Here is a 72,089-nt window from a genome sequence, read left to right as displayed (position 1 = left end):
AAAAAAAAAAGTTGGTAGAGTACTTTCCCTCGAAAGGCAAAGGTCCCGAGTTCGAGTCTCAGACGAGCACACAGTTTTAATCTGCCAGGAAGTTTCATTACTCGATACATGTTTGAAATTAGGGTGTGCCTTTAAAATTATTTTTTAATTTACCAAGATCTGTTATCACTGACTGCTACACTAAGACTGAGGTTGCGTATAATTCGGTTGTGTGGAAAAATCAGTAATTTCTACACGTGCGTGATATTGCTCTTGTCATCATTGGACAAGTTAACTTGCAAATCGCTTCACTCCGCTCCACGAAATCCTAATTTATATGCATCATTACACCCAGGTGAGTCCGTGATCATTCTGCACGACGTAGAAACTGTTCTGTATGTGTCTGACTAAACAATATCAGAGGGGGGGGGGGGGGGGGCACAGCAGCTTCCTGAGATCAACGTAAAAGGTGACTGAATTTCAAGTAAGCGACAACTGTGTATGCGGTGTGAGTGATCAATAGTAAAGCTATGGATCAAAATATAATTTCTTTCGCTCGGAATTAAGCATTCACAATTACATCTTTATGTCACTTCAGAATTTTATCTCTGGACATCCACATCCATTGTAATTGTTGGCGATTCGTGGCAATGATTGCTATCACTTAAAAATCGAATTCATATTCAAGAGCTACTTTGAAAGAAAATCTGTTAACTGGCTGTACCTGTAAGTGAACTGTTGATTCAAGAATTGAAATATCCATCTACTTCGAACTTTTTTAAAAATTTTGTCAGCATTAAATGGCATGGTCTGTGTGTGTGTGTGTGTGTGTGTGTGTGTGTGTGTGTGTGTGTGTGCTGTGTAGTTCGAGCTCATTCGATTATACCACTTGCTGTCGAAACCAGCTGGCTTTGCGCACCGTAGATATATGCAGTTCAGCTGTCAAATAACAAACTAATAAATAAACAGACACATGGATCCACACTTAGTTCGGCATACATAACATGCCACGAAACAGGTAAGAAAAAAAAACCTTGTTTGACCGACAGTTAAGTATTGATCTCCAGCTTGGGACCGACACCAGGTACGACAAATAGTTGAAATAGAGAATATCGAAAGAAGGGCAATGGAGTTGTGTCGTGTTCATTCAGTACTTGCAAAAGCATCACAGAGATGTTAATCCAACCCCAATGGCATACACTACAAGAGTGGTGCTGTGAACCGCGATGTGGATTACTGTTATCAAGGAGAGAGAAGGCGCGGAAGTCGCGATTCTCCATGACTAGAGTGTACACAACGATGCCAGCCTGTGATACCCCACGGCCAAAAGGAAAGAAGGAAGTTTTACGACGCCCAAAGGCCAAAAGAAGAAAGTTTTCCGTTCACAATATAAGCGGTGCTAGAAAGAAGTTTCCAATCCTCATATGCTGCCGTGCGTTTACCATCACATTCCATCACCCCTAAACTTACACACCTTCCACATTCTCTCCCAAAGATACTCCAACCACCTCCCCCTCTTACATCACGAGTTCTGCCCCGACATTTACGCATCCTACCCCTTCAACAGGTGTATCTCTGCCTACCCTTCCCGTATTTCCTTGTCCCTCTTCTTTCCCCATCTAACTTTCTTTCCAAATCCGCACTTTCCACATCAACTTTTAGCCTCACCAATAACCCCTTCTAATCCACCCCCTTCTACCCTTTTCTGTCCCAACAGCCAGTCCTATCCTGTCGATACTATGCGCCAGTCCTTCGTCGTTGTTGTTATTGTTGTGGTCTTCAGTTCTGAGACTGGTTTGATGCAGCTCTCCATGCTACTCTATCCTGTGCAAGCTTCTTCATCTCCCGGTACCTACTGCAACCTACATCCTTCTGAATCTGCTTAGTATATTCATCTCTTGGTCTCCCTCTACGATTTTTACCCTCCACGCTGCCCTCCAATGCTAAATTTGTGATCCCTTGATGCCTCAAAACATGTCCTACCAACCGATCCCTTCTTCTAGTCAAGTTGTGCCACAAATCTCTCTTCTCCCCAATCCTATTCAATACCTCCTCATCAGTTACGTGATCTACCCACCTTATCTTCGGCATTCTTCTGTAGCACCACATTTCGAAAGCTTCTATTCTCTTCTTGTCCAATCTAGTTATCGTCCATGTTTCACTTCCATACATGGCTACACTCCATACAAAATACTTTCAGAAACGACTTCCTGACACTTAAATCTATACCCGATGTTAACGCTTTCCTTGCCATCGCCAGTCTACATTTTATATCCTCTCTACTTCAACCATCATCAGTTATTTTTCTCCCCAAGTAGCAAAACTCCTTTACTACTTTAAGTGTCTCATTCCCTAATCCAATTCCCTCAGCATCACCCGACTTAATTCGACTACATTCCATTATCTTATATCCTCCTTTCAAGACGCTGTCCATTCCGTTCAACTGCTCTTCCAAGTCCTTTGCGGTCTCTGACAGAATTACAATGTCATCGGCGAACCTCAAAGTTTTTATTTCTTCTCCATGGATTTTAATACCTACTCCTAATTTATCTTTTGTTTCCTTTACTGCTTGCTCAATATACAGATTGAATAACACCGGGGATAGGCTACAACCCTGTCTCACTCCCTTCCCAACCACTGCTTCCTTTCATGTCCATCGACTCTTATAACTGCCTTCTGGATTCTGTACAAATTGCAAATAGCCTTTCGCTCCCTGTATTTTACCCCTGCCACCTTCAGAATTTGAAAGAGAGTATTCCAGTCGTTGTACAACCATATTCCTACCCTCCTCACTGGAAAACCTTTTCCTCTTCAGCAACAGACCCCCTACCCCAAAGCAGGTCCTTCCAATTTTAGTGTCAGGCAAGTTCTTTTTTTACTTATCAGTGTTTCAGCATCATATTTTAAATGTATTTAAATATGCTCTTACTTTTCGCTTAAACTTTTGTTATTACTGTTTTAACTGAAAGTGCAAGAAGTCATATCTCTTACACAAATTAAAATTTCCATTTTATTTCCACCTTTAAAAAGTTTTAAATTGTTTATAAATATCTCACCATCCTGTTTCTTGTTATTCTTGTTATTTGGTTTTTGTTGTTATTTGGCTGAAGAGCGGGAAGACCACACAAAAGAAAAGCAGGAGGCGCGTTTACTGCTGACTACGCATCCTGGATAACATCGAGCTATCACACTGAACTGCAGCCGATTTCTATTCAGCTGGACTATGCCCAGAACTCTGCTACAGATTCTCTTGCTCTGCTGAAGATGGACTGGAGACGGACTGTTCAACACTTCACTTTAATTTTCCAGAAACCAAGCTGTGTCAATTATTCACTGATATCTCTTTCACGTCAGCTACGCTGATACGTCCTGAACTGTGCCGCGCATAATCTTCACTACATTTGTGTATTCTTTCCATTTTCTACTTACGCTGGTGATTCTGACTAATGTCCAGATATGTCACCTATCGGAACTACTGCAACTGAAGTCAGGAATCTTAATTCTCTCAGTAGTAATCATTTGTATTTTTTCTAGAATAAAGAACCTGTTTTTATTTCTCTCGCAATTTTGGAATTTGTCGCTGAACCTACAATTAGTAGGAACAAATCTGATTAAAATGCCAAAATATCATAAAGCAAAAGTTAGTCTTACACTATTACACTCACTCTCTCCCATCCTCGTCGTCAGTCGCACCATCACACATCCTTGAAGGTAGCGTAAAATTGGTCAGATGTGCTAAAACTGTCAATTAAAGCAGAAGTAATACAAGAGGAAAGCTAAAGTAACTATAAAGGATAATGTGTCTGGATAAGCCAGCCACCCAAACTAAACATTAGAAAGTTATCCCTGTTGTTTTAGGGAACAAGTCAGGCATTTAACATAACCTTATAAGTCGTAAACATTCGCCTGAATTTTTTGTATGTGTGTTGTCTGGACTTACGGGCATGGCCGAGAGAACAGACGCCACACGTATAAACCTATGCACCTTGACGGCAGTTAATAACCGTTCAGTGCAGATGCACTCTTCATCCCACCTCTTGTGAGAATCATCGTAAGACTGCGACCAATTACGGTAATGAACGTACGTAGTTAGCGACAAGATGGGAGTTTGGCTTGGGCGGAAAGTGTGCTCGGATAGCCGAAACGGTTATAAACACCGCCCGCATAAAGTGGGAAAGCCGGCCGTTGTGGCCGAGCGGTTCTAGGCGCTTCAGTGCGGAACCGCGCGACTGCTACGGTCGCAGGTTCGAATCCTGCCTCGTACATGGATGTGTGTGATGTCCTTAGGTCAGTTAGGTTTAAGTAGTTCTAAGTTCTAAGGGACAGATGACCACAGATGTTAAGTCCCATAGTGTTCAGAGCCATTTGAACCATTTGAAAGTGGGAAATCTGGGTTCAAGACTCGATACGGCACGAATTTTCACTTGTCGCTATTGAATTTATTTTCAGTGCCCGACCGTGACTGATGTCGGAATTTCAGTTTCGTCATTCGCTTCAATGTCAGTTAAAATAGAGGCCAAATCTGTCGGTAAATTAGCTGCTACGCTCTTGTCTGAATATCAAACAGTCTAATAATCCGTAGGCTACAAGCATGGCACATTGGAGGGTTCTGTCGCCAGAGTAAGAAGTCAAGCGCCAAAGTGATGTGTCCTATGAGAAGGCAAGTGAGAAGGAATAAGATTTTCACTCTGCAGCGGAGTGTGCGCTGATATTAAACTTTCCTGGCAGATTAAAACTGTGTGCCGCACCGAGACTCGAAGTCGAAACCTTTGCCTTTCGGGGGCAAGTGCTCTACCAACTGAGCTACCCAAGCACGAGTCACGCCCCGTCCTCACAGCTTTGCTTCCGCCAGTAACTCGTCTCCCACCTTCCAAACTTTACAGAAGCTCTCCTGCGAACCTTGCAGAACTAGCACTCCTGAAAGAAAGGATATTGCGGTAGAGCACTTGCTTGATAAAAGAAAAGGTCCCGAGTTCAAGTCTAGGTCCGGCACACAGTTTTAATCTGCCAGGAAAGTTTCAAGTGAGAAGGACCTCATCCTGTCCGTGTGTCTGCATGGAGCTACGCTGTGGCTGAGCTGTTGACTTCACTAGGCACAGCTTATGGTCTGTGACTTACAGCCACTCTTCTTCCTATCTACGCATGAATCGTGAGTCTGTGCCGGAACAGTGATGTGTTAGTTTTGAAGGGGTACGACAAAATGAACTATCTGACGATAGCGACACTTTCCTGCCGTTTTGTTTCCTTAATTACCCTTATGCCTTGGCATAGAGCAGGAAGTCAGCTGCTTCGCCTGCCTTTTTGTATGGAGAAGGAAGTCATGAATACTCTAGGATAGTTTGTCTGCTTGGAAAAAGTGTTGCAAAGAGTTAAGATCACTCGGGAAATGGGATCAGACGAGGAATTTGGCAGGCACTAACTCATTTCATCTGCTCACGTGCCCTCAACGTCGCGTAAAATTCTACATCAAACGTACTGATTTCTCGACGCAACCGGATCTTGGGAACCGATAAGGGCAAACAACAGTGACTCTGGTACACAGTGTGCCCACCGACACATAATATACTGTGGCTTCCGGACTATAGATATGTGGCTGACAACAACGAGGTGATTTTTATTACGACTCTACCGAGGTCGCCTGCGTCTAATATGATTTACAGAGACAGTCACATAAATTCCATCTGCGTCGGAGCGACTTTTATATTAGAGCTCCCAGACAACTTTCAGCATCGTAGTCACAGCACTGATTTGTAGATGTTTACAATGTCACATCTGTCGAACGCTCTGCCGGAACAGTGTCTCCGAATCGTGCACCAATCCAGTTAGAAATGTCTGTTTACTGCGCAAGTTGCACAGTCTTGGCGCTAGCTGAATCGCGATCTTGGCTTTCGTTCCGCGCGGCTTGACCACGGGATATATCACTTAGTTTAATCAGCGCGATGACGCGCCACACACACACACACACACACACACACGCACACACGTTCCGGCAGGCGGCTAATCTCGCCAGAGACGCACTGCCCGCTTTATGTCCACTGATAAACCATTATTTACAGCGCCGACCGATATCTCTATTTTCAATCTTTTAGCCGCTCCCATTTTATGGCTGCTTTTTAACGGTTTTCTTTATACTGTCCGGGTTGGTTTATGTCCGACAGTGTTTTCTCGCGATTATTTCTGCCTGTCCCACTTCCCGAAACCGCCAATAAATTTCTGTGTTTGTGTCTCGGCCGCAGAACTGCGTAGCCGCCTTTGGGGTCGAGATTATCCCAGCTTGTCAGCACTTCCTCCCGCCCGGAATCGCTGCGCGCCGCTGACCTCGGGATCAGAACGAAAATCGCGTGTGTCGCCCAAGAGAGAGAAATACATCGCGCATCTGTTACAGCAGGAGCCATTTTTTTCTCCTCCGTGATTTACTGGTGCAATTAACGTTTGTTGCAAGAACAATATATTCAAGTCGGTTAATTAGTCCGATATAATATGTGAGATATTACTTCTGCTTTATCGGTCTGCCCCTTGCGATGTATGCAGTGCTGTAATTAAATTCATATAATAAATTCTCGTTCTGCTGCCTTTTATGGTTCATTAGTACGATGCAGTGAAATACGTCGTAGGCACGTGGCGCATGCCCAACCATTGGCGTTCGGCCCGCGCAAAATCGGCATTTTTGAACATTTTTGAACCAGGTGCCTCTCGTAACTCATTCGTCGCTGTTGGCAGAATACTCCATCATTAAAAGCCATCATTTCACTTCATCTACATCTACGTCTACATTCATACTCCGCAAGCCACCTGACGGTGTGTGACGGAGGGTACTTTGAGTACCTCTATCGGTTCTCCCTTCTGTTTCAGTCTCGTATTGTTCGTGGAAAGAAAGATTGTCGGTATGCCTCTGTGTGGGATCTAATCTCTCTGATTTTCTCCTCATGGTCTCTTCGCGAGATACACGAAGGAGGGAGCAATATACTACTTGACTTCTCGGTGAAGGTATGTTCTCGAAACTGCAACAAAAGCCATACCGAGCTACTGAGCGTCTCTCCTGCAGAGTCTTCCACTGGAGTTTATCTATCATTTCCGTAACGCTTTCGCGATTACTAAATGATCCTGTAACGAAGTGCGCTGCTCTGCGTTGGATCTTCTCTATCTCTTCTATCAACCTTATCTGGTACGCATCCCACACTAGTGAACAGTATTCAAACAGTGGGTGAACAAGTGTACAGTAACCTACTTCCTTTGTTTTCGGGTTGCATTTCCTTAGGATTCTTCCATTGAATCTCAGTCTGGCATCTGCTTTACCGACGCTCAACTTTATATGATCATTCCATTTTAAATCACTCCTAATACCTACTCCCATATAATTTATGGAATTAACTGCTTCCAGTTGGTGACCTGCTATATTGTAGCTAAATGATAAAGGATCTTTCTTTCTATGTATTCCCAGCACATTACACTTGTCTACATTGAGATTCAATTACCATTCCCTGCACCATGCGTCAATTCGTTGGAGATCCTCCTGCATTTCAGTACAATTTTCCATTGTGACAACCTCTCGATATACTACAGCATCATCTGCAAAAAGCCTCAGTGAACTTCCGATGTTATCCACAAGGTCAATTATGTATACTGTTAGTAGCAACGAACCTATGACACTCCCCTGCCGCACACCTGAAATCACTCTTACTTCGGAAGACTTGTCTCGATTGAGAATGACATGCTGCGTTCTATTATCTAGGAACTCTTCAATCCAATCACACAATTGGTCTGATAGTCCATATGCTCTTACTTTGTTCATTAAACGACTGTGGGTAACTGTATCGAACGCCTTGCGGAAGTCAAGAAACACGGCATCTACCATGTCTATGGCCCTCTGAGTCTCGTGGACGAATAGCGCGAGCTGGGTTTCACACGATCGTCTTTTTAGAAACCCATGCTGATTCCTACAGGGTAGATTTCTAGTCTCCAGAAAAGTCATTATACTCGAACATAATACGTGTTCCAAAATTCTACAACTGATCGATGTTAGAGATATAGGTCTATAGTTCTGCACATCTGTTCGACGTCCCTTCTTGAAAACGGGGATGACCTGTGCTCTTTTCCAATCCTTTGGAACGCTACGCTCTTCTACGGTACCCCGCGCGAGAAGGGGGGCAAGTTCCTCCACATACTCTGTGTAAAATCGAACTGGTGTCCCATCAAGTCCAGCTCCTTTCCTCTTTTGAGCGATTTTAATTGTTTTTCTACCCATCTGTCATTTATTTCGATATCTACCATTTTGTCATCTGTGCGACACTCTAGAGAAGGAACTACAATGCAGTCTTCCTCTGTGAAACAGCTTTCGAAAAAGGTATTTAGTATTTGGCCTTTAATCTGTCATCCTCTGTTTAAGTACCATTTTGGTCACGGAGTGTCTGGACATTCTCCCTCTTTCTTCGAAATATCTAGAGAATTACATCCAAATGGCAATTTCTGCGGTGTCTGTTGTTTTTTGATTATTTCAGTGTTCTTACGTTCAGATTTTTCACCACTGGAGCAGAAGTCAGATGTCGATGAATGATTTTAGGTGTCGTTATTGTCTGTGGCGAAAAGTTAGAAAACTGACAGACATTTCCTCAAAAATCTCCCTATTTGTCAGAAACTGCTAGCCATGTTTATTTTATCTTTGAGAGATCCTCGGAACTGCTTCCATTGTGTCTAGAGTAGCCTCAGCGCTGCATTGTTACAAACTGGACACCTCTGTACCGACAAATGCCATTCGCTGGTACTTTTCTTCGTGTGCAAAAACAAGGAGCGGTCGAAAATTTTCTAGTGAAAAAAGTAGTTCAAGTGACTCTAAGCACTATGGGGCTTAACATCTGAGGTCATCAGTCCCCTAGACTTAGAACTACTTAAACCTAATTAACCTAAGGACATCACACACATCCATGCCCGAGGCAGGATTCGAACCTGCGACCGTAGCAACACGACGTCGCATAGACTCGATCAATGTCTGAAGTAGTGCTGGAGGGAATTTACACCATGAATCCTGCAAGGCTGTCCATAAATCCGTAAGAGTACGATGGGGAGGAAATATCTTCTGAGCAGCACGTTGCAAGGCATCCCAGATACGCTCAAGCGGAAGCGTTTGAACCCAGAAGAGTGTTCCTTTAGCCACTCTGTAGCAATTCAAGACGTTTGGGGTGTCGCATTGTCCTGCTGAAATTGCCCGATTCCGTTGGAATGCACAATGGACATGGGTGCATGCAGGTGATCAGATCGGATGCTTACGTACGTGTCACTCGTCAGAGTCGTTTTTCGAAGTATGAGGGGTCCTATATCACTCCAACTGCACATTCCCTACACCATTACAGAGCCTCCACCAGCTTGAAGAGTCCCCTGCTGATATGCAGAGTCCATGGATTCACGACGTTGTCCCCATACGCGTACTCGTCCATCCGCTCGATACAATTTCAAACGAGACTCGTCCGACCAGGCAACATGTTTCCCGTCATCAGCAGTCCAATGTCTGTGTTGATGGTCCCAGACGAGGCTAAAGCTTTCTGTCGTCCATCATCAAGGGTACACGAGTGGCCTTTCGGCTCCGAAAGCCCACATCGATGATGTTTCGTTGAATGGTTCGCACGCTGACACCTGTTGATGGCCCAGCACTGAAATCTGCAGCAATTTGCGGAAGGATTGCTCTTGAACGATTCTCTTCAGTCATCGTTGGTTCTTGCGGGATCTTTTCCCGGCCTCAGCAATGTCGAAGAGTTGATGTTTTACCAGATCCCTGATGTTCACGGTACACTCGTGAAATTGTCGTTCGGGAAAATCCCCACTTCGGCGGTCCCTCGGAAATGCTGTGTCCCACTGCTTGTGCGCCGACTACAACACCACTTTCAGAGTCACTTAAATGTTGGTACCTAACACTGTAGCAGCAGTAACTGATGTAACAACCGCGCCAGACACTTGGTGTCTCATACCGGGGTGGCCGACCGCAGCGCTGTATTCTGTCTGTTTAAATATTTCTGTATTTGAATACAGGTGCTTATAACAGTTTCTTTGGCGCTTCAGTGTAAGAGACAAGGCCTTTCTACGCAGCAGCTAGCTGCATCTTCCCCACGGAGATCGTAGCAATCAGTAGCGGTCACTGAATAATGGACAACATAACGAGACGTTCCGCCTATGGTCTGTCAGCGTACAAAGGCACGTTTAGTGCTGAAGGGGTGGCCTAATGGCAGGCGCTGATGTCTATAACATCGCCTCTCTGTAGTGTTGTTGGATGATGTATCCTTGGTTCAAATGGTTCAAATGGCTCTGAGCACTATGGGACTCAACTTCTGAGGTCATTAGGCCCCTAGAACGTAGAACTAGTTAAACGTAACTAACCTAAGGACATCACACACATCCATGCCCGAGGCAGGATTCGAACCTGCGACCGTAGCGGTCTCGCGGTTCCAGACTGCAGCGCCAGAACCGCACGGCCACTTCGGCCGGCCTGATGTATCCTTGATTTGGTGGTCAAGACATTCTTTACAACCCCTCGAAGTTTGTCACAACTTTACTGAGACACTCTGTCTATGTTTTAACATACATACACTCCTGGAAATGGAAAAAAGAACACATTGACACCGGTGTGTCAGACCCACCATACTTGCTCCGGACACTGCGAGAGGGCTGTACAAGCAATGATCACACGCACGGCACAGCGGACACACCATGAACCGCGGTGTTGGCCGTCGAATGGCGCTAGCTGCGCAGCATTTGTGCACCGCCGCCGTCAGTGTCAGCCAGTTTGCCGTGGCATACGGAGCTCCATCGCAGTCTTTAACACTGGTAGCATGCCGCGACAGCGTGGACGTGAACCGTATGTGCAGTTGACGGACTTTGAGCGAGGGCGTATAGTGGGCATGCGGGAGGCCGGGTGGACGTACCGCCGAATTGCTCAACACGTGGGGCATGAGGTCTCCACAGTACATCGATGTTGTCGCCAGTGGTCGGCGGAAGGTGCACGTGCCCGTCGACCTGGGACCGGACCGCAGCGACGCACGGATGCACGCCAAGATCGTAGGATCCTACGCAGTGCCGTAGGGGACCGCACCGCCACTTCCCAGCAAATTAGGGACACTGTTGCTCCTGGGGTATCGGCGAGGACCATTCGCAACCGTCTCCATGAAGCTGGGCTACGGTCCCGCACACCGTTAGGCCGTCTTCCGCTCACGCCCCAACATCGTGCAGCCCGCCTCCAGTGGTGTCGCGACAGGCGTGAATGGAGGGACGAATGGAGACGTGTCGTCTTCAGCGATGAGAGTCGCTTCTGCATTGGTGCCAATGATGGTCGTATGCGTGTTTGGCGCCGTGCAGGTAAGCGCCACAATCAGAACTGCATACGACCGAGGCACACAGGGCCAACACCCGGCATCATGGTGTGGGGAGCGATCTCCTACACTGGCCGTACACCACTGGTGATCGTCGAGGGGACACTGAATAGTGCACAGTACATCAAAACCGTCATCGAACCCATCGTTCTACCATTCCTAGACCGGCAAGGGAACTTGCTGTTCCAACAGGACAATGCACGTCCGCATGTATCCCGTGCCACCCAACGTGCTCTAGAAGGTGTAAGTCAACTACCCTGGCCAGCAAGATCTCCGGATCTGTCCCCCATTGAGCATGTTTGGGACTGGATGAAGCGTCGTCTCACGCGGTCTGCACGTCCAGCACGAACGCTGGTCCAACTGAGGCGCCAGGTGGAAATGGCATGGCAAGCCGTTCCACAGGACTACATCCAGCATCTCTACGATCGTCTCCATGGGAGAATAGCAGCCTGCATTGCTGCGAAAGGTGGATATACACTGTACTAGTGCCGACATTGTGCATGCTCTGTTGCCTGTGTCTATGTGCCTGTGGTTCTGTCAGTGCGATCATGTGATGTATCTGACCCCAGGAATGTGTCAATAAAGTTTCCCCTTCCTGGGACAATGAATTCACGGTGTTCTTATTTCAATTTCCAGGAGTGTATTTAGGTCAAGTCCGGGATTCAAAAAAGAAATTTACCATTTAAGAACAGACAATCTCGATGTTCAGGCGACAGCATCCTGTAGTGACAGATAATCGGTAGGAGCAATTTTCAAAGTCTGATGTACAGACTACGAAGTGATGTGACTAAATGGCATGGTGCAAGACTTTTTTTCTAATTGATACCACTTGGGTGAGTGGTACGTATTAAGACTAATTGCCTCGTGTCAGTAACGGCTGGGTTTAATGTTGTGTGTGCGGTCGTAAAGCAAAAGTCATTTAGCCTTCGTGGTGCCTAAAATACTGGGAGCTGGTGAGGAGCTCACAATTCCTCCGTTTGATCCAACTGTTCTACTGTCTAACGGTCCAGTTATATCTTAGTCTTTCATTCGGCCTGAAAAATTAAATTAAAACGTAACAGGGCATATGAAATGCATTTTGTTCTTTAGATATACAGGAACTGGACAAAAATTTGGAAATGATTTCGAAAACGTACGATCGACTCACCACTTGTGTTCGATTACGGCGTGCATAGCCTCCCACAGACGGTATGTGGCAGCAATAAAAAAAAAAAAGCGTGTCAGAGGAACACGGAAATCATTGAACTCGTTGTTGTAAGGCGGAAACGTGGCGTTGTATCTGTCGTCCAAAAGCGGATGATCAATTACTTTCGTGTCAAGAGACGAAGCATGTCCTAAACGACTAAGTTTTTAAACTGTTCGCGTGCCTCCGTGGTCAAGTATGTCGTGCATAGCCGAATAGCACTATCCAAAAGCAGCACCGATGCAACTGTGGGGCACCATGGGGCATAGATGACAGGATCGAATGACGACTGCCGAGGTGTGTACGGGTGAACAGACTTACAACGTTTGAGCAGCTGACCACCCACATAAGCCACGGGGGCTACCAACAAACAGCGTCTCCTCAACGACCATCCAGTGAACGGGCCTCCGCAACATGCACCATGCTGACGGCTGTTCATCGATGACGAAGGCTGGAAATAGCACGCGAAAGCCGCAACTGGACGTTCACTGAGTCTTTCAAGATGAATCACGTTTTATGGCCCTTTACATATACGACGTGAAACGTCAGGAAGCAGATACTTTGCATCAAAACTAGGAAGGGTCCGGGCTGGAGATGCGACCGATGATCTCGTCATTCTGTAAGGCACAACGGATCAACACAGGTGTGCTTCTACCCTTCTGGTCCATGTCCAGCCCTACAGGCAGTCTGCATTCAGTCGGCATGGTGACATCTACCAGCAGCTCAATTCAACATGTCACACATCTCGCAACGATTTGTCGTTCGAAGAGCATCAGGATGGGTTTACAGTAGTCTCCTGCCCACCAAAGTCCCCTGATTTAAACTAGTAACACCAGTACACATTCAACCAGAATGATATTTCCTATTCGCTTACGCAGTTCTACTATCAATTCCTAATAAATTTCCAGTCGAGAAACTGTGGGACATCTCGATCGGGCTGTTCGGGCATGGATCCTCAACCTTGCGCAGCTGGTGACGGCAATGCAATCAGCACGGTTCCACTTCCCTCTCGGTACCTTCTAGAACCCCACTCAGTCTCTGTATGATATTGCAGTGCCTGTGTTGTTCAGAATTACAATGGAATGTTCCTTCGCACATACATGCAATGCGGAACAGGCAGTGCGGCTACTACAGCTGTTAAAAAACATATTAAAATTTATTCCGCAGTTGCGGAAACCAACAACCATCAGGTGTATAGTAGAACGACGGCAATGAAAACTAGCCGCGGACAGTGACTCGCACCCAGATTTTGCGTTTTACGCGAGCGGTCGCCTTAAGAACGACTCACGGCCACACCCATAATGCCATATGTCGTCAACCATGCGTCTACAAACTGCACTCGTACAACCATTATGTACATTCCCGAACAAGAGAAACACTTTTAATTGAAAATCGCTTGCCCGGCGTTGGCAGGCAAATTCGGTAATCCATTGCCAGTGCTGTTTAGAAGTCCGGTATTTCGCTCCTTCCGAAATGCATGGTGAACAACACGCGCACAGCAAAATCGTACTTGTCCGCCAACACTGTGCAAGCGACTTTCAATTAAAGGTATCTACCCTGTAAGGGAAAATAAGCAATGGATGTACGTGTGCAGTTGATGTCATGTGGAAGTTTGGATCTGGCAGTGAACTGTGTTTGGATATCGTAATGGTAAGGCAACCGACGAGAAAAGAGGAAAATCTTGGCCCGGCACAAATTTTATTTGTCCTCATTGCATTATACAGCCGATGGTTGCTGTGCATATACGCAAGCAGTGGTCTGCGCAGCAAAAGTTGACTTTTCACCCTTTTGACAGGTTGTCGCATTACAGCAAAGCCTAAAAGGTAGCGCTGATGTTTTGGACTATGAACGGATCCTTTTCACTGACCTCAATACGTTGCAAATGTCAGTAGTGTTAAGAGCAATGTTCAAATGTGTGTGAAATCCTATGGGACTTAACTGCTATGGTCACCAGTCCCTAAGCTTACACACTACTTAACCTAAATTATCCTAAGGACGAACACACACACCCATGCCCGAGGGAGGACTCGAACCTTCGCCGGGGTCAGCCGCACAGTCCATGACTGCAGCGGCTAGACCGCTCGGCTAATCCCGCGCGGCGGTAAGAGCCGTGTTCAGTGTAGTTGCAAGTGCAGTATGTTGGAGCGAAGTGAATTCTGATGTGTGAAAATTGTCCGTGCTCGCACGGTGTGGGTGCTTCCGTAACCACGGTAGCCGAAGTGCTTTGTGTTTCAAGATGCACCGTATGGGAGGCTTGTACAGCGTACAGGAAGTCACAATGCGGGCGAAAGCGTGTGTTGAGTGATCATAACGGACGGTCATTGAAGAGGTTCAAATGGCTCTAGGCACTATGCGACTTAACATCTGAGGTCATCAGTCCCCTAGACTTAGAACTCCTTAAACCTAACATAACCTAAGGACATCACACACATATCCATGCCAGAGGCAGGATTCGAACCTGCGACCATAGCAGCAGCACGGTTCCGGACTGAGCCGGCGCCATTGAAGAGGATTGTGTCGAAAAATAAGAGGACGACAGCTGCAAAGGTGACTGCAGAACTGAGTGCACCACTCGCGAACCCTGTCAGGACCAAAACATCACGAAGGAAGGACGATAAGCAGGGAGCTGGTTGGTTGGTTGGTTGGTTGTTTCGGGGAAGGAGACCAGACAGCGAGGGCATCGGTCTCATCGGATTAGGGAAGGACGGGGAAGGAAGTCGGCCGTGCCCTTTGAAAGGAACCATCCCGGCATTTGCCTGGAGCGATTTAGGGAAATCACGGAAAACCTAAATCAGGATGGCCGGACGCGGGATTGAACCGTCGTCCTCCCGAATGCGAGTCCAGTGTCTAACCACTGCGCCACCTCGCTCGGTCAGGGAGCTGGAATTCCAAAACTACTCGTCAATAATTCAAATGCCCGTAGTTGGAAAACGTTGTGCTGAAGCCATAAAACCTATACCATGGAGCAATGGAAGAGAGTCAATTGATCGTTAGTGTCTCGTGTCACACTGTTCCCGACTGACCCGTGCGCGGCTCGTGTTCATGCCGTTTATTGCTTGTCATCTTGTCCTTACGGTACTGTCGCCTCGTTTCTTATTCCGTTTACTGGCGTCACTAAGTTGCTTGCTTGCCTGCCCGTGAGTGGCAGCACCAGCGCGTATCGATAAGAGCACTGTCGTATTATCTTTAAAGCGCCCGCCAGTATTTCCGGCTCGTCGTGTGTCGGGAGTTCAGTGGGGATGGAGCCCCAGTGAGGTCTGCACAGCCAGTACTCGTCGACCGCTGGCGACACACATGCACTGTCCGACAGAAGGAGACTTGAGCAGGGACGACCGTTGGTTGGTTGTTTGGTCGGTAGTCCCAACGGGCGACGTGTATTTGGTCTTCCGATCGCTTCTGGGCCCCTTCAATTGGTCATACTGCGGGACGTGGGTCGGTTCCTTCCTTGTGCAGAGTTGTCGGGTTGCCAATGGGGAAGTGTTTCCTCTGCATGGTTGGGTCCGAGCCAGTGTCTCCTGGTCGTCGTGTGTTCGAGTTGCGAACGGACATCAAGGGAGTTGGGACGGAGCAGCAGTGAAGTCCGGACAGCCATGACTCGCCCGACCGATCGTTGCCGACACATGTGACTTGAATGTGAACGACCTTAGTTGGTCGTTCGGTCGGTCGTCTCATCGGACGACGTGTATTCAGTCGCCGACCGCTTCTGGGTTCTCTGTGGGTGTCGACTTCTGATTCATTCTTGTTATTCCACAGTGACTGGTTTTAGGATTGTTCGAGTTCTTCTAGAAGTGTTTTCGTGCAACTGTGTCTAGCTTGTGTGATTTCGACTGAGCAGTTATACTAATGCTGCCTGCGCACTGTTTTTGTCAGTCTGTCGGTTGGGACAGAGTCCGGACCGGCGTGTAATTCACAGCCTTTGGTTTTGTTCATATTTTTTCTGTGGATAATGTTCCTTGACGGTATTTAGACGCCAATATTTGAAGACGTAGTGCTGCTGGTATCTTCGTCCTCGTCTGAAATTTTCCGTTGTCGTGCCGTTGGTCGGGCGGAAGCGAAGTGATTAGGTGGTTTATCGGTCCTTCAGCCGTCCCTGGGTCAAGTTGCCATCCGATTATTTAATCTTACTCTTGGTTGCCTGTCTCCCCTAACTTTACGTTAGAGCTACCTCCTCAGGCCGACCCTTGGAACACTTCTGAGCGTCACTGTTCTGTTGGTTTTAGATTGTGATTTTCTTATAGTCTGAAGTATTATGCGAGGCCTTCAGCCGTCTATTAGTTTGTTTTAATCTTAAAATAAGGCCTTCAGTCGACTTAAACTATGGTTTCAAGATTGATTTGTTTAAAACTATTTTAAAAACAGGTTTGGCTCCATTTGAAATCTTTGTTATCCAGGCTTGAGTTGTTCAAGGTTCAGTATGTGGCCTTCAGCCGAGCTTTTACGTGAAATACTTTTAAGATAAGGTCTTCAGCCATCTTAAATTAAAACTTTGAAAATTCTCTTTCAAACTAATTTTGTTTAAAAAAAAAGAAAGAGGAATTTTGCTCTATTGGAAAGGCCTTAAATCTTGATTTGTTCTATGTTCGCCGGCCGTTGTGGCCGAGCGGTTCTAGGCGCTTCAGCCTGGAACCGCGAGACCGCTACGGTCGCAGGTTCGAATCCTTCCTCGGGCATGGATGTGTGTGATGTCCTTAGGTTAGTTAGGTTTAAGTAGTTCTAAGTTATAGGGGACTGATGACCTCAGATGTTAAGTCCCATAGTACTCAGAGCCATTTGAACCACTTTTTTTGTTCTATGTTCAGTATGTGGTCTTAAGCCGAGCTTTTACTTGAAATAAAGTAAGGCCTTCAGCCGCGTGTATTCCTTAAAGCAATTTTAATAACTTGTGTTGGGCTTTCAGTCGTATTCTTTTGAGTCCTTTTAAGGGCATGTGTGATTAAGTGTTTTTAGGAAAATAAAGTTTGTGTGTTTTGTGCAACTGACACTAACTGATTTTGGCCGCTTTCCACAACCATAACCTGATTCTCTCTGTCCTGCGAAACCAGATTTCACCGACCTCTGACCGGTGATGATTGGGAAGCCGTATCGTGGTATTCCGTGGGTCCCGTGGTCACTCTGCAATGTCAAATTAACGCCAAGGATTATGAGAGCCTTTTGGCTGATGTGGATCACACCCTTGTACAATGTTTGTTCCTCAATGATGATGCTGAGTTCCGAGACGGCAGGGCCTTCTTCATACAGCTTGCATCGTCCAGAAGTGATTCTGTGAGCTCGAGGATAGATTGTCGCAACTCTTCTGGGCGCGATACTCACGGAATCTCAATATTATTGAGCACTTTTGGTCTAGTTTGAAAAGAAGGTTGCGTGATCGCTATCCACCTCCATCATCCTTACTTGAAATTGCCACTCTTTTTCAGTAATAATGACATTAGGCTCCCTTGATAACCGCAAAAGACCTGTATTTATCCATTCCGAGACGACTGGAAGCTGCTCTGAATGACAGAAGTTTTTGGCACACGAAATTAGGCACGGTAATGTGTTGAGTTCTACATCTACGTCTACATCCATACTCAGCAAGCCACCTGACGGTGTGTGGCGGAGAGTACCTTGAGTACCTCTATCGGTTCTCCCATCTATTCCAGTCTCGTATTGTTCGTGGAAAGAAAGATTGTCGGTATGCCTCTGTGTGGGCTATAATCTCTCTGATTTTATCCTCGTGGTCTCTTCGCGAGATATACGTAGGAGGGAGCAATATACTGCTTGACTTCTCGGTGAAGGTATGTTCTCGAAACTGCAACAAAAGCCCATACCGAACTACTGAGCGTCTCTCTTGCAGAGTCTTCCTCTGGAGTTTACCTATCTTTGTAACGCTTTCGCTATTACTAAATGATCGTGTTAAGAAGCGCGCGCTGCTCTCCGTTGGATCTTCTATATGTCTTTTTACAACCCTATCTGGTACGAATCTCACACCGGTGAGGAGTATTCAAGGAGTGGACGAACAAGAGCACTACAACCTACTTCCTTTGTTTTCGGACTCCATTTCCTTAGGATTCTTCCAATGAATCTCAGTCTGGCATCTGCTTCACCGACGATTAATTTTATCTGGTCATTGCATTTTAAATCACTCCTAATGCCTACTCGCAGAAAATTTGTAGAATTAAATGCTTCCAGTTGCTGACCTGCTATATTGTAGCTAAACGATAAAGGATCTTCCTTTCTATGTATTCGCGGCACATTACACTTGTCTACACTGAGATCCAATTGCCATTCTCTGCGCCATGCGTCAATTCGTTGCAGATCCTCCTGCATTTCAGTACAATTTTCCATTGTTACAACCTCTCGATGTACTACAGCATCATCCGCAAAAAGCCTCAGTGAACTTCCGATGTTATCCACAAGGTCATTTATATATATTGTGAATAGCAACAGTCCTACGACACTCCTCTGCGGCACACCTGAAATCACTCTTACTTCGGAAGACTTCTCTCCATTGAGAATGACATGCTGCGTTCTGTTATCTAGGAACTCTTTAATCCAATCACACAATTTGTCTGATAGTCCATATGCTCTTACTTTGCTCATTAAACGACTGTGGGGAACTGTATCAAACGCCTTGCGGAAGTCAAGAAACACGGCATCTACCTAGGAACCCGTGTCTATGGTCCAGTCACTGCTTTGTTCCCGAACTGGACAGACCAATTTCCGTTACACTAGGTTAGGACTATTTGATTTTGCTGTTTTCTATTCTGAATACTAGTTCAAGCAAGGTGCAGTATCCAAATAAACAACGGAAAACATAGGAACTGTTTATTTGCATATCGCCTTTGTAATTTGAGAAGTGTGGATAAACTGATGAGAAATGTGTGTTTTTGTTGTTTGCAACTGCTTTTACGCGATGTAAGTATCAAAACGAAAGTTAAAGTTGACTCTTGCATGCTAAGGTAGCATTTTATTCTTCGGAATTTGAAGTTTTATTTCCGTTGTTTGGTGAGAGACTCGGAACAGCGGCGAGATCTGCAGCGTAGCTACGGTCCCAGGTACGATTCAAATGGTTCAAATGACTCTGAGTACTATGGGACTTAACATCTTAGGTCATCAGTCCCCTAGAACTTAGAACTACTTAAACCTAACTAACCTAAGGACATCAGACACATCCATGCCCGAGGCAGGATTCGAACCTGCGACCGTAGCAGTCCCGCGGTTCCGGACTGCAGCGCCTAGAACCGCACGGCCACCACGGCCGGCGGTCCCAGGTACGGATTTTGTTCTGGAAAAATAGTTTTTCCGTGAGTGTCAGGCCCGATGACTGCGTGGGTTCACCCAAGTTCAATTGTGCATGTTAATTTTGCTAAATGGGGACAAAATGCAGGAAACGACCCTGAGAGGATAAGGGGCAAAAAAGATCATTTGGATATATGGCCGGTAAAGTGTTCCAAGAGAGATATGCTTAGTTGGACATGAAAGATTGTAAGGTGGGCATCTCATTTTGATGTTTGGAAGTTATCGATTGCCACGTCAGAGAGAAAGCAAGTTTTGTTACTGTTACTTTGGTCTTGTTGTGTCGCAGTCTTTGCCTCTGCGCGGTCTGTCACATTCTTAGTTGAAACGTGGTAGGTGATGGACATATTCAGTAGTGCTGAGTTGACTTGTGACGGTATACACTCCTGGAAATGGAAAAAAGAACACATTGACACCGGTGTGTCAGACCCACCATACTTGCTCCGGACACTGCGAGAGGGCTGTACAAGCAATGATCACACGCACGGCACAGCGGACACACCAGGAACCGCGGTGTTGGCCGTCGAATGGCGCTAGCTGCGCAGCATTTGTGCACCGCCGCCGTCAGTGTCAGCCAGTTTGCCGTGGCATACGGAGCTCCATCGCAGTCTTTAACACTGGTAGCATGCCGCGACAGCGTGGACGTGAACCGTATGTGCAGTTGACGGACTTTGAGCGAGGGCGTATAGTGGGCATGCGGGAGGCCGGGTGGACGTACCGCCGAATTGCTCAACACGTGGGGCGTGAGGTCTCCACAGTACATCGATGTTGTCGCCAGTGGTCGGCGGAAGGTGCACGTGCCCGTCGACCTGGGACCGGACCGCAGCGACGCACGGATGCACGCCAAGACCGTAGGATCCTACGCAGTGCCGTAGGGGACCGCACCGCCACTTCCCAGCAAATTAGGGACACTGTTGCTCCTGGGGTATCCACAGGACTACATCCAGCATCTCTACGATCGTCTCCGTGGGAGAATAGCAGCCTGCATTGCTGCGAAAGGTGGATATACACTGTACTAGCGCCGACATTGTGCATGCTCTGTTGCCTGTGTCTATGTGCCTGTGGTTCTGTCAGTGTGATCATGTGATGTATCTGACCCCAGGAATGTGTCAATAAAGTTTCCCCTTCCTGGGACAATGAATTCACGGTGTTCTTATTTCAATTTCCAGGAGTGTATGTTAGCTGAAGAAAGATTTGTTGTAAAGGACAGCAAAGATGAATGTGATGTCTATTTAGAAAGGAGACAAGGATAAAAATTCTGATTTCCTTTTTTAAGAGACGAAGTTTGAGGTAAGACTGCAGCACTGCGCAGCTAGTTTGTCTGAATTATTAATGTCAACTAGTTAGCTTTGTTCGTTTGCTCAGAGCTGCAAGAAAGACTGCCCCACTTCACCGAATCTTGCATTAATGTATCAGCTGATTAAGCTGTTTGGTTTTATAGAAATTCTCAATTAACACTATACCTTCGTTAAATCATCGTTCACTTTGTAACCGTAGTATTGTTGAAACCGGTGTTATGTGTGAAGATCACCGGAAACTTTAATCTGTGTTTTTGAATACATACCCCATCCTAAAATAGTTATCTTGGAATAGTTACTCTCCCCACTCCACTATTTAAAATTGCAGCATGTTATATGCAACACTTTGGATGTTGTTTGGAATTAAAAAAAAATAGAAGTCAGCCGCTGCCTGCTGGCTGTTTGCTGTACTGCTTTCAAGAAATCTGCAAAAATGTTGTTAAGACACGAGACAAGTGGAAATTTTGATTCTGGCCAGGTAATTGTTTTACATCAGTTGCGCATTTAATATAAAGACAAGTTGTGTTCCGACCAGTTACAGTTCAATTAAAGTTAGGTTTTGTTTAGTTGAAGGTCAGCGTACGACTTTAAGTTGGACAACAGTTTGTGGGTACATAGTTTTCGTAATACATGGACTTCTTATAGAGTTGCGGGGGGGGGCGTAAATTTGGGATAAATGTCATACAGAAACACATAGTGGGAAAGTTAGGTCTTTGACAGTGTAGTTCTCAGTGAGTGGCAAGCACGTGAGAATACACCAGGATTGGGAATGTTCTGTCTGTACTAATGTTTTAGCTGCGCGGAGTGGCCGCGCGGTTTGAGGCGTCCTGTGACGGACTGCGCGGCCCCTCCCACCGGAGGTTCGAGTCCTCCCTCGGGCATGCGTGTGTGTGTTGTTCTTAGCATAAGTTAGTTTACGTCAGTTTAAATAGTGTGTAGGTCTAGGGACCGATGACCTATGCACTTTGGTCCCTTACGAACTGACACACAATTGAAAATTTATTGAACTGATGTTTTAGCTCACACTCAAGGGGGCAGTTGAGTTGGAGAATTATCCTTCGTCTTTCAGCAGAGGAGGCAGCGTCATCGTCAAGAAGTGCTGATACACCTCCCCTAGAAGGGTTGCGCAAGAACGATTAGTCCCATAAGGGGGTCGCCAATAATCACCACCCGCTTCAGAATACCATGTGAAGGTTGACTGAAACCTGGTGGTAGTCAAGGGAAGGCAGGATTCGGTTACGATTGTGGACAGGGCCGTAATCAGTTACTATTGGTTGCCTTTTACAATTACACACAATTTATTTTAAACCAGTAATTCCAGACTCCACAATAAATAAAAAATACCACACGTTATTAAGAAGGAATAAACAACAATGTAAATAAGAGTGTTTTCAGTGAGTTACAAATTAGAAAATCACCCTTAAATACAGATACAACAGATAATGTTTTAAAAGCAAGCCACTGTGATCTGGGCAGAAGGCCTTACACGGCGGGAATGGCAATAAATTAAGAATTGTTTAAAACTCGTGCAACTTACAAATTACTAATATTGAAATATTAAAGGCAAGTCGCTACAAACATAGCAAGCGGCATCAGACCTCAGGAATGGCAGTAAATAAGGTTTTAAAAGCTTACTGCGTAAATACAAATACCAAATGAATTTTAAGACAAATGACCACAATCACGGCAGAAGGCCTTACACGCCAAGAATGACAATAATAATATAAAAATTTTTGAAACCTGCTGTAAAACAGCAAATACAGTAGCAACAGTTAATAAGAAAACAAGCGACTGATCCAGACGGTGCTCTAGGACTCGACCTCTGAGAAGGTCCGGTAACAAACACTTTCACGAGCGATGAGATAGGCAGCCAAGAGTTGCATTCACTTCACAAGGTGCTAACTCAGACTAGTGGCAGTCTAACGAATGACTAATGATAATCTTCTTGAAGCTACGTGACGTCCGATAAACCAAATGCAACGATGGAACAATACGCCAAAGCCGGAACCGGCAGTCTGCACTGCGTCCAGAGTACTGTGCTTAGAGCCCCCAGAACGAGAAAGGAATCACTACCACCAGAGTAGAGGAATCACCAACCGACCTATAATCAAGAAATCTGTCAAAACTACACGCCTTATCAGACAGCAGATGCAAGACGAGGAAATGTACAGTGCCGTTACGTACATTAACCCCCAGGGCAGGTAACTGGGGCGTTAGCGGCCACCAGGTAAGAAAAACTACCGCTGGTTGAACTTAACAAATCGTAAGAAGTTGAACGCAGTAAATAGTAGTAAGAAGTCGAGGAAAGCTAATCAGATCTGCCTTCCCCAAGCACTCCACTAGCTGTTCTTTGCCTTGGCGACACTACGAGCAGCAACACGAACCCAAGTCGCTGGAGAATCGCGGGATATCACAATGGTGGAGGTTTCTCTACTTGCACTGAAATGCACTCATCTTAAAGCTTGCTGGATCCGGTTTACGACGAAGTCGTGCAACCTCGTGACCACGGCCCTTCCATCCGGCAGTCGCACTGCGCGGACCTGGCTTCTCGTGAGCCCCCAACCGAACTGGCACACTCACACGACCCGGAAAAACAACGACGTCGCCCCAACGATAGGGCATCAGTTACTACATATCGATAACCACCGGAGCTGCCACTAGGGGACAGGCAACGCTCACCAAACTGAGTGACGCCAGTCAACACGAGAAGAAGACAAACATCCGCAGCCATGCGAACCAAACGATACATCCGGCCTGCAACAGAGGGTGGAAACCTACAAACAGCACCAACGCGATCCGCAGCACGGCTTAACCTCCCCCTCTCAAGGACAAACCCAGGGGTGTGTTAGGAGACCCAATTAACGTCTAACCAAACTTAATTTGATTAAGGTGTACCCGGTATTGCTTACTGATAGGGTTGTTCTTAACCAGAATATTAATTGGGCCTAAAATCCGCATAATCATACACGGAACCAGAAAACGGTGAGGAAACTTACCAAGGTTGCCAACAAGCACCTCCTTCCGGGGGAAATTACGGCCATACACCAAATCTCCCGGCTTCCCCCTGAAGTCTCGTTGACTACGGTTATAACGATCAGCTTGTCTGTTGTGGGCCCTGAGAATGTTGCGTCTCGCACGATTCCAGTTTTCTTTGACGGCCTGAGGGGTGATCGCCGCAGGAATTAGATCTTGAATCTCCCATAAGATCGAAAGGGGGGAATTAACCAGGTAAACAAACACCAAGGAAACCGGAGTAGCCTTCAAAGCCTCATGGTTGGTAGTATTGAAGGCAAAGCTAAGCCAAGGTAGACTAGAATCCCATTTACTGGGAGACTTCTGATGCAAGATAATCAGTGCGGATTTAAGGTTACGATTGACCCTTTCCGCAAAGGACTCATGCGGATAATTCAGAGTGGTAGTTACGTGCCTAACACCGCTTTGAAAACAGAACGCCTTGAAGGGAACCGAAAGAAAGGCCGGCGCCTTATCGCTATCGATTTGCTTAGGAGGTCCAAAAACACTAAATACGTAAGTTAAATGCGCAAAGGTGGCGGCAGCAGTCACATTACGACTCGGAAGATGCCAGAAAAACCTCGAAAACGCGTCAGTAATAACTGATACATACCGATGGCCTCTTTTGTTGCGAGGTAAGGACCACACATAATCGATATAGAGTTTGTCCATGAGGCAAGATTCACGCTCAGAACTAAGGAACCCCTGTTGAAGACCGTTATTCGGCTTGGCTACACGACACAACTGACACCGACAAACCATTTCTCAAACGTCTCGGTCAATAGACGTCCAAGTCAGATGCTCCTTAATCTTCTGCAAGGTCTTATGGGTTCCTAAATGCCCGACAATCAACAAGTTGTGAAAATAGTGGAAAACGGGCGTACTAGGGTGCCTGGTAGACAGATCTTAATCTCCTTGGTACGTCCCACCCTTTCACACAAAATAAATTTCCTGATAACGTATTCATCTAAACACTCCCCCGTCGAAAGCCGTTTCTTAACGAGTTCCCAAATGGGGTCCTGATCCTCATGGTCCGCAATGTCACTAAACAAATGAGGTGGCTTATAAAACACTCGTTCGACCTATACTTGAGCATTGCTCATCAGTGTGGGATCCGTACCAAATCGGGTTGACGGAGGAGATAGAGAAGATCCAAAGAAGAGCGGCGCGTTTCGTCGCAGGGTTATTTGGTAACCGTGATAGCGGCAAACTCAAGTGGCAGTCTCTGCAAGAGAGGCGCTCTGCATCGCGGTGTTGCTTGCTCACCAGGTTTCGAGAGGGTGCGTTTCTGGATGAGGTATCGAATATATTGCTTCCCCTACTTATACCTCCCGAGGAGATCACGAATGTGAAATTAGAGAGATTCGACCGCGCACGGAGGCTTTCAGACAGTCTTTCTTCCCGCGAACCATACGCGACGAACAGAAAAGGGAGGTAATGACAGTGACACGTAAAGTGCCCTCTGCCACACACCGTTGGGTGGCTTGTGGAGTATAAATGTAGATGTAGATGTAGAATACCGCCTAGCACGACAAAACTAAGATTGCCTTCCGAAGCTTCTTGGGCGCTCTCACTAGATGGTTGGTCAGTAAACATACGGCTGAGGACATCCGCGAGCACATTCTCAGTGCCTCTAACATGCTTAACCTCCAACTGAAACGCCGAAATGCTTAGACTGTCAGTCTCCAGCTGAAATACTCTATGTTCGAGAGAAAATCGATACTTATCCAGCGCGAGCAAGACCGCCAATGCCTCACATTCGTAAACAGAATATTTAAGCTCGGCTCCGGTTAGCAACCAGACGCGTATGCTAATGAATACCTTTGACCCTCGAACTCATGGAGGAGGACTGCCGAAATTTCCGCAATAGATGCATCGGTTTGGACAATACATTTCTTATTAAAATCAGGCACTCCGAGAACCAGAGGATTGGTTACAGCCGCCTCAATGTGCTCAAATGCGGCATCTTGAGCAGCTCCCCCACTAAAAACGCACCCCTTTTCGGCGCAGTTCATTTAAAGAACCCACCATCTGAGCAAATTTAGGGACAAAACGCCTAAAATAATTAGCCATCCCTATGAACTTGGCAATCCCTCGCTTATCAGTGGGCGGCGGAAGGGCTCTCAAGGCCTTAGTCCGCTCCTGATCAATGCGAATACTCTCGCCTCGTACTAGGTGACCTAAGAGGGTACCTTCTGCCTGTCTAATATCACCTTATAATGTTTAACAATAGAACCGGCCCCCTGCAACCTAGCAAAAACTTGCTGGGTATGTTCCAAATGCTCTTGAAACGAACGACTATAAATTACAAAATCGTCCAGGTAATTGTAAACATAGACTAATTTCAAGTCTCCAAGAATATTATCCAGCAAACGAGTAAGGGGACCCTATTAAACTCAAGCAGATTCCAATCAGTACAAAATACTGTAACGTGTTTACATTCTTCGGCTCAGGGAATCTGACAATAGGCTTGATTCAGGTCAAGCACAGCAAACCAATTAGCCCCAGCAAACAAAGTAAAACAGGTATGAAGATCAGGTAAAGGAACCGATTAGAGGAAAACCTTATTTAGGCGATGGCAGTCGATAACAGACCAAAAGTCCCGACCCTGATCTTTAGGGATGAGGAATATGGGGGAGGCATAAGCGGAGCTAGAAGGCTTAATAACTCCCTGCTCAAGCATTTTGCAGATTTTTTGCCTTAGTATCTTCATCTTAGGCTGTGAGAGACGATATTGGCACTGCCCGACGGGAATATGGTCAGACAGACGAATAGGTAGTCAAGAACATTAGTAGCCCCCGGTCTATCACAGAGAAGCTCTGGGAACCTAGCCAGCAAACCTCCGAGTTCAGAAGCCTGCTGGGAGGAAAGATGGGTGAGATCAAACTCACTAACCTTAGTATCAAGAGCCAGCATTCCCACATCTCGATGTACCTTACGTTTAGTACACTCACAGTACCCAAATTTCTGACCAGAAGCGAACTTAAAGAAAAAGGTATACCCCGAATAATCCTAGACCAGACCAGTTTTACCGATAATATCACTTTCCAAAATCAAATCTACCGACAGCTCCTTAACCAAGGCCAAAGAGAAGGGCCACGAGAAATCCCCAACCGAGATACTCCCCTGTACCCAACTATGCAGAGGCAACACCTGCCCGTTGGCAACCTCACATCTCTGCACCGAACAAGGGATCGGCCTAAGTCTCGCAAGACGACCAAATTCAAGAAAACATTCCAAGCTCTAGAAGGAAAAGGAGCTACTAGAATCCAAAGAGCACAAACAGGCTAGCCACCTATTCGAGGACAAATATAAGGCAGTGGGGGTGATGATCGAGCAGCGACACGGGCACACCTGGGTTTAAAGGCTCGACCCTGGGTCGCTTCCCAGGCGGGCGGCATTTATTGACTCTGGGTGTCCGCGGCTGCACGCAATTACAAACTAAATGCCCTGTTCGACCGCACCTGAAACAGCGTCGAATTTCCCCTTTTGCAGACTCAGCTGATGTTGGTAATCTGGAGTTCCCCTCGGTGACGCCCACGGTCTGAATTTTAACTTCATGGTGTCTATCGTCCGAGAGCGACAACACTGATATCGCTACTACGGCGGCACAAAGTTCTTCCCAAGTGGAGAGACGACCAAGAAAAGCAAAATGTGACTTATCCACAGCTCGCATTCCCTCCACGACAATTGAAACTAACTCCCATTCTGGCAAGTCGACTAACATGGCCAAACACGGCGTCTTAACTCTTTCCACGTATTGATGCAACTCCTCCCTATCTTGCCACATCTCGTGGTCAATCTTTCGCTGATCACAAGCTCCCTCAGCTGCTGCAATGAAAACCCTTCTGCCATGGGCCTGGATTTCAGAGTCCTCAGTTCTCCTCAAGTTAAAGGATACAATAGAGACAAAAATACCCGATGCGAAACACCAAACGCATCAGCGTGTTGCTCAAAGCGAACCAACAGTCATAACAACCTTTCAGTTTCCTCGAGTCGCTCTATAGCTAAATCTGTGATGTCTCGAAAGACATGCACCAGGGGATTGGGTAATTTAGCAAACGCCCCGGCTAACCCCTTTGAGGACATAAGGGCGTTATTTCCGGGTTCGCTAGCGCACTGCCCGGATGATAACAAATCCTGCTCCCCCCTCCTCTCCCAATCAAGCTCTAAACATGTGACATTAAACTACAATCTATTAACCAAGGACTCCAAATCAGCAATTGATTCCTTATCAAGATCCTCTAACTTTAATGCCCTTAAATCAGATATCTGGTTGGTTAAATGTATCAACTGTGCCCGCACCATGTCTGACTGCCACTAGGTTGAGTGCCATCTAAAAAGCCGACGTTGTCCTCAAGACTCCTAACAGCTTTAAAGAAAAACTCACTGGCTGCGATTGTCTCACCCACAACATCCTGCGTGACGTCAACCGGCTGAAGAACAGTAGCACGGAAGTGGGCTGCTAAGTTCGGAACATTACCCGCAATAGGCTGGCGTCTTATCGGCAGCTCATAAGTGAGGTGGTTCCTCCTCAATAAGCCGATCCCAGGGCCATTACAGTGTTGATCACCTAAAACAGAACACAGTACCAAAGGCAGAAATCATAGAACACTAAGAGAGTTTAACAAATCAAACCAACAGTAACTGAAATGGCGATATTACAGTCGTAACCACGCTCTGCTACCAGCTGAAACCTGGTGTTAGTCAAGGGTAGGCAGGATTCAGTTACGATTGTGGACGGAACCGTAATCAGTTACTTTGATTAACTTTTACAATTACACACAATTTATTTTAAGCCAGTAATTAAGGACTCAACAATAAGACGTTATTAAGAAAGAACAGACAACAGTGTAAATAATAGTGTTTTCAATTAGTTAAAATTTAGCAGATCACCTTTAAATACAGATACAACAGATAATGTTTTAGAAGCAAGCCACTGTGATCTAGGCAGAAGGCCTTACACGCCAGAAATAGCAATAATAATATAAAAAAATTTTGAAACCTGCTGTAAAACAGCAAATACAATAGCAACAATTAATTAAAAAAACAAGCAACTGATCCAGAGGGTGCTCCAGGAATCGACCTCTGAGAAGGTCCGGTAACAAACACTTTAGCGAGCAATGAGATAGGCAGCCAAGAGTTGCATTCACTTCATATGGTGGTAACTCAGACTAGTGGCATTCTAACGAATGACTAATGATAATCTTGCTGAAGCTACCTGACGTCCGATAAACCAAATGCAACGATGGAACAATACGCCAAAGTCGGAACCGGCAGTCTGCACTACGTCCAGAATACTGTGCTTAGAGCCCCCGGAACGAGAAAATCACTACCACCAGAGTAGAGGAATCACCAACCGACCTACAATCAAGAAATCTGTCAAAACTACACGCCTTACCGGACAGCAGCCGAAAGGCGAGGAAATGTAAACTGCCGTTAGACACAATAACCCCCAGGGCAGGTAACTGGAGCATTACCGTCCACCAGGCGAGAAAAATTACCACTGGTTGAACTTAACAAATCGTAACAAGTTGAACGCATTAAATAGTAATAAGAAGCCGAGGAAAGCTAATCAGATTCGCCTTCCCCAAGCACTCCACTCGCTGTTCTTTGCCTTGGCGACACTACGAGCAGCAACACGAACCCAAGTCACTGGAGAATCCCGAGATACCACAATGGTGGAGTTTTCTCTACTTGCACTGAAATGCACTCAACTTAAAGCTTGCTGCATCCGGTTTACGACGAAGTCGTGCACCCTCGTGACCACAGCCCTTCCATCCGGCAGTCCATGCGTGCCGCCAGCGGTCCCGGAGTGTTCTGGCACTGTGCGGACCTGGTTCCTCCTGAGTCCCCAACCGAACTGGCCCGCTCACACGACCCGGAAAAACAACGACGTCGCCCCAAAGATAGGGCAACAGTTACTACATATCGATAACCGCTGCTGCTGCCATTAGCGGACAGGCAACGCTTGCGAAACCGAGTGGCGCCAGTCAACACGAGAAGAACAACCGCAACCATGCCAACTAAACGATACGTCTGGCTTGCAACAGAGGGCGGTAACCTACAAATAGCACCAACGCGAGCCGCAGCACTTCTCACTGACTGTACTGCACCTCGTAAAGGTAGCCTCACCTGTAAATAGGATAGATGATACAATTACCAGAACCGTGGTGGCCTGTGTGACGAATGAGTGACGAAAATGTCGCCGTGGAGGCAAATCCATGAGTAACAATGCCTGCATGCATATAAATGACGCGGATAATAGCAACTGCTGTGGACAATGTTCTTCACGATCGTCTGGCATACTTCATGCTGCTGGGTCACTTACCTGGTGCTGGTACTGGGAGCCCTGTCAAGTATTTTTCATCTACACCTTCCAGTACGTGTACATCCCTTGGGACTCTATTCTGGCCATATATACGAGGGCTGTCCAGAAAGTAAGTTACGATCGGTCGCGAAATGGAAACGACTATGAAAATCCGATAAAGCTTTGCAAAGATGTGTTGGGCAGTGTCTATAGTATGACTCTAGGTAGAATTATGTCGCTCTTTTCATTCCTGAGCTCTTAGTGAGCGCGTAAAGATGTTATAGAAAATAGTGTCTCCCACCAAGTACGAGGTCCTAGTGAGAATTTTCCCCTGAAGCTATGCAACCAACATTACATAACTGTCGTGCGGTTTCTTCTTCAAGACAATTCTCGGCCTCATTCTGCAGGGGCAATGAAGATGTTCCTGCATCGTTTCAATTGGAAATGTTTGGTTACCCACAATACAGCCCGTAATTGTCTCCCACTGAGTTTCATCTCTGCTCAAACGAACCGCTGGCTATGAAGACAACATTTTGGCACAGACAACGAGCTTTAGGCCAGCATAGAGAATTGGCGGAAAGCACTGGCGGCTGCCTTCTATGATGAGGGTATTGAAGAGTTGGTACAACGCTACGACGAACGTCTGAGTCAGAACGGCGACTACGTAGAGAAGTACCTGAAAGGTGTAGCTAACTGTTACAAATGAAACATTTCTGATTTTCACTGTGATTTTCATTTCGCGATCAATCGTAAATTACTTTCTGGACAGCCCTCGTACATACTTAATTCTTTGCTCTTTATCCTCTCGGAGACAATTTCCTACAGTTTGTTCCTATTCAGCAAAATCACTCTGTGTAGACAAACTTAAATTTTATTCCCAGTATTAGCGCTTAGGATCAGACCACCGAAGTTAAGGGCTGTGTGCTTGGCTAGCACTTGGATGGGTGACAGTCCGTTCTGCCGAGCGCTGTTGGCAAGTGGGGTGCCCTTTGCCCTTGTGAGGCCAATTGAGGAACTACTTGTTGAGTAGCAGCGGCACCAGTCTCGAAAACTGACAACGGCCGGGAGAGCTGCGTGCTGACCACATGCCCCTCCATATCCGCAATGTAACAGCTGCTCTGCCTTTTACAGAGGAAAAACAAGAACTACTTTCCACACGCGTTATAGACACACTGAAGCTTTTAGACTTACCCATTTCGACAAATCCACAGTAGCCAACTACATGTACCTTAACAGAAACAGATAAGTGACATACTATACAGCCTAACAGTATACCACACAGAAAACCGTGGTAAAAAGGCTGATATGCTAGAACAGTTGAAAAAAAATTACGCAAAGAACAGTCTTCTACAAACATACTGAGTGAACAGAGCCCAGCGGCCACAGGTTTTTAATAACATTAAAATTTTATTTTTTCCTTAAGAAACAATTATTTAATAGTTCAACCATTTGATAACGTAATCCACATTTGACATATTCACAATTATTTATTTTGTAAACAATACCTTGTTTAACAAATAATGTAATAGCTTTGTATAAGCCTTCAAATAATAACACTTTTATATTTGTAGAGATGCAGAAGCTTAACACTTTAAATTCTTTGACTTATTTTGACTTGTGTTTACAGAATGTGCTGTGGAATGAAATATATATATATAACCATGATTACTCATACTGTGCTTCAAAACAGGAAGTTATTTCTCGATTTGTAGTAGTTCTGTAAACTTATATACAGGACCAGACTTAATCTAAATTTGAAAAAAAAGTAAAGTGTCAAAGCATCTGAAGATGAACCCACAGTGCTCGAAATGTACTACGCGTTGAAATAAAATCACGATTGTGACTGAGTCCTATTGTTATTTATTTTGCGAAAGTAAATACAGAAAGAACGGTGACAGCAATGAATAAACTAGTGCCTGTCTTGATGCAGCAGCCTTCATCTCTGACGGATTACTGGAGTTCCAGCCAGTCGATCGACTCCCACAAGGCCCACGTGGGAGAACTGAACTCCATCCTGACATATACGAAGAATGCCTTCTGCAACATACACACTAATATTCCTAACTGTTCCTTCCTTCCCGAGCCATTTCAAACGTGCGCCCGCACAGTTACCGGTAAGGTGGACGAAACATTGAAAGGTTTGTGTAGTTCGGCGAGTTCCGGCGAAAAGCGAACTCGATAGAGGGAACTTTCCAGTTTCTCCTTACTCACATAATAAAGGCCCACCGATTCCGTGAAATAAAATATTCTCTATTGTACTGGCGTTGAATCGAAGTTATAAGACGGAATTTCTGTAGCAATCCGGCTCGCCTTATGGTCACGTTCTTCCCGAGAAAAAGGGGACAGATGTGACGTTCTCAGGCAAGAAGTTGCTAGCACCTGCACATATTGATCGCCGAATGTCTTATTAACGCAGAACTATTTCTGTAGTGCAGCCTGCAGTTGGAAAACGATACAATGCTATCCACCACGGCACAGACACACCCTTGGCCGAGTAGTTCCCACGGCTTTCAGGTATTCTCTCTAGACGATAATTCCCGTCAGTACTTTGTTCATAAACAATAATTGCCAGCAAGCGCCAGGAAGCGCACTGAGGGCAGAGGGCGGCAAACAGCCAAGGCAGTACCTCTGTGTGAACACTGAGGTCAGCACTAACGCGCACCAGTGCAGGCGACCAGCCACAATGTTTCATGGCGTATGGCAGCGTCACAAGCTCGTTAACAATGCAGCAAGGATTTGTCACGCACGATCGCATGAATTTAACATCAGTTTAGTTTTTGTCAATAGTCTTCTAACTTATTCTCTTGTGCCAGCCTCTCCATCGCAGAGTTGTACTTACAACCGACGGCCTTAATTATTTGTTAGATTTGCAGGATAGGCAAAAGAAAATTGGCCTGGAAAATACACTACTGGCCATTAAAATTGCTACACCAAGAAGAAATGCAGATGATAAACGCGCATTCATTGGACAAATATACTATACTAGAACTGACATGTGATTACATTTTCGCGCAATTTGGGTGCATAGATCCTGAGAAATCAGTACCCAGGACAACCACCTCTGGCCGTAATAACGGCCTTGATAAGCCTGGGCATTGAGTCAAACAGAGCTTGGATGGCATGTACAGGAACGGCTGCCCATGCAGCTTCAACACGATACCACAGTTCATCCAGAGTAGTGACTGGCGTATTGTGACGAGCCAGTTGCTCGGCCACCATTGACCAGACGTTTTCAGTTTGTGAGAGATATGGAGAATGTGCTGGCTAGGGCAGCAGACAAACGTTTTCTGTATCCAGAAAGGCCCGTACAGGACCTGCAACAAGCGGTCGTGCATTGTTGTTGTTGTTGTGGTCTTCAGTCCTGAGACTGGATTGATGCAGCTCTCCATGCTACTCTATCCTGTGCAAGCATCTTCATCTCCCAGTACCTACTGCGACCTACATCCTTTTGAATCTGCTTGGTGTATTCATCTCTTGGCCGCCCTCTACGATTTTTACTCTCCACGCTGCCCTCCAATACTAATTAAGAGATCCCTTGATGCCTCAGAACATGTCCTACCAACCGATCCCTTCTTCTAGTCAAGTAGTGCCACAAACTTCTCTTCTCCCCAATCCTATTCAATATCTCCTCATTAGTTATGTGATCTACCCATCTAATCATCAGCATTCTTCTGTAGCACCACATTTCGAAAGCTTCTATTCTCTTCTTGTCGAAACTATTTATCCTCCATGTTTCACTTTCATACATGGCTACGCTCCATAAAAATACTTTCAGAAACGACTTTCTGACACTTAAATTTATATCCGATGTTAACAAATTTCTCTTCTTCAGAAATGCTTTCCTTGTCATTGCCTGTCTACATTTAATATCCTCTCTACTTTGACTATCATCAGTTATTTTGCTCCCCAATTTGCAAAACTCCTTTACTACTTTAAGTGTCTCATTTCCTAATCTAATTCCCTCAGCATCACCCGACTTAATTCGACTACATTCCATTATCTTCGTTTTGCTTTAGTTGATGTTCATCTTATATCCTCCTTTCAAGACACTGTCCATTCCGTTCAACTGCTCTTCCAAGTCCTTTGGTGTCTCTGACAGAATTACAATGTCATCGGCGAACCTCAAAGTTTTTATTTCTTCTCCATGGATCTTAATACCTACTCCGAATTTTTCTTTTGTTTCCTTCACTGCTTGCTCCATATACGGATTGAATAACATCGGGGATAGGCTACAACCCTGTCTCACTCCCTTCCCAACCACCTTTCATACCCCTCGACTCTTATAACTTCCATCTGGTTTCTGTACAAATTATAAATAGCCTTTCGCTGCCTGTATTTTACCCCTGCCATCTTCAGAATTTGAAAGAGAGTATTCCAGTCAACATTGTCAAAAGCTTTCTCAAAGTCTACAAATGCTAGAAAAATAGATTTGCCTTTCGTTAATGTAGCTTCTAAGATAAGTCGCAGGGTCATTATTGCCTCACGTGTTCCAATATTTCTACGGAATCCAAACTGATCTTCCCCGAGGTCGCCTTCTACCAGTTTTTCCATTCGTCTGTAAAGAATTCGCGTTAGTATTTTGCATCCATGACTTATTAAACTGATTGTTCTGTAATTTTCACATCTGTCAGCACCTGCTTTCTTTGGGATTGGAATTATTATATTCTTCTTGAAGTCTGAGGTTATTTCGCCTATCTCATATATCTTGCTCACCAAATGGTAGAGTTTTCTCAGGACTGGCTCTCGCTAGGCTGTCAGTAATTCTAATGGAATGTTCTCTATTCCCGGGGCCTTGTTTCGACTCAGGCCTTTCATTGCTCTGTCAAACTCTTCACGCAGTATCGTATCTCCCATTTCATCTTCACCTACATCCTCTTCCATTTCCATAATATTGTCCTCAAGTACATTGCCCTTTTATAGACCCTCTATATACTACTTGCACCTTTGTGCTTTCCCGTCTTTGCTTAGAACTAGGTTTCCATCTGAGCTCTGGATATTCATACAAAGGTCTCTTTAATTTTCCTGTAGGCAGTATCTATTTTACCCCTAGTGAGATAAGCCTCTACATCCTTACATTTGTCCTCTAGCCATCACTGCTCATCCATTTTGCACTTCCTGCCGATCTCATTTTTGAAAGGTTTGTATTCCTCTTTGCCTGCTTCATTTGCTGCATTTTTATATTTTGTCCTTTCATCAATTAAATTGAATATGTCTTCTGTTACCCAAGGATTTCTACTAGCCCTCGTCTTTTTACCTACTAGATCCTCTGCTGCCTTCACTACTTCATCTCTCAAAGCTACCCATTCTTCTACTGTATTTCTTTCCCCCATCCCTGTCAATTTTGCCCTTATGTTCTCCATGAAACTCTGTACAACCTCTGGTTTAGTCAGTTTATGCAGGTCCCATCTCCTTAAATTCGCACCTTTTTGCAGTTTCTTGATTTTTAATCTACAGTTCATAACCAATAGATTGTGGTCAGAGTCCACATCTGCCCCTGGAAATGTCTTACAATTTAAAACCTGGTTCCTAAATCTCTGTCTTACCATTATATAATCTATCTGAAACCTGTCAGTATCTCCAGGCTTCTTCCATGTATACAATCTTCTTTTGTGATTCTTGAACTAAGTGATAGCTATGATTAAGTTGTGCTCTGTGCAATATTCTATCAGGCGGCTTCCTCTTTCATTTCTTATCCCTAATCCATATTCACCTACTACGTTTCGTTCTCTCCCTTTTCCTACTACTGAATTCCAGCCACACATGACTATTAAATTTTCGTCTCCCTTCACTATCTGAATAATTTCTTTTATTTCATCATACATTTCTTCAATTTCTTCGTCATCTGCAGAGCTAGTTGGCATATAAACTTGTACTACTGTAGTAGGCGTGGGCTTCGTGTCTATCGTGGCCACAATAAAGCTCTCACTATGCTGTTTGTAGTAGCTTACCAGCACTCCCATTTTTTTTATTAATTATTAAACCGATTCCTGCATTACCCCTATTTGATTTTGTATTTATAACCCTGTATTCGCCTGACCAGAAGCCTTGTTCCTCCTGCCGGCGAACTTCACTAATTCCTACTATATCTAACTTTAACCTATCCATTTCCCTTTTTAAATTTTCTAACCTACCTGCTGGATTAAGGGATCTGACATTCCACGCTCCGATCCGTAGAACGCCAGTTTTCTTTCTCCTGATAACGACGTCCTCCTGAGTAGTCCCCGTCCGGAGATCCGAATGGGGGACTATTTTACCTCCGGAATATTTTACCCAAGAGGACGCCATCATCATTTAACCATACAGTAAAGCTGCATGCCCTCGGGAAAAATTACGGCTGTAGTTACCCCTTGCAGTCAGCCGTTCGCAGTACCAGCACAGCAAGGCCGTTTTGGTTAGTGTTACAAGGCCAGATCAGTCAATCATCTAGACTGTTGCCCCTGCAACTACTGAAAAGGCTGCTGCCCCTCTTCAGGAACCACACGTTTGTCTGGCCTCTCAACAGATACCCCTCCGTTGTGGTTGCACCTACGGTACGGCTATCTGTATCGCTGAGGCACGCAAGCCTCCCCAGCAACGGCCAGGTCCATGGTTCTTGGGGGAAGGGGGGGGGGGGGGTCGTGCATTATCCTGCTGAAATGTAGCGTTTCGCAGGGATCGAATGAAGGGTAGAGCCACTGGTCGAAACACATTTGAAATGTAACGTCCACTGTTTAAAGTGCCGTCAATGCGAACAAGAGGTGACCGAGACGTGTAACCAATTGCACCCCATACCATCACGCCCGGTGATACGCCAGTATGGCGATGACGAATACACACTTCCATTGTGTGTTCACCGCGATGTCGACGAACACGGATGCGACCATCATGATGCTGTAAACAGAACCTGGATTCATCCGAAAAAATGACGTTTTGCCATTCGTGCACCCAGGTTTGTCGTTGAGTACATCATCGCAGGCGCTCCTGTCTGTGATGCAGCGTCAAAGGTAACCGCAGCCATGGTCTCCGAGCTGACAGTCCATGCTGCTGCAAACGTCGTCGAACTGTTCGTGCAGATGGTTGTTGTCTTGCAAACGTCCCCATTTGTTGACTCAGGAATCGAGACGTGGCTGCACGATCCGTTACAGCCATGCGGATAATATGCTTGTCATCTCGACTGCTGGTGATACGAGGCCGTTGGGATCCGGCACGGCGTTCCGTATTACCCTCCTGAACCCACCGAATCCATATTCTGCTAACAGTCATTGGATCTCGACCAACGCGAGTAGCAGTGTCGCGATACGATAAACCGCAATCGTGATAGGCTACAATCCGACCTTCATCAAAGTCGAAAACGTGATGGTGCGCATTTCTCCTCCTTACACGAGGCATCACAACAACGATTCACCAGGCAACGCCGGTCAACCGTTGTTTGTGTATGAGAAATCGGTTGGAAAGTCTCCTCATGTCAGCCGTTGTAGGTGTCGCCACCGGCGCCAACCTTATGTGAATGCTCTGAAAAGCTAATCATTTTCATATCACAGCATCTTGTTCCTGTCGGTTAAATTTCGCGTCTGTAGCACGTCATCTTTATGGTCTATCAATTTTAATGGCCAGTAGTGCACAAATTGAAGGAGGAGAGAGGACAAATGGGAAAGGAAAGAAAGCGGATCATTTCCGTCAGCTGCATAGCGACATTAAGCGGAACCAGCGGCGGCGAGTGAAAATGTGTATCGGGCCCAGATTCGAATGCGAGATCTCCAGGTTATCAGGCAAGTGCAGTAACCACTGCGCCAGCCGGGACACAGCGTTTTCGCCACTGCACGGACTGTCTACGCACGCCTCCCGGCCGATCGACTCTCCCATCGAGCACCATCTATCCGTAGTCCCTGTCCATTATACTCCCGTTCGCTACTCACGAGATTCCCACAGGAGATCGGACGTATTGGTGCATCCGCAATGAAGAAGGAGGATCCATTGCCCAGACAGGCCTATCAGATTCTATGACACGTCCGAAAGAACGGACACCACGCATTCATGTAAGTAATCTAATGTCTAATACACAATCCCAGGACGGTCAAAATCTAATGCAGTGGTCGTTAAACTTTCTGTTTATTAGCCAATATTGGCACTGTAGGGCGACACCTCGGGTCGGAAAGGGAGAAGGAGACAGCGGTAAATGGTCACTCAGTCAATTTTCACCAAACAATCTTACTGAAGGAAGCCTTCTACTTACACATTTAAATCTGCGTATAATAAGGTACCACCTCAAATATTTTAAACTGAAAAAGAAAATAATATATTGGAACTACTGCTTTTTTCTGAAGGCTTACACAGTAACCAGTTTTCTGTACCTATCGTCAGTGCCGTCACAACATGATTCGTCATCTATTGTTCTGATTTGCGGACATACAAGTACTTTCTATCTATCTGCGGCTGCAGCAGAGCATTTTCAATCGGACCTTTATTAAGCCAAATATAACAGAGCAGAGACAGTTTTAAATAATATACGTTAATTAACTCAAAATTGTCACAAAGGGATAGAATGGCTTATGACAGTGTTATATATAGAAGGCTTAGAACGTAGAAGTTAGTTTTGTCTGTTGTATTATGTGTGTTTTTGGAAGTAACTAACTTATTGCTGTGAACATCTTAGCCACTTTTCCCGACGACTACTGTGGCCACTGTACTCGAACGTAAATCCTATCGATATCAGTGGTTCACAGAAGGGACTATTTAAATTGAAAGAAATGACAAGGTTTGTAGGCAAAATGACATTGCTTCAATATTGATACTGCAAAAATTATTACTCTTCATACCTTGCAACAGAGGGCTCAAAATCGAAACCGAAAGAGATGGCGCAATGGTTAGCATATTGGACTAACATTCTGGAGGACGACGGTTCAAAACTGCGTCCGGCCAATCTGCATTAGGTTTTCCGTGGTTTCCCTAAATCGCTTCAGGCAAATTCTGGGATCGTTCCTTCGAAAGGGCACGGCCGACTTCCTTCCCCATCCTTCCCTAATATAATGGGACCGATGACCTCGCTATTTGGTCCCCTGCCCAAATGAACTAATCAAAGTCACAAAAAGCTTTTAGTAAAAAATAACAGGACAAGCTTCCTCTGTCAGGCTCATTGACAATAATGACGATGTAAAAGGTGACAGTCATTGAACTACATGAAATAAAATCGCCGTAACTTCTGAACGTTTTGCGTTAGGATGTTCAAACTGCACGGGGTGCGTGATGGCAATTAGTATGCGCTTGTACTGTTTGGTTTAGCGACGAAGCATACTTTCATTTGGATGGGTACGCCAATAATCAAAATTGGTGCATTTAGGAGACTGAGAATCCGCCTTTCGCGATCGAGAATCTTCACCCTCAACGGTCGACTGTGTGGTGTGCAGTGTTCAGTCCCGGAATAATGGGTGGGATACTCCTTGATGGCACGTTGACTGTCGAACGGTACAAGAATGTTTTGGAAGATGATTTCATCCCCATTTTCCAAAGCGACCCTGATTTCGAAAAGATGAGGATTACGCAAGACGAAGCTCGAACCCATCGGAGCAGGAGAGTGTTTGATGTCCTGTAGGAGTACTTTGGGGACCGCATTGTGACTCTGGGGACCCAGAGCCCACTATTATGGGCCTCAATTGGCCGCCATATTCTCCGGATGTGAACACATAAGACTCCTATTTGTGGGGCTATATTAAAAACAAGGTGTACAGCAATAACCGCAAAGCCATTGGTGAGATGAAAACAGCCGTTCAGGAGGTCATTGACAGGAGCTCTTTCCGACACTTTAACGGGTCATGCAAAATTTCGCTATTCGTTTGCGCCACATCATCGCCAGTGATGGCAGGCATATCGAACATATCACAAACTAAATCCGAATAACTCTAGTGACGTTTACATGTTGAATAAAGTGTGTGCACGCCGTAGTTTGTAACTAATTTACTTTTTTTCATGTTCGCTGTTGTGATCTTCAGTCCAGAGACTGGTCTGATGCGGCTCTCCATGCTACTCTATCCTGTGCAAGCTTTTTCATCTCCCAGTACCTACATCCTTCTGAATCAGTTTAGTGTATTCATCTCTTGGTCTCCCTCTACGCTTTTTACACTCCACGCTGCCCTCCAGTACTAAATTGATGATCCTTTGGTGCAGAATATGCCCTACCAACCGAACCTTTCTTCTAGTCAAGTTGTGCCACAAATTTCTCTTCTCTCCAATTCTATTCAATGTCTCCTCATTAGTTATGTGATCTACCCATCTAATCTTCAGCATTCTTCTGTAGCACCACATTTCAAAAGCTTCTATTCTCTTCTTGTCTAAACTATTAATTGTCCACGTTTCACTTCCGTACATGGCTACACTCCATACAAATACTTTCAGAAACGACTTCCTGACACTTAAATCTATGCTCGATGTTAACAAATTTCTCTTCTTCAGAAACGCTTTCCTTGCCATTGCCAGTCTACGTTTAATATCGCCTCTATTTCGACCATCGTCAGTTATTTTGCTCCCCAAATAGCAAAACTCCTTTACAACTTTAAGTGTCTCATTTCCTAATCTAATTCCCTCAGCATCACCCGTCTTAATTCGACTACATTCCATTATCCTCGTTTTGCTTTAGTTGATGTTCATCTTATATCCTCCTTTCAAGATACTATCCATTCCGTTCAGCTGCTCTTCCAGGTCCTTTGCTGTCTCTGACAGAATTACAATGTCATTGGCGAACCTCAAAGTTTCTATTTCTTCTCCATGGATATTAATTACTACTCAAATTTTTCTTTTGTTTCCTTTACTGCTTGCTCAGTATACAGATTGAATAACATTGAGATAGGCTACAACCCGGTCTCACTCCATTCCCAACCACTGCTTCCCTTTCATGCCCCTCGACTCTTATAACTGCCATCTGGTTTCTGTACAAATTGTAAATAGCCTTTCGCTCCCTCTATTTTACCCCTGCCACCTTTAGAATTTGAAAGAGAATATTCCAGTCAACATTGTCAAAATATTTCTCTAAGTATACAAATGCTAGAAACGTAGATTTGCCTTCCATTGATCTCTTTTCTAAGATAGTCGTAGGGTCAGTATTGCCTCACGTGTTCCAATATTTCTACGGAATCGAAACTGATCTTCCCCGAGGTCGGCTTCTACCAGTTTTTCCATTCGTCTGTATAGAATTTTCGTTAGTATATTGCAGCCGTGGCTTATTAAACTGTTTGTTCGGTAAATTTCACATCTGTCAACACCTTCTTTCTTTGGGATTGGAATTATTATATTCTTCTTGAAGTCTGAGGTTATTTCGCCTATCTCATACATCTTGCTCACCAGATGGTAGAGTTTTATTAGGCCTGGCTGTCCCAAGGCTGTCAGTAGTTCTAATGGAATGTTGCCTACTCCCGGGGCCTTGTTTCGACTTAGGTCTTTCAGTATTTGTCAAACTTTTCACGCAGTATCATATCTCCTATTTCATCTTCATTTTCATTCTATTCCATTTCTATAATATTGTCCTCAAGAACATCGGCCTTGTATAGGCCCTCTATATACTCCTTCCACCTTTCTGCTTTCCCTTCTTTGCTTAGAACTGCGTTTCCATCTGAGCTCTTGATATTCATGCAAGTGGTTCTATTTTCTCCAAAGGTCTCCTTAATTTTCCTGTAGGCAGTATCTATCTTACCCCTAGTGATATGCACCTTTACATCCTTACATTTGACCTCTAGCCATCCCTGCTTAGCCATTTTGCACTTCCTGTCGATCTCGTTTTTGAGACGTTTGTATTCCTTTTCGCCTGCTTCATTTACTGCATTTTTATATTTTCTCCTTTCATCAGTTAAATTCAGTATCTCTTCTGTTACTCAAGGATTTCTATTAGCCCTCGTCTTTTTACCTACTTGATCCTCTGCTGCTTTCAATATTTTGTCTCTCAAAGCTACTCATCCTTCTTCTGTTGTACTTCTTTTCCCCCATTCTTGTCAATCGTTCCCTAATGCTCTCCCCGAATCTCTCTACAACCTCTAGTTCTTTCAGTTTATCCAGATCCCATCTCCTCAAATTCCCACCTTTATGCACCATTTTCTCATGTAGTTCGATAATTGTCACCCTGTATATTATAATCAGTTTGACTACTACTCTTCAGGCAGGAGTGCTGGTCAGGGCAAAAAATATGCCATGGCCACTCTTTTCATCCTGGGCGCATCACCAAACTTCCCCCTGTCGATCGTGGCATTAACTGGTAGCAAACAAATCAGTATGTTACGTTAATCGCTAACGGTAATTGCAGTGCGAGATACAATCACAAATGTTTATTAAATGTAAATTTTCTTTTACTCATTGCATTGAATTACAACAGCCATAATTTGACTTTCTATCACTTGCTACAAACATATACCACATTTGAAGATAACAGTTTCTATAATGCGCATTCACGAAACCAGGTTACTTCCGTTTGACCTTAATACGATGGCTATTCGGAAAGTAAGGTCCGAGCGCGAAATGGAAACCACAGTGAAAATCCGATGAAGCTCTGCACAAATGTATTGGGCAGTGTCTCTAGTACGCTCATCGATAGCAACACGTTGCTGTTTTCGATTCCGAGCCCACAGTGAACACGTAAAGTTGCCTAGAAAAATATTGTTTCCCTTCAAGTCTGGGGACCTGGTGTGATATTTCACCTGAAGTCATGCAGCCCACATAACTGTCACGTATTTCCTTCTTCATGACAATTACTGAACTCTGCAGGGGCAATGAAGATGCTCCTGCAGCGGGTTCGACGGGAATTGTTGATCATCCACAATACAGCACGTAGTAGGTTCCCCTTGAGTTTCATCTCTGCTCACATGAACTGCTGAGTATGAAGACAACATTTTTGCACAGACATTGAGCTCCAGGTCAACGTAGAGAATTGGCGGAAAGCACAAGCGGCTGTCCTCTTTGACGAAAGTATTTGAAAGTTGGTTCAAAGCTATGACAAATATCTAAGTCGGAGGGGTGATTACGTAGAGAATTAGAGGGAAGGTGTAGGTAATTTTTACAAATAAAATACTTTTCATTTCCATAGTAGTTTCCATTTCACGATCGATCGGACCTTACTTTACGAATATTCCTCGTGCAATAGCATCTGATCAGTGCCAGATGAGCACGTGGAAAGCAAACAATAAAATGTTCCACCTCTCACTTCTGCATTGCCTGCGCTGCATACAATTGTGCCCATGACGTAGGCGGCAAACCTTACTTAGCAAGCAGCGGAATTCAAAGACATCGATTAAAATAAAGCTCATCTAAATTTTGCTGTCTGTAAGCATTTTCCTTTGTTACTGGGTAGGAGAACCCACTTTTAAGAAGCTATTAACGGTAGTTGACGTTTTTGGATTCGGCTGTCAGTTGCTACATGCATATTGTTATAAAATACCGCTGAGGGCCGAATACTTTATTCGGGCCGAAAATAAAGTTTGCCGATCACTGGTCTAATGGTTTGCCATTTTTCTTACAAGGATTACACGCGGTATGGAGCCACGGGGTTACAGAAACCGTGAGGTGCCCACGTCTGTGGAGAGACGAATAGGAATCTCCTTCCATCAGGGGCACAGAAATGGTGTTCTTAAGGGAGACGAAAGAAAATGGGATGGATCATCGCACGAAAGCGAAACGGAAGAAAATGCCATGCTGGGATGGACTCTGCGGACCTGACATTTTGCTAGCTGCAGATTTCTGGAAATTAATCGAAAGCTCTCAACAATATCCCTGCAAAACTACTATGTCAACTAAGCATGAAATTAAATAAGCGACAATGTAAGAAACAGCACTCAGTACGAAATCAAATAGTGTAACTCACATGCATACTAAACGAAAATAAGGGAGGTGCCTAAACCCAGAATATTACTACAGTCTGATTGAAATTACTTGATAGTTGATCGAGCGAGGTGGCGCAGTGGCTAGCACACTGGACTCGTATTCGGGAGGACGGCGGTTCAAACCCGAGTCCGGCAATTGTGATTTAGGTTTTCCGTGATTTCCCTAAATCACTCCAGACAAACGCCGGGATGTATCCTTTGAAAGGGCAGCATACTTCCTTCCCCGTCCTTCCCTAATCCAATGAGACCGATGACCTCGCTGTCTGGTCTCCTCCCCCAAACGATCCCCCCCAAACCAACTTGATAGTTGACACTTCACGGGCTGGAGCTTTCATCCTCCAATCAGAGGGCTCGACGTCACGCCCGAACTACCACGAGGAATGGCCAGTTCACTTCCAATTCATTGTGTGATATTTGTTCTTGATGTATTTGGATCACGAGTCCTGCAACGGCCCTTTTATTTCGCATTTCATCAGAACTGATAAATACCCCAAGAACAATACGCACGCACTCACATACACACAAAACTATGGGAATGCAATACGCTCGTTTCGTACACATGATTAGGGAAATCACTATTGCATCCTTTCACACAAGACGCAGTTCGGGGTCCCATATTCAGTTATTACTATCGTCCACGACATTGGCCTACAGTAGAAAAGCTTCATAACTTTTTGAGAGCAGCCAATGGTCGTTGCAACTCTTGCTGCAGAGGTATTAATGACGCAGTAAATTTGCATGATGCTATAGCGCAGAAGGTATCAAACTCACGTCCAGAAGATTGTGGGTTAGATTCTCGTTGGGTGACTTTTTTTATTCGTAGAACCTTAGCAGATTGATTCTGATTATTATTCTATTCAGTTAATTGTTTTAAATGTAATTTTTCATTTTTCATCCTTTGTCAGAGCATTTTGATCATCGGTCTGAGTTTTTTATTAGCTCTTTTTTTCCTATAACTCTTTTTTCATGTGGAATGTTTGTGCTTCTATAGCCTGAAATCGAGTTCGAAGCAGGAATGCTCATCAGTTGGTATCGCTCCAGCTCGTACAGCCAGTACGAAAGTAGTTTCAAGTAACCGATGAAAGTGAGAAGTTCGCTTTTAGTACTGAAACTTAATTTTTTTATTTTTTATTGTAGAGGTCTGCTTTAAACAATTGCCAGGAACGAAGTGAGTCCAATTAACAGTTCGGCCGCAGGTATTTGACCGCTGTTTTCTGGGTGCATAGGATGTGCTTAGGTTGGGACATGAGTGTAAATGAAGGGCTACAAAAGGCGTCGTTTACCACAGTTCACTTATTGGTGGCACAAAATCAGCTGTGGACAGTTTCTCGTGGTCTCGCCACACCTGACGGCAGCTGCCTCCAACGTTACTCCACTTTACATGAACAGCCCTTCAACACTCATAAAATGGGAAGTGACCCTCCATGTCCGTGTGTCGGCCTTAACCGAGCGGCAGCCGATATGGCAACACTGTAATGATAAGTGACAGAGTCCACGATCAAGTAACTTCAATCAGCAGGTGAAGCTGCTTCCCAATATAATTCAATAACTAAATAACCTACGAAACTCTGTTCCATACAACCCACTTTTCATTACTAAAGGGGACAGTTGAAACAAGCGGCAACAGAAATGGTGCATGAAACCACAATCTGGTATAGTAACAAAAAAACTCTTTTTTGAATTGAAGTTCTAGGCGCAAAAAGCACTATTCTTGGACTTTCAGAACGGAAAACTTCCGTATGGAGAGTACTATGCTCTGAAAATGGCACTTTCCGCTAATATGTCGACACTTAACAGTAGCTGTGATGTGTAGACAGGTGCGGCCAGCGACGGTGAGGAGTGCGGGGGTGGCCTTAGGTCCCGCGGCTGTGGGCTGCATGCAAGCGGTGCTCGTCTAACAGCGGCGTGGACGGCGGGATCGCTTGACTGCACGGCCGCGAAAGTAAGCGCCCAGGGGCGTTGGAACCAGGACACTCACACTTCTGGGCGACGCGGCAGCGGATACGCCGCGCAACTGGGCGACAGCAACGGCAGGGTCCCCAGTGCGGTGCACGGCAGCGTCGGCAAATACACTGCACTCAGCGGACGGGCGGCGCCAGTGAGCGACGCAGGTGGGCGAAATTCTCCTAGAGAGCGCCTGATGATAAGGGAGAGGCGGGGGGGGGGGGGGGGGGGGGGGGGGCGCCGACAGTACACAGCAGCCGTGCGCTTGGTGAGTCCACTGGAATGGAGCGGACGCAGTTCGAGTTTTTAGGCGCCTTTCGCGCGCGGCAGACATTGCGACAGGTGCGGTGTAGTTTGTCGATTGTCAACTGCACCCAGTAGGCACGCGTGCGTTTCGGTGCAAGTGGCGCTGCGGCATCTGGCGCCTCGGAATGTGCGACGACAGCGTCTGGTCGCCAGCAAAGTGGACGAGCTGCGGCAGCAGGTTTCGGCCCGCAGCGTGGAACAGCGGCCTTTGGCCCTATTCTGTATCGCTCATACCGATCGGTACAGTAGGTTGGCCACTGTAGTGACGTCAGTTCCGGTTTTTTAATTCGAAGTTCCTATTCAGTAAGCTTCTGAGACCGGATACCGATAGGTCCTCCTGCCGATTTTTCGACAGCTGTATCGAGAGGTTTTGAATTCCGGCATGGCCCTCTCGTTCGGTTGAGTGTGTTTTATTTACACCTAGAATTTGTTATTTTAGACATATTGAGCGGTTTTAGCTTTGGAGTTAGTGATTGTGTTACTGAAGAGTCACCAGGACACGTCTAGGTGGAAAGTGAGTGCATAATAGACTATTTTCCTTTGTTAGAAATGGTTCAAATCGCTCTAAGCACTATGGGACTTAACATCAGAGGTCATCAGTGCCCTAGAACGTAGAACTACTTAAACCTAACTAACCGAAGGACACCACACACATCCGTCCGGTAACGGTAGCGGTCGCGCAGTTCCAGACTGTAGCGCCTAGAACTGCTCGGTCACACCGGCTGGCTTTGTTAGAAATATGGTTTGTATTGTTGTTACTGTGAATGATTGTAATGTAAAGAGCAGTTTCGGTCAATGTTCTCACAAAACACCTCTTATTTTTACGTAATAAAGAGTTTAAAAAATCATTAAATTTCAAAAGGTCGGCTCTGCTTGCATATATCACATGAGTGTTAGCTCAAATTACTAGATACTTCGCGTACTCTTTCCCGCAAATGGTTTACTTATTCATTATCGAAGCGCTTTTAAAACTTTGAAGTAACAATGCAAAGGAATTTTGTGAAGCCTGATGGAGGAAACCTTGCAAAACTTCATGCATTTACGGCTTACGCCTGAATCATTTGGCAACGAAGTCAGCCTGCGTCTCTCTCGAGTTGAATTAATAAAATAAAGCGCCAACACCAAGTGAGTTGTAGTAGCAAAGTTGGTAAGGTGACGAAGTGTGGTGGAAAAGGATGAATTTACGTATACCGCTGAATGCGGAAATACTTTTTTTGCTCTTTGTGTTTGCAACACGTTCTGAGACTTCATTAATTGTGAAACCTCCCCTTAAAAAAATTTATGAAGGATTGTCCTGATACACCCCTTACATTATTTTATTTTCAAACAGCTGAGCAAAACTGAACGTACTCCGACATTACTCTCTTTACTTATTCTGATCAACACTAAAGTGACACAATATTTTTAGCGCAACGCAATCTGACTTCCAACAACCCCTACAAAAGAATGTCCTTGACTAACAATAACCTATAACTTTCACGAATCACTTACCTCACAAAAATCTTCGTTACTCGAACTACTGCAATACAGCGAGCGCCAATACTGCCAGCTAAATAAAAGATTCTGACTACTGAAGTCACTAACTACTGATAGGCATCGTTAGCAAATGAAAGATTTTGATAGAGAACAAACAATGTATTTACCTTAATAGTGTTCAAAAGTCATATGTATGTATAAGTTCATGACATCCAGTCTTACAAATTTATTGCCTCTGATGGACACACGTCCAGATCATCCGCTCTCAAAACTCCGCCATCTCACTCCCCATATCCACCACTGCTGGCGGGTCACCTCCAACTGCGCAACGCTACGCGCTGTTAAGAGCCAACTGCCCAACACTACAATAGCGAATATTACAACAATGCCACCCAGCCACAGACTGCACACAGCACAGCCAGTGATTTGCATACAGAGCGCTACGTGGCGTTACCAGTATAAAAACCTAAACAGCCTACTTACAATTGTCAAAGTTAAGCATTTTTCTGATATGTTCGTTGTAGTTTACACGTAAGAGCGCGCTTTCTCAGTGAAGACTATATCCGATTTCGTGGTTTCCACATGTTTAAGAAATGAAAGATGAAATTACTGAGCGTGAAACAACTGACAGTGACGTTTGTACTTCTTCTTGTCACAAATAATTCACCACTTTTTTCGCAATACATAGCGATTTCCGAGAGTGTGGTCGGACAGGAATCTAAGAGCACAGCGTAAATTACTGCGAATGAAACTACCTGCAATCGTCTTTTTACTCTAGCTTGTCACAAGTATTTATCTGCGATTGAATCCTTAGCAACAGTAGACAGAGATGAAAGATTCCCGCCACAATATTTTCAGACTGTACCACCATATATGAAACATTTTGACCCATCAGATACAAGTTATAAAAGGCGATTTTTTTAAAATTTTGTTTTTAAGAACCAAATCGTTCATGTATCATATAGGGAAGTAGGCTACTTCATCATTCGGAACTCTAGGAGCGAGTTCCAACCACATTCTAGGCATGTTCTTCTTCTTTGGCACTCTCTTAAACTATTTTCGGGTTCGTGGAGATGTGTTCCGTCTATGCAACTCACTGAAGGCAATTTGTTTATTGCCATATGCGTTGCGCTTCTTTTATTTGTGAAGCGAAACGCGTATGGCAATAAACAAACAGACTTCAATTACCTGCATAGACGGAACGTACCTCCATGAATTTTGAAGCAACTAAGGAAAGACGGAAAACAGAAAAAACGACGAATTTTTCGGGTGTTCCTATAGATGTATTTGTACAATGTGGTACAACACTCCATTCCTAACTCATATTCCGAAATGTAAAATCCAGAACAAGACGTCGATGTGAATGAGAATAAAATGACATAATGTGACGTTTACGACACCTTCCAGAACGCAGTCAATATTCTATCGTTATCATGCATTCATGGAAGCAAGTGGTCAGCGAAATTTGAACAGTATTACATACTCTAACCACACTTTTCGGTACTGTAAAGAATGGCATGCCTGTGTCGGCTACGAGCCACTTCGAGTTCGTGCCGCTGTGGCGCTGTAGTGCGCATGCGCGGATCTGAGGCACGAGGAGAACTGACAACAGCGTTTCGGTTCGCTAGGACAGTTCGGCATCGCTTCCGAGATGCTTAGAGAATAATGCTGGGGCTCTCTTTCGAAAACAAGACTGTTCGGTGCGCTCGCGTACCGAACACATCGGCGAAATGGCAGAAAGGTACAGAATTCCAACATCAGCCATGAACCGAAAGTAACAGTATGAACCTAAGCACCGAAATGTGGGAATAGATCCCGACTCTACAGCAATGTGCAGGTGGTCGAGCTGTCAGGACTTGTGAGTTGGCGTCCAGCACTGGCGTTAAATGATAGAACACGAAATTAGGTCAAAACTTTTTGGGTGGTCGGTCTTCTGACTGGTTTGATGCAGCCCATCACTAATTACTCTCCTGTGCCATCCTCTTAATCTTAGATTAGCACTTGCCATCTACATCTTCAATCTCTCTCTTTCTCTACAGTCTTTACCCTCTACAGCTCCCTCTAGTACCATGAAAGTTATTCCTTGATGCCTTAACAGATGTTCTACCATCCTATCCCTTCTTACAGTCGGTGTTTCCATATATTCCTTTCCTCTCCTATTCTGCGTAGAACCTATTCATTTCTTACCTTATCAGTCCACCTTATTTTCTAGTTTCTTCTGTAGCAACAATGCTTCCATTATCTTCAGTTCCAGTTTTATGCTCCATTCTCAGAAATTTTTTCCTCAAAATAAGATCTGTGATTGATGCTAATAATTTTTTTCTGGCCAGGAAAGTCCTTTTTGCCAGTGCTAATCTACTTTTGATGTCCTCCTTGCTCCATCCATCGTGGGTTACTTTAACATACAGGTAGCAAAATTCCTTAACTACATCTACTCCATAATCACCCAGTTATGATGTTAATTTTGTCGCTGTTCTCTTGTCTGGTACTTCACATTACTTTCGTCTTTCTTCGAATTACTCTCAATTCATATTCTGTATTCATTAGACTGCTCATTCCATTCAGCAGATCCTATAATTCTTCGTCACCTTCACTGAGGAAAGCAATGTCATCAACGTATCTTATCACTGATATCCTTTCACACTGAATTTTAATTTCACTCTTGAACCTTTCTTTTATTTTCATAATTGCTTCTTCGATGTATTGATTAAACAGTTGAGGCGAAAAGCTACATTCCTGTCGTACACCTTTTTTAATCTGTGCACTTCGTTCTTAATCTTCCATTCTTATTGTTCTGTCTTGGTACTTGTGCATATTGCATATTACCCGTCTTTCCCTAAAGCTTTCTCCGGATTTCCAAGATCTTGCACCATTTGACACTGACAAACATTTTTTTTCATGTTATAAATTTATGAACCGTCTTGAGTTTTCTTCTGTCTGGCTTCCATTGTTTACCGCTGCGTCAGAACTGGTGCCTTCACATTTCCTAAAGCCAAACTGATCGTCATTTAAAATCAAATAAAGAGAATATATTTCAGTGTACGACATACAAGTTAGAAAGTGCCACGTGCAGGCCAGTCTACCAAGATGAACAAACTAAGGAAATTGGGCGAAAGACGAAGTGATTAATTTTAAGATCTGTTGGTTGCCGGCCATGGGGTGCAGACTCAGAGACTCTGCCACACAAGGAAGACTGTTCCGCTCGAAGTCTCGATCACAAGAGAGAGAAGTAACAGCGTTCTGCTCTCCACAGCCCTCTAGCGTCCACACACGTGGCTTGTCTCCCACACTCGTTATTGGCTAAACCGATGGCGTGAATTCACTAGCGGCTTCAGCAGAGTGCCAAAGGCGTCTCTTGTCAGCAGATTTAACCTGACAGAACTGCCTCGGTTCTGAAAGGCAGGCAACTTGTGTTACACAGGTACAGCCCAACTTACTCTGGGAAAAAAACTTGTAAAGACTTGACAGGGGTCTCAGAAATAATTTTTTTAAAACTAGTTCCCCGAAAGATTCCTTTACTAGCTACCACATTGTTAAACACCAGATTATACGGGTATTTCGTGGAACATGGACACACACACCGTAGAAAATCTGCCACAGTAATTCTGCAGTCAGAAATCAACGGAAAAACTTAGCTTCTACCTGAAAACTTGCGTGCAGAGAACGGGCTGTTTATCACAAATAACGTGGGAAAACTACGCGAATCCAACTCACGTCATCATCTGCACTGTTTGGAATCATTAGCTGCAGTGTGTGTGGACCAGATGACGTCAGACAAAGATAAAGCAGGGATATATGTGAGTATTCAATAAATGAGTTAGGAAATCAGAAATGAATAATAGCAAATGGAATTAATAATTTATATTGACTTCAAATGGAGTAAGAAAAGGCGTAACGCACAAGGCTTCCAAGATAAACATGGAACATAATTCGAGAATTTCGGTTATCACAGGGATTCAAATTTATGTGTACGATTTCCAGCAAAATATAGAATGACCTAAATTGTAGGAGAGAATGATGAAACAGAATGCGTCATGTTTAAGCTTGAATGACCAGATCACGATCCCATAATTAGCAACTAGCTCACGAGAAACACAAAAACTCTGAAATTTTGTAACACCTAAATAGCAGTTCACATTTGCAGATCAACACAAGTTTACAGTGCAGAATTAACAAAAAAAATAAACCATGCTTTGTCGAGTTCCATAAAAATGTATTGACTTGCAACAACTTGCCTATTAGGAGCCACTTATATTAAATGGAGCTTTCTCACCAAATCTGTCGACTCCTGCTGCCACCCCCGACAAACGTGTACTCATTACATGATTCATAGAACCTAGTGTGTTTCAAACTTATAAGTGAACATGGTCCAACTTTGCGCTACCTACCTGACAGGTCGGTAACGCTCTTCCGCTGCCCTGTCTCAAACAACCTACACTACACATCGATACTTGTTACAGAACCTCTTCGCAGAATGTTAGAAAATACCAGTTCGCGAGTTACTGAAAGCATAACTGTTCAGGCATTGACAGTGATGTGTAACTGAGCTTACATCCGTGCCACCTCATATTTGTACACACTGTTATCCTATTATACGAGTGATTCTAGTTGCGACTCACTAATTTTGTAGTTCTATAGTACTACGCTATCTGTTCTGTGAACTGCATATGTCATTTTGTTGCGATCTGAATAGGTACTATAACAATTTTGTAAGTGAAAGGCTCAAGAGAGTCAGAAGCAGATAAGTTGCAATCAATAAGGAATGAAATAAAATGAGGCATGACGGGACGCCATAGACAGAACCAGAAGACTTATTGTTCAGCCTATGGAGCATCTTGATGCAGGTTCCGCAACTGCAGTATTGACTTTGAATAAAGTACCACACCAGTTGCCCTTTCTTTCTGATTTAATAATCACGATCGGTTTCGACCCCCAAGGCCGTTATCCATGAGAAATGTTACCTGTAGATCCCGGTGTTTATGCGACTCTTCTTTCTGTTTTTTGATAAAATGCCAGCACCACCTGACACAGCTTGGCGCCACCACATCCTACTTACGCTCCTCGAGTGAGGTCTTAGGGGCCCCATTCACATTTTTATTCTCTGGTTCCTGTTCCACCACTTGTTCATACTTTGCGCTGGCACTGTTCTCAGCTGTCCCCAAAGTCAAGAGAACGGCATTCCAAAGGGCGCTATACTAAGCATCTTTTCCTGTGTCATCACTATTAATGGAACCCCTGACTGTATGTGGGTGATTTCTGTATTTGGGCTAAGTCCCAGTCATGACCACTGCCTAGTGACGGCTCCAGAGTGCCGTCTGACGCACTTCTATCTGGACGCTCTCACACAGTTTTCAATCCTCTTCCCTTAAGTCAAGGGAGGTGCATTTCTGTCGCCGTACTACAGTCCATCCTGATCTGGAGCTATATCTCGACGTCCAACACCTGACTGTGGTCCCCCAGTTCCGCCCCTTGAGTCTTCTATTTGACCACAAGCTTACTTTGTTTCCCCCTATCCACCTCCTGAAGGTAGACTGTTTTCGTAAACTCAATGTGCTTCACTTCCTTCCCCACACCTCTTGGTGTGCGAATCAATCTTCTCTTCTCTACGTTTATTGGGTGTTGATTCTATCTCACCTTGACTATGGTTGTCAAGTTTATGGATTGTCTGCCACTTGCATGCTGCTCCTCTTGGACCTGGCCCATGACGGGTTCACGAGGGGTACCGTTTAGCCACCGCCACCTTTCGCATTAGCCTTGTCGATAGTCTTCTGGTTGATGCTGAGACCCCTTCTCCTTTGGTGTGGCAGTCTCAGTTCCTGCTTTCCTATGACGTCACTATCTACTCTTCACCTGCTCACCCATCCTACTCTATTCTCTTTGTGGCTTTGGAATATCACCTGCCCATTGCCCGTTCCCAGAGGTGTTTACCAGTTGCGCCCCACCTAGCTTCTCCTCACCGCAATTTCCATCTTCCCTACTTGTCCTATTTTCCACATTCTCTCCCAACACCCCCCCCCTCCCCCTTGCTGGGTTAGTTCCTTGGCTCCAGATTCGGATGGATCCCTTCCAGGGTCCGAAAGGCTCTATTGCTCCAATATCGCTCCATTGTTTGTTCTGCCCACTCTTATGAGGGTTTCAGGATGTTCCCGATCACATTGAATATGCCTTCACATCTTGGCATGGGACAGCATCTCTTTCCTGCTACATGTGCTGTGTTTATCACGGAAATGATGCAAATATACCGAGCCCACTACTTTATTAAATGGTCCTCTCTCACCTGAGTTTTGTTATGTGTGGACTAAATGAGTGGCCTTCAGGCTGTCGCACTAAATTCTTCTTTGTTCAATCATGAGGTGACTCTTGGGGGCCAACCCCAATCTTCGTACAATCCAGGAGACTCCCACCACATGTCATTTTTCCCACAGTCTCTCACATACTTGGTGGGCACATGGTTTTTTACTCTACAATGAGCTACCTGCGCCCTGCCCCTTGTAATTGCGGGGTCCCCCTCATGGTGATCCACATTTCGCTGGATTGAGCCCACCTTTCGTTCCTTCAGGCTAAATACGCCCCCCCTCACCTCCTTGTCACAGTTGTTAGTGGCGGAATCTCCCATGGAAACATCTGTCCTCAGTTTTCTTCACGAAACTGATTTGTCCTCCCAGGTTTCAGTACCTGAATTTCCTTCTGGAATTGGAGTGCCTCGGTTAGCGTTGGCGGTTTTGGCGGCCTTGGCCTTGCCTCCACACTGGCCATGTTTTTCCCTCCCTTTTCCCTATGTTTTGTCTGGTATTTGTGTTGCTCTGTTTCCCGTTTTCTTGTGTGTTCTTCCCGTGGCGTTGTCCCCATTATGTGATGATCATGGTATGGTGTGGGTATTGGGAAGGGTCGGTGGCAATGCTGATGCCCCAATGTACGTAGCATCCTTGGGATGCCACTGCTCTCACCAGCGCACCCCTCATCCTATCCTGTTCTTTACTCTTTCTGCTGCTCCGACGTTCCTTTTAGCTCTTTTTTTGCCCATTTTTCCTTCCCCTCGAGTGAACTGAACTGTCGTTTCTCCCTGATTTTCTGCCACCTTAAACCATGGAAACGATGACCTCGCTGTTTGGTCCCCTCACCCAATCAGACAACAAATCATATACATATGTATAATATGTATTACACGAATGGAGCTAAGTTTTGATAGTTAATTTTGTTTTTAAAGTTTGCCGTTTCCACATTGACTGCGACAGAGAATTCTGAAAAATAAAATATATTTTAAAGTTACTACAAGGTTTTATTTTGTAATGACATATTCCCTCATAAAATATCTTTCAGTTCGTTAGACCATCTGGTACAACAGCCGTATGCAGAATATCTGAATTAACAACAGTTTCGGTTGCAATTCACTCTTTTATTAAAATCGCGTTACGCCTTTGTGGGTCATTTTCAGATTATTTTCAGGGATAACAAAATAAGCAAGAAATATAGTATGGCCTTAGCAAGGAAGACTGTTTTTATTTCGAACACATTTCCTAGTCGTAATGTTTAAAATTTCTGTATCTGAGTACAGACGAATTTATTTCACATGGGTTACCACACGCCACGAAGTATTTAATAATGCTGTCTGGATTTTCTTTCTGCTTGTTATGTAGTAAGACTAATTTTCTAGTTGTTAGTGTCTCGTGTGAATCTAGTATTATACTTTACTGTCGTCACCATCGAAGTCTATACACATTCGCATATAATTCGACACATTATTGATATTTAGAGAAATTTAAGTTATAGATGCTACAAAATGCGTACAGAAGATTTTACCGCAACTAGTACAGTGTATAAAAGTTTGGTCATCAGCATAAAACAGCACACTGGTCCCTTGGAGCGCTACAGTTGGTGTATAATTGATACCTGCCGATCTTGTGACCCTTCACTGCTGACATACGTCGTGGCAGTGAAGCGACGGATGTGTACCAGTTGCTTGTATGAAATCAGCGCATTAAGATGGATCTACGTGGAGACGTGACAGAACGACAAAAAACAGCTATCACGTATGGAGGAGATCATGGCTACATCGTGAACGATGATACCTGATTAGTTTACGTTGGGACACGGACTGTAGAACGTGTCTACAAGAATGGTGCAAACATCGCAGCCACGGAGCCTGATGTAAGAACAGTGGTCGCAAGTAGGTCCCGACAGGTATCAGAGACGAGTGTTACTTGTTGTCGATGGTAATCGGTTTCAGATGATGTCAGCGAAAGCAGATACATCTCAAGCAGTTTCCGAGAGAAAATTGCGAAGGGAACTGCATGCAGTGCACATTTGGAGTTGGACGCTTCACAAAATGGCACATAAAGATCCGCGCCTTCAATGGGTCAAGCAACACAGGAAGTGGACAGTAGTTGGACGTATGTAGTGTGGACCAAAGAGATGCGATTCTCTTTCCACAAAACGTAAGGTGTCGAGTGCTCCGACGGCCCAGTGAGATGATCAATCCAAAGTGTATTCTTTACGCCGTAGGTTATTCTGTACCGTGCTGCAGCTGATCGTAATTTCTGCACACTTCCTCAGTTTAGCGTGAAGTTGAGCCAGGATATTTATATCAAGATTCTCGGTATCCAATCAAGATTCTCCGTATCCAGGCACTGCACTTCTTTCTATATATTTGTCATAAGAATGCTCTTGGCAACTCTCGTCTTCCAAGATGACAACAGGCGTGGGCTGCACACATACAGTCATTGCTTGAAAAACACTCAGGCTCTCTGTCGGACCTCGCATATCCTGCAGGATCGCCCCGTTTCAAACGCTGCGGGAAGTATGGGACTAACTGGGCCAGCGGGTGTAACACAGAGATTAACATGTACACAATTTGGTAGCTCTCCTGGGCTTAATCATCAGTGACACCTTCAGCTGGATATGGGATACGTGAACAAACTAATGGATTCTCTTCCTCGCAGATTTGAGATCATTATGAAGGCCAGAGGCCGTGTTGCGCGGTGAAGTCTCCTGGGTAGTTTGTTGTGTTACACAAGATGTCTCCTGTGGGGATTAATTTTTTGTCTGTATCGCTTAAAATCTTCCGTTATTTGCTGCTAGTAATCTATATATGACCTCTAGGAGTAGGATTCCACTAAAATTGATTAATATTTCCGATAAAGTTTACAAAAACAGACATAAGGTCCGAATAACCGCAATCAGTGGTTTTACAATGTTACTTATAATCCGTCTTGATTGCATAAAATGTTTATTCACATGACCGGTTTCGGTTCCTCTAGAACGATCTTCAGATCTCCAATTTCGGTTACAGGAATAACCCGTCTACACACAGCAACCTTGACGTGACGCAGCACGGTTTTGAATTGTGAATCCCATTTCTTAGATCACACTCGCAGTTCAATCTTGAGTGAGGTTTCTTTTGTCACTGCAACCACACCAACTTCTGGATTTTCATTCAAAAGATTCTGGGGAAAGAAAGAACCTGTGCTGATAAACCACTACGTTGTTAGATTTTCAAACAGCTGAGCAAAACTGAACGTACTCAGGCATTACTCTCTTTACTTATTCTGATTAACACTAAACTGACACACAATATTTTTAGCGCAACGCAATCTGACTTTCAAAAATCCCTACAAAAGAATGGTCGTGACTAACAATAACCTGTACCTTTCATGAATCACTTACCTCACCAAAATCTTCGTTACTCGAACTACTGCAATACACCGAACGCCAATACTGTCAGCTAAATAAAAGATTCAAACTACTGAAGGCACTAACTACATATAGGCATAGTTAGCAAATGAAAGATTTTGATGGAGAACAGACAATGTATATACCTTAATAATGTTCAAATGTCATCATACATACGAGGGGCGTTCAGAAAGTAAGCTCCGATCGGTCGCGAAATGGAAACGACTATGAAAATCCGATAAAGCTTTGCACAGATGTGTTGGGTAGTGTCTCTAGTATAACCCCACTTAGCATCACGTCGCTCTTCTCATTTCTGAGCTCGCAGTGAGTGCGTAAAGATGTCTAGAAAATAGTGTCTGCCGCCAAGTACGAGGGCCTGGTGAGAAATTTCGCCTGAAGCTATGCAGCTAACATTACATAACTGTCGTGCTGTTTCGTCTTCACGACAATTCTCAGCCGCATTCTGCAGGGGCAATGAAGATGCTCCTGAATCGTTTTCAAATGGAAATGTTAGATTACCCACAATAGAGTCCGCAATTGTCTCCCCCTGAGTTTCATCTCTGGTCACATGAGCCGCTGTCTTTGAAGACAACATTTTGACACAGACAACGAGGTGTAGGCCAGCGTGGAGAATTGGCGGAAAGCACTGGCGGCTGCCCTCTATGATGAGGCTATTGAAAAGTTGGTACAACGCTATGACAAAAGTCTAAGTCAGAACGGCGACTACGTAGAGAAGTAGCTGAAAGGTGTAGCTAATTGTTACAATTAAAACATTTCTGATGTTCACTGTGGTTTCAATTTGGCATTCAATCGGAGCTTACTTTCTGAACAGGCCTCGTATATCAGTTCATGATGTCCAGTATTACAAATCTACTCTTTCTGATGGACACACGTCCAGATCATCCGCTCTCAAAATTCTGCCATCTCTCTCCCCACATCCACGACTGCTGGCAGCTCACCTCCAACTGCGCAACGTTACGCGCTGTTCACATCAAACTGCCCAACAGTACAATAGCGAATATTCCAACAATGCAAACCAGCCACAGACTCTACACAGCACAGTCAGTGATTTTCACGTGGCGTTACCAACATAAAAACCTAAACAGCCTACTTACAATATCAACCATGTAATCTGTATCTCTAAAACATACACACACACATACACGCACACGTCGTGAGTCGCATTTTCTCTGATGTTACAGCAGATATTTGCAATTCAGTTTTTATGGAGTGTAGGTGGTGTCAGCCGAAACAGTGCTAATCTAGTCTTTCATACGACCCCCAGTGGCAACAGAAAGCGTCTCCTGTTACGAGCAAAATGGTTTTGAAAGCATAATTTTACGTGCCCTTTCGATTTTGCAGTCCTATATTAGTCTAGTGCGATTTGTTTTATAGATATGTACGAAGATGGACAGTAAAAGACAAGAAATAACCGCTGCCCAGTAATTTCCACTATAGTACTGATTATTCTTCGAGTTTTACTGCCCCTATTCACACTTATCGATAAAAATATATCGCACTAGACTAATATTTGGGACCGCTCAGTATATGGGCACGTATAATTCAGCATTAAAAATCATTTTGCTCGTAACGGGAAAGAAAACCGACGCTTCCTGTTGCCACTGGGCGTGGCATGAAAGACTTAATGCGGACTATATGTTTTGGCTGAATCCAGCTACACATTACAACAACGAAACTGTAAAATCTGCCGAAGCACCAAAGAAAAAGCATCTGATGCTCCGTAGAAGACACCATGTATGCACAAATTGTTTTTTAAATCGGGTAAGATGCGCAGTGCATCGCACTCTGGACTCGCATTCGGAAAGACAACGGTTGAAGCCAGAGTCCGGCCTTCCTGATTCAGGTTTTTCGTGATTTCCCTAAATCGCTTTAGCCAAATGTCGGGATGTTTCCTTTGAAAGGACACGGCCGACTTCTTCCCCCATCCTTTCCCAATTCGTTGGGACCGATGACCTCGCTGTTCGGTCCCCTCCCCCGAATCAACCAACCAACTAACCAACAAACCAACTGTTCGTTAAGCAGGCGAATTGTTTATGCAGACTTTTCCTTCTCTGAAGGAGAGATGACAACAGTAATTTAAGTTAATGGGCTCGCGAAAAGGCTTCTTTGTTTCTAAACTTTCTTGGTTCAGTACCTTAAGTCCCCTACATTCGTTTTCTAAGGATTAAAACTATTTATCCTTCTGCAGTTGTTTGAAATTTCTAGAGTGATTGTTTATTAATGTTATAATTCATTTGAGCAAAATGGTTCAAATGGTTCTGAGCACTATGCGACTTAACTTCTGAGGTCATCAGTCACCTAGAACTTAGAACTAATTAAACCTAACTAACCTAAGGACATCACACACATCCACGCCCGAGGCAGGATTCGAACCTGCGACCGTAGCGGTCACGCGGTTCCAGACTGAAGCGCCTTTAACCGCACGGCCACACCGGCCGGCCTCACTTGAGCAATATATCAGCTTATTTTGACACGTAGTCTCTATCAACTGCATTAAAAATCAAAGTTTCATTTACGCTGCGTAGCCGTTAGAATAAAAGGGAAGTGAAAAGGCAACTGTCCACGAACTATTTTACCCACCTCAGGTTGTACCTACGCCGGTTCGGTCACGGCATGATCGGTTCTGGTGGAAAATAAGACTCTTCTACAGCAAACATGCTGGCTTCGTACTGTGAGGAGAGAGAGAGAGAGAGAGAGAGAGTATATTGCACGGGTGGCAAACATAAAATTTTACCTTTGTTAAATGGGGTAAAAAATTTCTCCTCACCGACATTATTCCGAATTGGGAAATGAGGTCTCTCAGCATATTCTTCGAACGCTTAGTATAGATCAGCAATAGCTCACTGTCAAAAAAAGCGAAACAGCGAGAGAGATACAAGAAGGCGGGGGGAGGGGTGAAGAAATAGTTATGACTCTGTTGATTGATTTTACGTCCGTTGTTATGAATGTTTAAAATGAGAGTTTCAACTTGACGCGGTAATTGCCTTTCAGTTTCGTGGGGCTCCAATACATTGTAGCGTTTCATATTTTTCCAGTGTTCTACACAGTCAACTTTTTCCCCTGAAGTTCATACTGCAACATGTATTATATAACGGCAGTACTGGAACTCAGGAACGGTCGAATACGCGTTAAAATGTTATCGAAAAGCATTATTTACTCGTAATTATAGGTTTATATACAAAATGACTTAGTCCGGAACCGCGCGACTGCTACGGTTGCAGGTTCGAATCCTGCCTCGGGCATGGATGTGTGTGATGTCCTTAGGTTAGTTAGGTTTAAGTAGTTCTAAGTTCTAGGCGACTGATGACCACAGATGTTAAGTCCCATAGTGCTCAGAGCCATTTGAACAAAAAGACTTAATGGAAAACAACGTATCTCTTTCATTACTAATCCATCATACGCAATATCGCCATACAGTAATTACGTGTATTGAACCATTCGCGCAGATTGGGGTGCGGTATGCGTAGTAAAGAACTGTTGTTAGTGGTTTATGGTGGTAGATAATATATACAAAGTGTATCAAAAAGACTCATCCGATTTAAAAAAAATGATAACTATTATGTCATTTGAGATTTATGCCTCAACAACGTACTGCTGGAAAGAGCGAACTCCCAAGTTTTACATGGGTTCCGCTAGGTAGCAGCAGTGTGCGCCCACTTTAGTTCTAGTAAAAATGATGCCGGGACAACAGAAAGCGTTTTGTGTTCTACGTTTTGCGGGGTGCGTGTCACTAGTAACTGTTCTGCGTAAGTTTCGTACTAGGTGTGGTGTGGTTCCTCCTACAGCACAGAGCATTAGACGGTGGCATGAACAATTCCGAGAAACAGGTTGTTTGTGTAAAGGCAGATCGCCGGGCCGTCCCCGAGTGCCCGACACAGCCGTCGAACGCATTCGCCATAGTTTCACAAGGAGATCCGTTCGCCGTGCAGCTCGACAGCTCGACATGCCCCCTGTGTCTGACTGGCTTTTACAAATGAAACCATACAAAATTCAGCTACTGCAAGCTCTTCGTGAAGGTGACAAACAACAACCTGTGGAGTTCTGTAATTTCGTTCGTGGCAAGATGGAGGATGGAGGTTTCCTTCCACACTTAGTGTTCAGGCAAAATTCCATTTAAATGGAAAGGTGAACCGTCATAATGTGAGAATAGGGGGTACGGAAAAACCATATGAAGTTGTTCAGCGTGAGAGGTACTCTCCAAAATTTAATGTGTTTTGCGCAGTTTCATGGGAAAAGGGGTATGGTCCATTTTTCTTTGCCGAGAAAACTGTTACAGGAAGTACATGTCTCGATATGCTTGAGGACTTTCTTTTCCTAGAGTTGGAGACTGATTCGAACGACTTCATTTACCAACAAGATGGCGCACCGCCACACTGGCATCTGGAAGTGCGGGAATTTTTAAGTCAAAGGATTATTGAACGATGGATCGGTCGCACTGGACCGGACCATTCAACCTTACATTACTGGCCTCCACGGTCACCGGACCTGACTGTATGTGATTATTTGTTGTGGAGGCTTATAAAAGACTCTTTTTATGTTCCTCCGTTACCAACAATAATGAATGAAGTGAGACATCGGATAACAGCAGCTGTAACTCAAGACATGGTCGCTGCAGTGTGAGAGCAATTTGAATACTACATTGACATATGCTGTGTATCTCGAGGGGAGCATACTGAACATCTATGAAAAGGTATGGGAAAAAAAATCTTTGAATTTCCCATTCACCAAAAACCAAACTTCATTACATATGTTTATTACTTTCAGAAATATTGACGTACCAAATCGGGTGATATACCCTGTATTTTGTCCTTGCTTAAATTGCTTATGTCTTCTGATGAGTAGGCCAGCATACACAGCGGCGCAGGTTTTCGATGAGAGCAGAGTTTGGCTGGACCGTTGTGCAAGTGTGTGCTCTTAAGGAAGTACTTTGGTTTATTAAAATAAAAAATGAAATGCAAAAGCGTATGCATAAACATACAACGGAAACGCTACCGATGGAACATCTAAAATAGCTAACTTCGGCTACCATAGTATAAATCTAATATAAAGAATTTCCCACCCCACAGTAAAAACGTAATAAAAACATGATTGGGCTCCAAAAAGGAACGATAGAAAACATAGCCTAAGATGCATGTATATGGTTCATACATAAAAGTGTAGCTTTGCTCTATTTAAACTATTTTTTCATAGGGGCGCTGAAGTAATTCTGCAACAACAACACTTGTTCACCTGATAGTGTGTCAACACTCAGCTACAACCCACACTCTAATCACGAGTCTGACAGACAATACATATGGACAGTACAGTATACTCTCCAGAGGAACTAACATACAGCCAGTTGTGAAGATACATAGACAGGCAACAGATTCACTACAGCTTGTTCCTAGGATACAATTATATCACCCAACAGCTGCGCCATGCTTCATGACATCAAGCAAAATTATAATAAAATCAGAGCCCAGCAAGGCCTTGGAAGGCTTTTTCAAATGACGTAGAATTATACACGGTGAACATTTATAAAACCAACAAACTGCTGGGACACATTCCTGACTGGAAATGGAGGAAGAAAGGTCCTATGAACACGTGTCGGAAAATGCATCGTTGCCACGGTAGGTGGTGCTGACGAATGACAGTTCCTCTGACCACGTGCCGTGTGACCCTTGTGTGTTGCAGCCTGGTCATTGACGCAGCGTAGTGTAAGCATCAGAATGGTCCGGTGTTCATGCCGGGAACAGGCAGAGATGGTGTTTGTGTACGCCCTAGCAGATGGAAACGGTCGAGAGGCAGCACGGCTAGTACCCTCACAAACTCCAACCACAGCGCACAACATATCAAGCCCTTTTTGGCCGTTTGTGTGACCATAGATTAGATTAGATTACATTTACTTTCATTCCAATTGATCCATAGTGGGGAGGTCCTCCAGGATGTGGAACATGTCAGGAAAATAACAATACGTGACAAATATTTACAACTAAAACAAATAAGCTAATGTACCGTTCCACAGGTCCCAAGTAGAATGATCGTCATTTTTTAATGAACACTATATGAAAGTCATTTTACAAATACTAATGCACTGAATTTAAAATAAAGAAGTTTTTCATTTATTTATAAGGTAATAAACATGTAATATAACTTCTATAATACTTATTTACAATGAACACATTACTGCACTGAAATGGTGCAGAAGTTAGATTGTACTTACACACACACACACACACACACACACACACACACACACACACACACATTTAGTCCTTTCAGACAGACGAATGTGCGGGGAGGCGGCGGACTGTGTTAACACCAGATTTAGAGGACTGGTTTCTACAGGCTGTTGAGACGAACCCTACTACAAACTTCATGGAAGTTGCCCGCCAACATATTTTAGGCCAAAGTACGATTATGTGAATCCTGCATGGCAACCGCTACTACCCTATCTCGTGCAATCCCATGGAGGCAACTTTGACCATTTGTTGTGACGTGGATGAGATGCACCTCTGTACTACGTTCCAGGACGATTTGTTGTCGCAGCACTCATACTGCCCATTTCTGGACACATGTTCATAGGACTTTTTCCTGGTTTTCCAGTCAGAAATCCACCTCTGTAGTCTCTCGGTTTCATTAATGTTCATTCTGTATGAGGCACTGTGCTACCAATGCATACGCAACAAAGATCCCACCGTGTTTTTCACAATTCAACTCTTGGTCTTATGGAGTCACTCTTACAGTCTGCTTTTCATGATTCTTTCTTGTCTTCCAGCTGTCGTATCTTCTGGACTTGCGAAGGTTAGCACCGTCTGCTGTTGCACCTGAGCGATGTCTTGCACTCCTTTGTACACCTTGTTGACCATTCACTGTCTAATTGCTCCACTATGTCTCTCGACTCCGCGGTTCTGTTCAACTTGACCAGGGCCTGTATATTTTTGCCGGCGTATCCCAATTGCTTTTCTCTGGATAGCCCTCCTATCGCCGACCAATGAGGCGCTCGCACTGTTTCTCGCACTCTTCTGACGACTTCTTTCACATGACTAGTCACAGCAACGAAACTCGAACACGCTCCTCTAGCGGCGGAAGGAAGAAGTGTGCTGCGGTACACGGGACAGCACGCTTTTCATGGCATTCCGGCCTGAATCTTTGTTTAGCTGACGTTGAAACGGACATCGCACAATGGAAGAGAAATTTAACTTTGACTTCAGAAAATATGCATTCTGCGTTAATTATGTATAACAACAGGTTAGTGAGGGCCACATAATCTTGAATACTGCTGTGTCAATCCAACCGTCCCTGCAACTGTCTAGATGTGCTATTTTCGGTGTTTTACTGCATCCATTAAATCAAACTACACTGACGGAAAAAAAAAATCGCAACACCAAAAAAATAATTTGTAGAATCAGAACATGGTCCGTGTAAGCTGTATTCGTTTTTAATATCTATGCTATCGGCCAGTGTCAAACATTTTTCAGTTTCAGGCACGTATCTTCAGCTTCCAGCTTCGTTTTACGTTATGATATATCGCTGGTAAATGTGGCTAGGAATACATATTACTTCTGTCAGATCCAGACAGAAATAAGATGTATTCCTGTCCACATTTACCATATATCATAGTGTAAAACGAAGCTGTAAGGCTGAGATACGCGCTTGAAAATGACCGAAGTTTGAAACTGGCCAATCGTATAGATAATAAACAAAATGCCGTGTTTTCATTCTGAAAACACGTTGAGGCACTGGACCCACCGCCCCCTCCCTCCCACCCCTCTCAATCTCTCTCTCTCTCTCACACACACACAAAATGAAACTTCAAAAAATAATGAATGTAGGGTAATGAAATTTCGGTAATGCATTTGTCAGGATAACATATTTAAATGATTAACATTACAAGATCACAGATTAATGTAAGCGCGAGATAATCCATTGCAAATAAGAAATGCTGGTACATTAATAATCGATGTAACCCCCAGAATGCTGTATGCAACCTTGCAAACGTGAACGCATTGTTTTGTATGGGTGCCGTATATCAGTGTGTGGGATGGAGTTCCATGCCTGTTCTACTTGGTCGATCAATACACGGTCGGTTAGTGCTGTTTGTGGATGGCGTTGGAGCTGTAGCCTGATGATTCCCATATATGCTGGATTGGAGACGGCTCTGGTTCTCGACTAGGTCCAGGCAACATGTCGAGGCTCTGTAGAGCATATTGGACTACAAGAGCGGTGTGTGAGCGAGCGTTATCCTCTTGGAAAACACCCCCTGGAATGCTGTTCATGAATGGTAACATAACAGGTCGAATCACCAGACTTACGTACAATTTTGCAGCCAGGCATCTATTTCGATTTAACTAAGGCGCTTAATTGTGTTGATCACAAAATATTTCTTGAGAAGTTGGACCATTTCGGAATACGGGAAGTAGCGTACAACTGGTTCACCTCTCACTTTAAGAACAGACAGTAAACGGTCACGGTCATTCTCTACAGTACTGAGAATGGGTATGATTTGGAGTCCAAGTGGGGCACGGTTAAGGGGGTGGGGGGTGGGGGTGCCCCAGTGGCGGGGCCGCACCTTTTCCTTATTTATACAAATAATACGCCTTCTAGTATTACAAGTGAACCTAAAATATTTCGGTTTGCTGATGACACTAGCTTGGTAGTAAGGGATGTTGTGTGCAACGGTGGTACTGTTTCAAATAGTGCAGTTCAAGACGTAAGTTCATCGCTTGTAGGAAATAAACTAATGCCAAATCACAGTAAGATTCTGTTATTACAGTTTCTAACACACAATTCAACAAAATCTGACGTTTTAATTACACAGAATGGTTAGTGAGCCTGAACAGTTTAAATTTCTAGGTGTTTCGATAGATAGTAAACGGTCGTGGAAAGGCCATGTTCAGGATCTTGTTCAAAGACTTAGTGCTGCAATTTTCATTATTAGAGCAGTGTCTGAAGTAAGTGATAACTCGACATGAAAAATAGTCTACTTTGCTTGTTTTCATTCTCTTATGACGTTTGAAATTATTTTTTTGGACAACTTTCCCATTCTCAAAGTATATTTTTAGCTCAGAAACGGGCGGTTCAGGCAACAAGTGGTGTAAGTTCGCGAACCGCTAGCGACCCCTGTTTATTGGTCTCGATGTACTGGCATTGGCCTCTCAGTATATATATTTTTAATGTCTTTCCTTGTTAACAACATCAACTTACTGCCAAGAATTAGCAGCTTTCACTCAATAAATACTGGACAGAAATCCAATCTGTATTTGGATCGCGCTTCTTTGACTCTTGTACAGGAAGGCGTGCAGTATTCTGCTGCATCCTTCTTCAATAAGCTACCACAAGAAGTCAAAAATCTTAGTAGTGATCCACGCGCTTTCAAATCCACACTGAAAAGTTTCCTCATGGGTCACTCCTTCTAATCTATCGAGGAGCTCCTAGAAAAATGAAGCTGATTCCTGTATTATGTTGTTGATTGCGTTTACGTAAACTTATAGCTTGTCATCTTTTTAGGATTCATAAAGATTTTACTTGATCTATTATAACTTCCTTGTAATTTCATGAACTTCCATGTTCCATGATCATGGAGTTTTTCTCCTCGATTTGGTCCTACGGAACTAGAAGTGTAAAATAAAATAAAAATAAAACGATGGTCTTCACTCTCGGTTATGCGACGTGGCTTCCGTAGCCCGGTCTTCTTACGCTCGTACATTCTAGTGACTACCGATGCCAACAGTCATGCGCAGTTGCTACATTCCTCCACAGCCTTTCTGTAATTCTGCAGAACCCTATCACATGAACTCGTTCAAACTCTGAGGTGTTGATAATGACCTCTCTCGCGCCTTAAAGGCATTCTTGAATAACATCGCGTCAATACGTCCAATTTGAAATATAACTAATTCTGACGATCGTTACATCGTGGATTTAAAGCAAAACTCATTGCTTCCTGATAGTGGAGTTAAAAGCGCCACTCTTATACGACTGGTGCAAAATCTCAATAGACATCATCTTCCAGATGAAGAAACACGCCTGCCAACTATATTTTATGTCGCACAACTCCTTCTTCGCATTGCGTTTATCTTTTTCATCACTATGTATCGTTCCAGAGACCTTTTGAAGTTTCAAACATCTATGAAGTAAACAGAGTGGTCCATTGATTGTGACCGGGGCAAATATCTCACGAAATAAGCGTCAAACGAAAAAACTACAAAGAACGAAACTTGTCTAGCTTGAAGGGGGAAATCAGATGGCGCTATGGTTGTCCCGCTAGATGGTGCTGCCATAGGTCAAACGGATATCAACAGGGTTTTTTAAAAATAAGAACCCCCATTTTTATTACATATTCGTGTAGAACGTAAAGAAATAGGAATGTTTTAGTTGGACCACTTTTTTTCGCTTTGTGATAGATGACGCTTAATAGTCACAAACATATGGCTCACAATTTCAGACGAACAGTTGGTAACAGGTAGGTTTTTTAAATTAAAGTACAGAACGTACTTACGTTTGAACATTTTATTTCGGTTGTTCCAATGTGGTACATGTATCCGTGAGAACTTATCATTTCAGAGAACGCATGCTGTTACAGCGTGATTACCTGTAAATACCGCATTAATGCAATAAATGCTCGAAATGATGTCCGTCAACCTCAATGCATTTGGCAATACGTGTAACGACATTTCTCTCAACAGCGAGTAGTTCGCCTTCCGTAATGTTCGCACATGCGTTGACAATGCGCTGACGCATGTTGTCAGGCGTTGTCGGTGGATCACGATAGCAAATATCCTTCAACTTTCCCCACAGAAAGAAGTCCGGGGACGTGAGATCCGGTGAACGTGCGGGCCACGGTATGGTGCTTCGACGACCAATCCACCTGTCATGAAATATGCTATTCAATACCGCTTCAACCGCACGCGATCTATGTGCCGGACATCCATCGTGTTGGAAGTACATTGCCATTCTGTCATGCAGTGAAACATCTTGTAGTAACATCGGTAGAACATTACGTAGGAAATCAGTATACATTGCACCATTTAGATTCCCATCGAGAAAATGGGGGACAATTATCCTTCCTCCCATAATGTCGCATCATACATTAACTCGCCAAGGTCGGTGATGTTCCATTTGTCGCAGCCATCGTGGATTTTCCGTTGCCCAGTAGTGCATGTTATGTCGGTTTAAGTTACCGCTGTTGGAGAATGACGCTTCGTCGCTAAACAGAACGCGTGCAAAAAATCTGTCATCGTCCCGTAATTTCTCTTGTGCCCAGTGGCAGAACTGCACACGACGTTCACAATCGTCGCCATGCAATTCCTGTTGCTTAGAAATATGGTACGGGTGCAATCGATGTTCACGTAGCATTCTCAACACCGACGTTTTTGAGATTCCCGAGTCTCGCGCAGTTTGTCTGCTACTGATGCGCGGATTAGCCACGACAGCAGCTGAAACACCTACTAGGGTATCATCATTTGTTGCAGGTCGTGGTCGACGTTTCACATGTGGCTGAACACTTCCGGTTTCCTCAAATAACATAAATATCCGGCGAACGGTCCGGACACTTGGATGATGTCGTCCAGGATACCGAGCAGCACACATAGCACACGCCCGTTGGTCATTTTGATCACAACAGCCATACATCAACACCATATCGACCTTTTCCGCAATTGGTAAACGATCCATTTTAACACGGGTAACGTATCACGGAGCAAATACCGTCCGCACTGACGGAATGTTACGTGAAACCACGTACTTATACGTTTGTGACTATTACAGCGCCATCTATGACAAAGCGTAAAAAGTGGTCCAACTAAAATATTCATATTTCTTTCGTACTACACAAATATGTAACAAAATATGCGGGTTCCTATTTTAAAAAACGATATCCTATTGGCCTATGGCAGCGCCATCTAGCGGGCCAACCATAGCGCCATCTGGTTTCCTCCTTCAAGCTAGACGAGTTTCGTTCTTTGTAGTTTTTTCGTTTGGTGCTTATTTCGTGAGATATTTGGCCCGGTCACTATCAATGGACCACCCTGTATATGCAGACTGAAGCGACGAATAAAAATTTGTACCAAGGCTGATGCGCACCAGGGTCTCCTGCTTACTAGGCAGGTGCCCGAACCACTACGCCTCCCTGGCACAGTGACTTTGCAGAGCTACACGGACTACCCCAGCACACCTCCTTCCTCAGACCAAATTCCTCGTTACGTCTCAACCCAGCTGGTATTCCAGTCACACTCGAGCAGCGTTACAGAGATTCTACAACCCTACTGAAATAGCAGCTCAGCATCGAACGAAGCGAGGTATCGCTCCTAAATCCCAGGCATCGGTGCTTTAATCAGATGATTCATTCTCAGTTGTGCAAAGCCACTGAGGCAGGTTGCATCTGCACAGTAAGCAGGAGACCCGGGTTCGAATCGCTTTCTTGGTACAAATTTTCATTCTCTTGTGTCAGCATATACACATTTTACTGTATTATTGTGAAAATTTAGAAGAGACACATCTCAACAAAAATTAATAGACCTCTGGTGTCAATCTAAAATATGTCATTGTACCACTATTTGTGTTCTGCATCTACATACTAGCAGGTGTTCCATAATTTTACTCAGGGAACATGCAGGTGTTACCAGTCGTACCATACTAAAACACCATTCTGGACTAAGCCTTCAGCGTTTTATACTGTTGTATCCTCAGACTGACAAACCTAGCATTAAAGTTTCTGACCAGAATAATACGCGAAAGGAATTAAAAAAAGTAAGGATCTGTTACATGACAATTGGCTTTAGGGACGATAAAACCTCCAGAGAGGCAGTTTTGACGTTACTTTTTAGTACTGAAAGCCAGGTTATCATACAATTTGTCAAGCCAGACAACGCATTAATCAACGTAATGTAGTTGAACGCGCCCGAAACAGTAAAAAAATAATCATTCAATATAGGCAACAGCACGTAATATAGAAGATGTGCAAAGGAAAGGGAAAGATACGCATGATAGTGAGTGTTTCATAGTCTTGATATGAAACGTCAAGGGCTGATAGAACATATCAAGGGGAACAACGTCTGTTAGAGACAAAGTGTTCGCTGACATCTTCTGGCGACGCTTGAAGTCTTGTGTGCTGAATCCGCCGGTCCTGGGACGACGAAATTTCGCCAAACTGGCAGGATCTACTAACTAGATGTCCTGTACCGGCATTTGACCTACAATAGTAAATTTCTAGATTGGCTTTCAACAGAAAAAAAACTTAAAATTAATGTATCCAAGCGGAGAAAGGTATTATAGAAGTCAATCAGGAACTTGGCCTACCCCATTTCACGTGGAGCAAATATCTGGATTGTAGGCAAAACACCGTGAATTGCAGACCGCAGAGCACATAGACCCCCTCGCCCTCAAAGGCGTAATCAACATTAGCAAACGCCTAACGTCGCCCGGAAGCACACCCAACATTTTGTCTCTAATAGAAGTTGTTCCGCATGACATGATCTATCATCCCTGGACGTTTGGTGCAAAGACCTTGAAACACCCTGTATCTGATAATCTAAGGGAAAGATGAGGCTCACCAATACTTGTGAGATGGTCTTCCACTGTTACAGCAGCAGCAGTTGCTCGTGAAACACTTTTTGTTCTGAGCGTGTTAGATAATTGTGAGCACACAGATACCAGTTGTTATACACATGGAGAAGAGTTCCAGCAACGTTTGTAAAACAATATTTATCACACAGCAGTTTAAAAACCGTCTCTGGTCATTACTAGCATCAAAACCATCATGAAACCCTAGCAGGGAAATTGTGCATCTGCGACATTTTGATCACATACGAAAATGTTTCTTTTCTTCTCCTCAAAACACTTTAAAATCTTGTGTATAATTTTAAAAAAAATGGTTCAAATGGCTCTGAGCCCTATGGGACATCTGAGGTCATCAGTCCCCTATAACCTAGAACTACTTAAACCTAACTAACCTAAGGACATCACACACATCCATGCCCGAGGCAGGATTCGAACCTGCGACCGTAGCAGTCGTGTGGTTCCGGACTGAAGCCCCTAAAACCACTCGGCCACCACGGCCGGCTACAGTTTTTAAAAGCCGTTTATATGTCTTTACACTATCGCATTTAAAGTCATTAGCTTTGTTTGAAACAATTTTATGTCTTACAATGGACAAATCTCACTCAATGGATGCCAAGTAGGATGTTCACCTACCAGTAACCCACTAGAAATCATTAAGTCCTCTTTCACTGCGTCACTGCGGAAATTAAACTAATCTGAAGATGATCCATACCATACAGGTGTTCAACCGTAACCATACTATATTTGTCGCTAGTGTTTCGACCGCAAACTGCCCAGCCATCATCAGAACGAGTTGGACAGACTGAAGGTAAAGTGCCCAAGTGCACCTAATATACTGGTAGAGCGAGCCAAATACGTATGAACATGGAAAATTCCTGATGGTAAAAAAACCTT

This window comes from Schistocerca piceifrons, chromosome 6, assembly GCF_021461385.2.
Source record: "Schistocerca piceifrons isolate TAMUIC-IGC-003096 chromosome 6, iqSchPice1.1, whole genome shotgun sequence".
Classification (NCBI taxonomy): Eukaryota; Metazoa; Arthropoda; class Insecta; order Orthoptera; family Acrididae; genus Schistocerca; species Schistocerca piceifrons.
This window is presented reverse-complemented; position numbering follows the sequence as displayed.